Genomic DNA, 60,948 nt, shown 5'->3' on the forward strand with positions numbered 1-60,948 from the left:
CAGATCCCGCTCTGCCATCTGTAAATACTATTTTGCATGCCTTTGTCAACAAAGAAGGCAGCCCATCTGTGGGAAGCAGTACGACGTGATTTAGCTCTTTTGTTACTCTGAGGACGTTTTGGGTTAATTCAAGCGTGGGAAATCCTCATTGAGCAGGCTTTCTTTCTGACTTTAAATGTTTGAACCTCAGTGAGTACAGATTTATTGTAGCCCTGCAGGGGTATGAGCAATGATGAACAAATCCACAGTTATATTGTTGGCAGATGCATAGTTAACAAATAGTTTAAAAGAAATAATAAAAAAGTCAAATAAAACATGTAAGAACGGGTATTTTTAAATTCACAATGACTAATTTATTGTATTGGTTTACCTGATCACATTGGTGATTATACATGAGCAAAAACCAACTCTAAGTGTGTTTACTTTTGAGCTTTGCGGTGCATGGTGGGTTCTTCGGCCTTTGATGTTTTTTTTTTTTTTTTGTCTTGCAGTCTACAAAACTTCACATATTTAGAAAAGTTGTGCTAATAAAAGATCTGAAAAACCAAACGAGTGATACAAAAATATCCCTTTTTTGCAACCTTTTTTATTTGAATGCCTGACTGGTCTTTTATGAAGCATATAGTCACCAGGTGTGCTTTTTAGCAGATGATTTAGCCATCATTAGTGCCCCATGGGATGGTCAAATGTCAAAGGTTGGAGATGGTCTCGAGGTCAAGCATGTCATCAGGAAGGTAAAACTAAGTTCACACTTTACTTTTTGGCTTCACCCCTAAATGACGACCACAAAGAACCATTTATACTCCACTTCAGAGCGAGCTAAGAACAAAGCTGAAGACCATGCAGACAATTTGAAGTATTTAAGAACTAACTGCTAATTGGCTACTTTATGTTACATGACATACCCAGTGTGAAATTCTTTTTGCCTAGAGCAAATGTGCATGATGTCAGTGTAGTGTATGTACATTAGTGTATTGGACACTGAAAGGAAAGTTTGTATAAGTATTTGTTCAAATACAGAAACAAGAATTGATTTTTATTAAAATCAGATTTCTATATTTATTTCTGCTACTTTTCAAATGCCTTTTATGTTTATATTTTATTGTTGTTTTATCCTTTAAATCTTAGAATTAGAAAATCTACTGAATAAATATAACATTTTAAAATCTTTGATTATTCAAACTAATTTTTAAATAAACACAACCATAAACTTTAGTGTACAATATTTATTTATTATTTAAAATTATCCATATGTTTCTGCCCAGTGTGTTATATGAACAATATTTTTTTCTATTAAAGTAATTTAAAAAAGATATAACAGTAAAGAACATGATTGTGATGAAATATAATTTCAATTTCCAGGGTAATAGCTAATTAAAACAAAATCTGAAACTAAAATCAAAGCTTGAAATTAAATAAAGGCTAACTGAAATATTTTTTTTTCAGCTAGTTGCCAAGGCAACATTTTTCATTTTAACTTATGTACTAAAATATGTACAAAAACTACTAAAAATGGCAAAAACAAAATTACTAAATGTTAAAAAAGGAAAATAGAAAAATAGAAACTGATCAAAATATTAATAAAAGCTTTATTAAATGTAAGCTGGTAATTGGCTAAACATATTATTTAATTGTCTCTAGAATACTCTACATAAAATGCTAGATATAAAATGAGCTTAAGCAAGACAGAGGAGTTGAACATTTTATTTTATTTTATTTTTATTATTATTTTTATAATTTATTCTTTTTTATGTCCTGCACACTCAAAAATCCTTGACAAAACCTCTCTGTCCATATCTATCTGCATGTGGATCATTGTTTTGGCTTGCTTTTGATGAGTGTGCTATCAGGTACAGGTATGTTCCTCAGGTATGTTGAAGAGTTATGGTTTGATAAACTGATAATCACACTGTGAGAAACCCTTTCCTTGTGGTTGTTTTGCCATGAATAACATATAAACATTGCATCTTATCTTTTGGCATATCTCTTTCTAATAAAAAGGATCTAATTGTGTTCTTTGTTTCGTACCACATTTCATGATTTCTCCTGTTGGGATGTAAATTTTTACATGTGGGTTACAGGGGCTGAGTAAGCTATTGGGTGTAATTATATAGCTGCATGTATTTAGTTAAACGTGTGAGGGTGTAGACTCAGGCAGACAAAGTCTGTGGAAGGAAATATGGGATGAAATCATATCAGAAGATGTCAAAACATTTAAAAAATATCATTAAGTCCCGAATAGTTTATATCTAAAGTCGTGCCATTCTGAGCATTGCAATCCAAACTGCTGTTAGTATCCTTTCAAAAGTGCAGGAACTTAAATAATAAAAATAAAAGCCATTCATCATTCATTATTTGTAATTGATTTTACTAACACAACTGTGAATTTATACTTCATAATACATCCCATGTGTGGGAACTTGCCGTCGGCTGTCATCTGCCTTAAAAGCACTTTCAGTGTTTTTGTGCTTCACTACTCCTTGTTTGCTATGACATATGATGCCTGTAGGAGAAAGGTTAAATGGGGAAACCATTCATAACTGAAAAAGACTGAAAGAAAAACAAGTATACATTTCAAACGGTTTATCAACAAGTGAATAATTCCACTACCTCAAGGGTTTTTCTGTCATTTTTGGTTATTTTGTTGGGTAACAAACCCACGTGGAAGAATTCTGTTTAATCTTTTCCTGCCTGGTGTGCATTCACATTGTATGTGTAAAGAATTTGTCCTACAAAAATGGTGAAATTTAATACAAGCCTATTGTGATAGGAAACAAACTTGCCATCCTGAACTGATAAAGCACGGGACGGCAGCAATTGTTTGGATGTGAGATACTATGGGATAGGCCTCAGGGACTATCCATTCACTTTTATGGAGGTGCAGATAATTCAAGGAGCTCCAGCAACACCCAGACATTCTCATGTTGTTCTTTTACAACTGACACCAAACTTATGTTTGGAGCGCATGATTAGAAATAGGCTATAGGCAGAGATAATTGCTCCTATACGCTCATGTGTAAAAGCTCATCTTCTTTCAGACGGAGGGTGTGGTAGTGAATCTAATCTGTCCTTGTGAGCATGTCTAACACTATCTCATCTTCAAATTGTTTTAAGCATTATCTTGTACGTGACATTATCTCACCAAAAATAAGATCGATACATAGATGTATACATTAATAAAAAAATACATTTCACTAAAAATTACAACATTTTCTTTGTGGAATCTTGAGATGGCCTTGTGTTGAACTGTAAAAATCACTGCACTTCCTTTACACTGTGGAGAGATCTTTAGCATTCAAAGTATCGGAAATCATCATTCACTGCTCTGGTTAGCCTGAAGTATAGTAATACATCTATAGATAGTATATTATATCTATATAGATCTACAGTAGAATTTTATTTACAGTTTTTTTTTATAATATCTTGTTTTATTTAATTTAACCTCTTATTTTATTGTATTATTGACCATTATAAATTGTTGGCTTTGTTTAATTTAATATGTTGTATTTTACTCAGTATAGTATATTTTAATACTTTTTATTTTATATGATGCTTTGGAGATATTTGTGTACAGTAAAATTGTACTTAAAATTGTAAAAATACAATTAATAATTAATATATTATTAACAATATTAATATTTACCATTTTAATTATTATTATTAGTTTTTCTTTAGCAATGTAAAAAAAAAATCACCTTCAAATTAAAAGCTTAAGTTCAGTCGCTGCCTTCAATTTTTAGGTATATTCAGATTGGCTGCAAATCGGTTCAACTTATTGTTAAAATCTTGTCTTGTTGAATGTCATAAAATAATGTTAAAATTATGGAAATGTTAGTTAATCATCTTGTTAAAGTAATGAAAAAACATATGTTGCTATGTCTTATTTATCATATTATTTTTAAAGTCAGTTTATATTAATTTTAATTTGTATTTCCATTAAACTGTTTAAAAAATATATTAAATAAAAAAGGACATTGTCTAATAATTTTACAAACATTTCACTTGACCATAAAAAACACAGCAATGAAGTGCAAAATTTAAAATGCAGATAAAATACCTGTGAAAAATAAATATAGATAATTCCTTCATTTTAATACAGTAAAGTGTGCCTTATTTATAGTTAGTGAAATGCTCTGGAAATATTGCATGTAAAACAATCGTCGCAAAATCACTTGGAAATTTGAAAGTAGCTGTGAAAATGTGTTTTTATTCTTTAAATCTCCCAACATCCATTCCCTTGTTTTACAGCTAAGGTTAGGCTTAATATGTTTCCTTTGAAGGCAATGTCTCCAGCACTCCTTCGGCCACACATCTGTGGACACAGACAAAACACCCACACCAAGCAACTTCCGAAACGTGTTCATACCTGGCATTCTTCTCTGTTTCCATGTCAGCACATGATTTGCTGACACTGAGAACCAGGTCATCGAGGGTCATCGAGAGGATTCTTTCAGTTTAACACAAGTTTAGCAAAATAAAGCTTGAGCTCTTTATCCAGTGGCAGGCTTTAAACTCATGTTTGCCTTTCAAACCAGAGGAAATCAACCCGTTTCCATCAGTCTGACAGATTAGATTGGTAAGTGCTATACCACAGTGACCTAGAACACGTGTTGAGGTCTATATAAAGAACTTTCGTCTTAGGTTTTACACTGTGTCAAGTATCGTTTCCAAAAAAAGAAAAAAAAAATGGCAAGAAAAAGTAAAATTATACTATCTTACTTATAAACAAATAATCCGGACTGCAAGAAATCTATGGAATATTGTTTAAAAATAACTGTTCAGCAAAAATACTTCTTTTCATAAGAGACAAAAACATTATACATAATTAATTCATGGCATAATCATGCATATTTAAAAAATAGATTTTTCTTCTAAAGATTTTTAAATCTCGCAGGGGCTTTGATGATGAATTACCTGGTTAATGTTAACATAAACCGTGGCTCTGGCATCAAACCGTGGGACTGAATACTGCTCCTTAATACAGGTATGAAACCAATCATTTCTCACAGTGAGCATTGTTTGTTTTGACCAGGGCAGTTCTGTCCATGTTGTGACTTGCAAGTGTATTGGCTTTCTTGGGATGGAGGTGAACTGAGGATGACAGGATGAAATGCTGGAACTGAAATAATGCAAAGTAAACTCAAAGTTGGACACTGACTCAGATGTGGCGATCTCTTCTCAAGACTTTTCTCAAGTATGTTCAAGTTCATGGCGTTTTAATACAAGTTCCCTCAGTAGCCTCAGGTAAAAGTCTGTTAAGCCAATAAATATGGAATAAATAATCCCCAAGATAAAATGTTAGTAACAATAGGAACATTTGACTGCATTGCAGTAATTAGTAGTGCTTGTTCAGGCAAGAATTATTATTCATACATTGGGTAAAAGATTTCAACAAATCCTTAACTTTAAGTATTAAACTTTGTTGTGAAACTCATGTATGGATATTAAGGATATTTTTTGTAGCTTGTTAAGAAGTGGTTTGCTAATAATTTTCTAAATGACTGAATGAAGATGGGGGTGGGCTCTTTAAAAATGTAGTAATACAGTAATATATATATATAATATTTTATATATATATATATATATATATATATATATATATATATATATATATATATATAAAATACAAAATTTTAATATACTGTAATATAATAGAATAGAATAGAATATTAGCACATATATGATATATGATTAAAATAGTAAAATGTTTCTTTAGCACCAAATTAGCATATTAGAATGATTTCTGAAGGATCATGTGACACCGAAGACTGGAGTAATGATGCTGAAAATTCAGCTTTTCCATCACAGAAACAAAATTACATTTTAAAATTTACATTTCAAACAGAAAAGAGTCATTTTAAATTGTAATAATATTTCACAATATTATAGTTTTTACTGTATGCATATAAGACAATTCTTTCAAAATCAAACCAAAAAATATTATCGACCCCAAACGTTTGAACAGTAGAGAATGTATTCATTCACTGTTCATCTTCATTTCACTTAGTAGAACAATCACTGAAATTATTAACTATGATTGGGGTTATGTTAAATAACACTATTCAGTTTTAGATTATGCTTTATCAGTATGCTTTTCTTATAGTGTAAGAACTTTACCAACCCCTGTCTGATGCACTTCAATCAAGTGTTAACTTCTATATTAACAGAGAAGGTGTTCAATATAATTTTTTTTTCTGTTTTTTTTTTTTGTAGCGTTTCCCTCCATGGCCCTGCCCCATCCACAAACTGCAATTTTACAAAGGTGAAAATCTACTATGGTTGAGACTTTGCTGTCCCACACTGTGAATGGGGTCAAAGTCCACAGCAGGGCCCCGGTACACCTGTCATTACTCTCAAACAGCGACGTCTAATGAGGTGGAGCCCAGCGTAATTCCTGAGGACACTTTGCTGTGGGCCTCTGATCTTTCTGCTCTCAGAAACAAAGCATTCGGAAAGCCTCCTGCCTCCAGTTTTAAGGGCCCCGTAACAGTCACTGATTCAGGTGAAGTGTGCTTGAGCAGGTCATCCCATTGCCATTGCTGATTGGCCCCCTGTAGGACTCTGGTGGTTTGGCAGGGTGTTAATGAAAAGCAGCTCTCTTCAGTGCCCGGCTGTATTAGTGACACAGCAGCAGTTTAGCAAGATGACACAGAAAAGTGACACATTCCACAAATTAGCAAAGGCTATTAAATTGTCAGGAATGGACTGATGTTACTTGACAAGCAAGGAGAACAAAATTGCATTGAATATAAGTTGACTAACTGCAACCGAAAATGCAATTTTTTTATACTCAGAGACCTGTTTATGCTGCAGAAGTGACGGCAAGCTTCACTGTTGCAATAGCCTTACAAAAATTAACTGCCGTAATGTGATCGCATTATTATAGCAATGAAATAACAAATGAAATTGTTTGTCCTGCATTATATAGTAAATGCAATGCTACAGTTGAAGTGCTTTAAAAATGCAATGCTTAAATGTTATACTGCAGTGCAATTGCAGTTTAGTGATGGAAAGAAAAATTAAATTTCAATAAATTCTCTTCCAAATCATTCTCTCGCAAAAATATTGTGTTCCCCCAAAACACAAAGTTTTCAGCAGAATGCAAAAGCATTCAGTTTAACTTTCTTTCTTTCTTTCTTTCTTTCTTTCTTTCTTTCTTTCTTTCTTTCTTTCTTTCTTTCTTTCTTTCTTTCTTTCTTTCTTTCTACCATTATCATGTTCCTTTAGGGCAGGGGTAGCCAGTCCTGCTCCTGGAAGGCCACTGTCCTGCAGAGTTTAGCTCCAACCCCGGATAAACACACATGAACTAAGGTTGTCAAGGGCTTCAGGATTACTAGAATCTTTCAGTCAGGTATCTTGGGACATGATGGAGCTATTTTTTAACAGTGCGACACCATGTCCAAAAATCCACTGCAGTACTCAACAAACTTGGCAGTGTTAATTCAGCTCTAATAGAGATGTAGGGTCTAATAGAGATACAGATAAAGGGTTAATTTAACAGAGCCACTAAATTAAACTTTAAACACTGAACTCAGATATTGTGTACTGTTTTTATTTTTTTCCACAGGTTTGGTGGTAGAGAAATAATTACATTGTAACCTTCTCAGATGGTATGTATGTGCCGCTCTCATTACTTCCGACACACTCATTAAAGAAACCGATGGGGAATGTCTCTAAAAGGATCCTCAAGATTCCAGCTGATCTCATTGATCCTCGCATGAGAACTCGCATAGAGAGCACAACCGCTTCATCTGGAGTACAGACTGCCTTATGTGCATGGGAAAGTTGGTATATAGGAGGCATAAAATAACTAATGGACAAACCACAGCACTGAATGTATATATGTGTGTGTGTGTGTGTGTGTGTGTGTGTGTGTGTGTGTGTGTTCCACCCTGTTTTACTTCATCGTTTCTTTTTCTCAGAGATAGTTTCTCAAAGCTAGTTCTCAGCTAGTTTCTTTAGCCTATCTGCTTTGTTTAAAATGCGCCGGTAGAAACACTTTATGCATGTATCTCCTAACAAGGTCAGAATGTGATACTCTTCTTCCTCTAAAACAGAAATGATATTGGTCTCAGCGATTCCTATTCTATCCCAATTTGTAAGGATTGTGTTTCTTCTGAAGTGTGTTTGAAAATAAGATGTCATGAGCTCTATTCCATTATATTCCGGTTAGATGTGGCAGTAACAAACTTTCATCCTTAAAATACTTATGGAATACAATATGTGCAACTTGCTTTTGTTAAACAGATGCCTGTGGGGAGATGACAAAGTAGTGTCAGAAACAACCTCTGAGGAAAATATTATAATACAGATATTTCTGAAATAAAACATACTTGAATGTGGTGTATCTTGAGGAGTTTAGTTGAATGATGTCAGATCTCATAGATTATGTTTACCGGAAAGTAACATAGTGTTAAAATGTCTTAGCTCCTCAAATATAAAGGGGGTGTTTTATCCTCTAACTCTGATTGAGCCTTGTTGGTAACATATTCATGTTTCTTTCTTTAACAAAATTAAGTCTTATTAAAAAATATATATATCCTGTGGCAGGAACAGATTTATTTTCATTTTCTGAAATGTTTTATATGTTTTAAATGTTTATGTTTGAATATGTATTATTTGCTCATGCGGCCATACATGCAGTTTCACACACAGAAGAGTTGAAATGCTCTATGAGTCATATCAGGAGGGCTTATTCAACAAGGCTGGGATGTTTGCCATCCAGAGTACATTCCTCTGGCTCATTCCTCATCCACTTGCCTGCATGTTTGTTTTTCTGTATCAAAGTACTGCCAGCAGTGGCCTTTAACTTTACTGAAGAACATACAAGTGAAGCATTTACACAAGAAACCTTGACTTATTAGCCAACGATTGCTTTGTTTTACTGCAGTTTAGTAACTTTGCGTTTTACTGTTCACATGTTACATGTGAACAATTTGAACTTCACGTGTTTGTCATGTCAGAGATTTTTCAGTGAAAATGTTCATTCAGACACAGCTATGTGAGTGGATGTCCTCCCTCTCTTTATACAGTCTTCATGTCTGACAAGAAAGGCCCTGTTTGCTCACCAATCACTTTTCTTTTCTGTTCCTTGAAAAGGAGCTGTCACCGACCGATCACACACGGTGCCAAGCAAACAACACCACACAGAACGGCCATAATGTGACTGAAACGAGAACCATTTCAGTCATTTTCCTTCAGCCGTGACTTTGTCAATTAAAGCAGTGCAACATTTTCACTGTGTCACCTTGACTGGTTTTCAGATGTCTTTGTACAGGTTTCATCTTACTAATACATATTATTGGGAGATTAAGAGTGACAATTTACATTTATATGCATTTTATGAAAGTAGTCTGTTATAAAGATCTCATTGATTCATATTATAAGCTATCAGAATTTCATTTTTTTTTTTTGGCCATTTAAATATCAGCAACTGCATCAAAATTGCAAATTGTTGCTCAGTTTGTGCCTCTGAATGAAATTCTCGAGTATGAGCTCCATATTCTCCTATATCATCCTATATGAACTATAAAAGCCTGATGTATCAAATATGATATGACACTCAATGTTTTCCTTTTTTTATTTTGTCTAAAAAGTTCAATAAACTGTTAAGTTTCAAAACAGTTATATATATATATATATATAAAACAGACTATTATTTCATATGTCAGGCTTTACAGGGTTAATACAGTGCAGAACTAGTCTGACCAACTAGCAGGTAGCCAAGGGTTAATTAGTATTCAAAATATACTATATTTTTATGTAACTGACTTAAAAAATTAGCTGCCTGCAACTTGTAAGACTAGTCTAAGCATTTTATGCAACTGACCCCTGTGGACAACTCTTTAGAGTACAGCCTTATTTACTGGGAATACAAAAATCCCCAGGGGATTCAGTGCGCCCACTAAACACATTTGAAATGTCCCCAGGCTTTTCCATCCTTTAGGGTCAGACTAATACATCATGAAGATGAACAAAGCCCATCTACTGTTTAGCATTTTGCCATTTATCTTACTATAATATTAATAAGCTAAAGTATAGGTATTAATAGAATCAGGTGATTTCTTTAGTGCTTTCATTACATTATTCCATTTAGCTTTAAAATTGTAAATAAATTTTTTACGCGGTCTTTGCTGCCCACCCTGTGTTACCTCAGTAATCATGCAGACATGATTCTGTGTGTCATGTAGCGTGTGATATACTAATCCGACTGAAAGTCAGTTTAATGAATGGCTGTTGAGAAGCTGACATCTCTGTGGCTTCCATTCTTTGCACAGTCACAGATTGTAGCTATGCAGCCCATCCAAGAAAAAATCAAAACTAATAAATGATTGTTTTCTTTGCCTTCTTCTCCACACCCTGAATTACTACAAACTGAATCCAGTGACCTCACAGGGGTGCTCTGGCTGTGGCTCCATCAAGTGGCACCAAAATGCCATTGTTATGTTTTTGCGCCATCCAATGGTTAACATGTGCAAGTGATTGCTTGTGATGTTGTAAAACGAGCGTGAGCTTTTTAATTTGATTTAATTAATTTATTTTATTTTTTTGTGAACTATAAAACGATAACAGCACGCCTGCCCCTAAAGAGCACTTAGCGTTTATTTAACTTAATTAATAATAATTTGCCTGACATACAAACGAGGTAGCGTTTTTTCGGAATTCACCACTAGCACTTTGTTTACTGTTTATAAAGCTGCGGAATATTTCGGCAAATTCCTATTGGCTACGCTTATTCCCCGTGTTTTCTGATTGGCTGTTAGATACGTAAAACGTTTTCTGATTGGACAAAGGACTCATCGCTTAGTCTACATTGTAATGCCATTGGCTCAATAAGTAGGTTATTGGTCTTGTAGTTATTAGAACGAGAGGAAAGTAGGTCATAGAGACTGTATAATGATACTACATTCAGCCGTCCATATTCGCCTGATCATACATGCGCTTTTCTGCCTTCTTCATGTAAGTAAGACATGTTTGGCTTATAAACACGCTGAACTGTGCTGTCTGTTGTTTATATGTAAATACCGCTGCACGACTTGTTAATTAATTTCCTAATCACCGCGAGATAGGCTACATTTAAGTTTTTAAAGATCTCGACCGGGTACGAGGCAACAATCATTTCCCACATTCTCAAAATGTAATATTTCTGTCACGGTGGTGCTTACAAAATTAGTAACAGTTACTACAGAAACATTTGCTTCACACTCGCGCTTCTCTTTAAAATCCATGTCAGGTTATATGAGGTCAAGTGTCTTGGAGTAAGAAGTTAATGCGTTAATTTAGAATCATAACGGTAATTACAGTGACATATTTCTGATGAAAAAGAAAAATGTTTTAAATAAAACCTTTTTTTACAAGTGACGGTATGCACGACACGTCCCGGTGCGGTGTGGCAGGAGTCAGGACACTGTAAGCTCTCTATCTAGAATCCAACTAGCTGACTAACGTTACCCAGGCAACATTTTATAGCATTATTGGCGCTTGCAGCATCATTTTTCATCATTCAGCATCACTGAGCATCAGGCGCACAGCTGTTGCATTTGTAACCTTCATTGGCTTGTGGAGCATTTTAGGGGATCATTGGGCATCAGAGACAAGAACAAGTATTAGTTTCAGGTGTTTTGGGGATTAATGTGCATTTAACATGTTTAGTCATTCAACTGTATGTGCATAAAAAAAAAAAAAAAGAGTTTCATGTGAAGTTTTTTTTTTTTTTTTTTTTGGAATTGTTAGTTCCCCCTTTAATGTCTAATGTAAAATATTGAAGCAAAATTAGTTGTAAACTAATAAACTAGTACTAGTAAACTATGTTTTAAGTATCAGAGGTGCATTCAAGTATTGTTGAGGGTCATAAACACATGCATAAAATTTGTAATAATTGTCGTTTTAATAATAATAATAATAATTAATAATAATTTAATATTTTGTGGTCCTTACTGAATAAAAGTAATAATTAAAAAAGAAATAAAAAATCTTATTGACCCAAAACTGTAATGTACGTGTATGGGAATAATGTAGTGACTAAAAAACAAAAATGTTAAACATATTAAAATGTAAACATTTATTCTCAATCTTCTTAATGTCCGATGTAAAATATTAAAGCACAACCTTGAGCTCAGTTATAAGCAACTGACTTAATTTTGTTGAAAGATGTTGGAGCCAGAATGTTCAAATTTGATCTACTTATCAGAGCCTAGTAATATTACAGATATCAATTGATATTTTTTTTTTTTCTTTTCATTAATTTTCATACATTAATTTTCTTTGATTTAAAAAATGAAAATAACAGTATTTATATGGAATAGAATATATAATAATATAGTTGTCTTTTAATCCACATAATGCATCCTTGCTGAATAAAAAAGGCATTTCTTAAATGCATGCATACATACATAAAGACAAAAATAGAAGGATAAAATGCTCATGGGAATACTGTTTCGTGACTAAAAAGTGCTAAACTAATTTCAGATATTTTATCATTAAGCCTTTAGATCAAAATTTTAAGACTTATTTTAAGAATTTCAATTAAGGATTTTAAGATCATGGGAAACATTGGTTTCATATGTGTCTAATTATCTGAGAAATAGTGTACAGTAACAGTACAACAGGAAGTCTTAGCAGCGAGTAATTCTGTGAGAAAGATCTAGGTAACGATAGATAGACACTGAAAAATCTTCCCCACAATCTTCACTGATAAATCTTATTCAGCATCAGTAATCAGCCTGGTTCTCATGCTCCAAGACACCTGATTATGTGCAAGGCAGTGTGCTGCATCAGAGTGCACTGTGACACCTGTCTAACAGGCTTCACGCATCTGCTGCTCTGGGTGGCGATGATACAGTTAATCATCTTGCAGTGCGTCCAGCCGGACTCTGAGTCTCTGTCCTCCCATGATCCTCTGCTAATTGTACAGCATGTGCACAGAACCCATCTGCTGTCCCTGCAGGCACAGACATTACTCATCATAACAGCCGATACTACCAATGGCTCCTCATTCAATCAGCACTGAGGTTCGGTGGAACAATGCTGCTTTACCAATGTTCATATGCTCTTTCTTTTTGTTTTCCCTGCCCCTGCATCTGTCTATGGCCTGTGCTCTCTTAGGTCCAGTGCCTGTTTTGTGTATTTCCACAGAAGCCAGTGCTGTTTTTTGAGGTACGTGGATATTAGGAAACAGTGTGTGGAATTAATGTCCCCAACAAATTTAAAGGGATAGCTCATCCAGCAATAAACATATCTCATTATTTACTCACCCTTAAGTCACTGAATGATTTTTGAATGATCAATCAATCAGTCAATAAATCTATCTATCTATCTATCTATCTATCTGTCTATCTATCTATCTATCTATCTGTCTGTCTATCTGAAGGGTCCATTAAATTTAATTTACTGTAAGCTTATTCTCATTACTGGCAAAAGATTTATGTGTACATTTTTAAGTGTTTATTCCTCATGGTATCATTTCTTGTACTGCCTTTAATCCTTTTTAATTAAAAAAGGTGTATTACACTAATGAGAATTGGAATGTAAAATGTACATCCCAATGTACATGTTCTAAAGCAGGGTTTCCCAAACGTTGGTTTGTGAGGGAACTGCAGGAGGCTCATTTGCTGATAAAAAAAGCTCACTAATAAGACTAATTGGGCTACACAAGTAATCTGAAATACAAATATATGTTTTATCGAATCATGATTATCAAATTAAATGCTGCAATTTAACTAAATATGTATAAAGTCTTTGCATGTTTTAGAGTGAAGAGCAAAACTGTGTTAATTTACATGGTGTTTGGAGGCTCGGTTCATAGTAAATGTTGTTTAAAAAACGTAATCTCTGCAAGTGCTTTATGGTTAATGTGCATTTGGGTATGGAATGTGTACTTAGTTCACTTTATTTACAATGGCATTCCCATAATTTTAAACTTTTTGTAGATACTAGTTTACAGCATTTCACCAACATTCCACCAAAATAAAAGGATTTGACATGTAAAAAACTTAAGGGTCACAGCAATAGCAATATGAGCCATTTTTAATATGTAATGTCGTATCTATTCTCATCTCTGAGTCTGGCATTCTGTAACACAAAATTATCACAAGAATGAAGGTAAGTAAATGATAACAGAATTTTAATAAACTGTTGCATGAAGCTGTGTTTTGGACATCATTAAACAGTGAACTGAACTATTTTAAACTGTTATTATTTTATGCTTCAACTAATGATGCCTATGTTCATATGATATGCCTATTATAATACCTTTAAATTGAGAACTTTGTATGTTCTCCGACTTTGATATTTTGATCATGGACTGTGAGGTGAATTGGTCAGATGTTGGGCTTCCTAAATACCAAATTATTCAATATAATTTAGTCATTTTGTTCAAGAAAACCGTAATCAACATAAAACACATTAGACCTTTTCCTGTCTTTTTAAGAAGGATAATAACATCTTGTAAGTGATCAGACTTACTCAAGTGACCTACATTCATTGCCGCTTTTGTGAACTTCTGCTTGTTTCCTTTCCTCTACGACCTTCAAATGCTATGCCTTTGGTTTCCTCTCTGTTCATGTAACCTACATCGTCTTGATATGATCTTGTGGTTGATTTGGATCATTTGATTTATGTTTTTCAGAGCACTGTATTATATATATCTTTAAAAGCTGTTAACAGTTTATATATATATATATATATATATATATATATATATATATATATATATATATATATATATATATATATATATATATATACACACACACACACACACACACACACACACACACACACATATACTGTATATACACATAAAAGATATGTGACACATGTACAGAAGGAGAAGTTATGTCAACAACAAAGTGTTTATTCACAGCCATTTCAGAGAAGCAGAGTGGTAAACGGGTGAATATATAATGCAATGAAGATAGAAAACACTTAGCTTGAGCATAAACAGTTTGTTGCAGGTGAAGGAACTGAAGACTGACTGAAGACAGGAAAGTATCCAAGAAAGTAGCAGGGTAAGTCCTCATTCGCGGGGAGATGAGGCCAGACAAGGAAGAAATGGAGAGTAACTGCTTTTGTACAGGGCTTGATTAGATCATCTATGGTAGGTGTGGTGATAGCTGAATGAGAGAAAGAGTTGACCAGAAGGGATGCTGGGAAATGTATTTCCCAGTGGACTGGGCTAGTGACTGAGGATAATGAATGGACTGATGACTGAGAACTGTGATAGAGGATAGTGAATGGACTGGTGACTGGGGATTGTGACAGAACTCCCCCCTCCCAGAGGATGTGACCTCACACAAAAACAGGCCCAACTGGGGAGTAGAGGGAGGTGAAACCAGGATAATTTGAGCCAGGGCGGAGCCAGCCGAGCAGGAAGCCTACAAGGCGCCGCAGATGGAGCTAAATCCCTCCGACACAGAGCCAAAGACCACCATGGCAGAACAAAAGAGATTCCCATGGTGGAGCAGATGCCCACCAGAGCAGTGTAGACAGGACTAAGGATTCCCATGGTGGAGCAGATGACCACCAAACCAATGTAGATGGAACTGAAGATCTCCACGGTGGAGCAGACCACCACCACAGCAGCGGAGATGGTGCCGAAGCAGAACTGGATGGACTGGAATATAAAGCACAGAGAGGTAAGCAATAGCCTCAGTGGCCATGTCCTGGGAGGATGTCTGACTTGGGACTGTGTGGATGGCCGGCTGATTTGGGACCATCTTGAGGGCTGGCTAAGAGACAGGCGTCTGGAGGGCCAGTCTCGACAGACAGGAGATAGGAGAACAGGAGATTCCATTGGCCGCTGTGGCCGGGACACTGGAGACAGGCAAACTGGGCAATTTCATTTGCAGTTGTGTATGGGTGGTAGGGCAGTGTGCGGTCCAAACACACAGTATGTCTACTGCCATAATAGGGATAACAATCAGTGACAGAAGGGACTTTAAATCTTCCAGGCTGATAGGGTGCTTGCCTAAGGGCTATATGACCTCAGGAGACTCAGGTCTAGCAATCATGATTGCTGGAGATTTTGACTTGGTCGCCCTGTTAATTGAGGTTTCTGGTGGTTGAAAGGTTACTAGGCTGAGCTCTGGGACAAGAGCAGGCACTGGGCTGAGCTCGGGGATGAGAGCAGGCACAGAACTAGGGATAAGGGCTGGGGCCATCACTGGACTCTGCTCAGGGACTGGAGCCATCATGGGACTTTGGTCAGTGGCCGGAGCCATCCCAGGGCTGTGCTCTGGAGTAGGTTTACAATCTGGAAGGAATTCTCATACAGTCTTTAGGACAGGAATTAAATGATGAGTTATTACAAAGGTATGAGCTGGCTCCAATGCCAAATCGGGGGTTAGAGTGGGCTTCCATTTAGATTTAGAGAAAGTAACGACCTTGACACTGAGTTCTGGGGCCAGAATGGGCTCGATACAGATCACTGAGACTGGAGTGGACTCGATACTGAACTCCGGGAATGGAGCCATCTCTGTACTGTGCTCAGTGGTTGGAGCCGATACTGGAGTGGACACATGGGTTGGCGCCAACACTGGAGCAGATTCTGGAGAGCGTTCTGGAGTGGACTCTTTACTGAATTTGAGGGCTGGAGCAGACTTGTGACCGAACTCCGGGAATGGAGCCATCTCTGTACTGTGCTCCTTAGCTGGAGCTGACACTGGACTGTGGTCAGAGGCTAGCCTGGTACAAGACTGTTTCTTCTTCCTCTGCTTTCTCCTTTGGGCAGGGGTGAAGTGAAGCACTGAAGTCTGAGGTCAGACTCTGGAGCTGGCTCATGGATTGAAGAAGATTCTGGAGCTGGAATGGAATTATAACTGAACTGGTCTAGAGCTAGCTCAGAACTGAACCCTGGGGCTGGAACGGGTTTGTGACTGGATTCTAGGGCCAGATAGAACTCTATGGCTGGTTCAGACTCTGGAGCGAGCTTCACTTTGTTAAGTTCAGGAATTACATACTCCATAACTTAATTTTCAGAAACTAGCATGAAAAAATTATTTCTTTGAACAGATTTGGAAATTACACTTTTAGGAGTAGATTTGGGACTGTTACTCACTGGAATGAATTCATGATTGTTGATTGGGTTTGGATTCTGGACATGAGCACTGCAGTGTGGAATTCATCTTCAGAGACATCTTGATGGAGATGATAGGTGGATCCGCAAGCTTTGCCACCAAAGCTGTGCTGTTTGAGATAGCCTTCCTCGCCCAAAGGAATATGGAAGCACTTGCTGTGACTATATTGAAAGCTGTTGCAGCAGAGACAGAAGATGTGGGGCTTACAGTTTTATCCACAGGGCAGTCGGTTACCTGATGCCGGTATCTGTTGAAACAGATCATTGTTTTATCCACACCTGAAGATTGTCTTCAGGGTATCATCACTCCATGGTACCTTATAGGAAATATCAAGAAATTCCTCAACATTATCCTCAATTGGACAGCCATCTTGGAAAATGGAGAGGAGCAAATTCACAGGGTTAGAGGATAGGGTGTCCATAGTTGTCGGAATCGGTCTGGTCTTCTGACACAAGTGCAGAAGGAGATGTCTCAGAGGTAATATCAACAACAAAGTCTTTATTCATAGGTATTTCAGAGAAGCTGCATGTTAAAGAGGTGAGTATATAATTCAATGAGGATAGAAAGCACTAGTGATGATATGCTCAACACGGAAGCTCCGAAGCTTGTAATAAAAAAACAACACACTGCTCATCAAAATATTGTATCAGAGCTTGATTAGTTTTGCCAAAAGCATGTTATTTATGTCATTTGAAGCTTTGTTCGTCTGAAAACCACGTGACTGCTTTAGTATCTAGTTCAAACCACGTGAACCTCAGCGCATTGTCCCCAACCCCAATATCGTAATTAAATATTAAGCTCAAATGACCTTTGCCTATGAAATAACAGGACTGAGGCAAAATAGACAGATCACTGATTTAATTTATGAATTTGTTTAATTTAATGTTTAACATTTATACACAATATTTGACCACTTTTATTCAAATAAAATAAAACAAAGAATCAGTTGTAGAATCAGATGTGAAACCAGGCAGCAGCTGAAATGGAACACAGCAATTTGGAAGGTGTTATTCATTTTTATGACCACTAGACAGCCACAACATAAACCATGTTGAAAAGCTTCGAGTAGTGAACCTTTTTCAGATACAATTGTGTTGAAGGCTTCATTGGTTCAAACGGCTTACTTCGCCATCACTAGAAAGCACTTAGCTTGAGCATAAACAGTACTCTGTTTGTTGCAGGTGCTGGCCGGTGTGCAGTGAATGCTTAGTGAAGACAGGAACTGAAGACTGACTGAAGACAGGTAAGTATCCAAGGAAGTAGCAGGGTAAGTCCTCATTCGTGCTGGGATGCTGGGAAATGTAGTTCCCAGTGGACTGGGCTAGTGACTGAGGATAGTGAATGAACTAGTGACTGGGGATTGTGACAATTTTATTATAAGGTGATGAAAAGCACATTCTGGTTCTTATCAGAGAAGGATTTGCTGTCCTGTCAAATAAACTATATATATATTTTAAAATAATAGTATTTTAACTTAACTTCAGTGCCTTATGGGGTAAGTTAAAATGCTGGCTCAATTTACCCAACAAAAGTTGGCTTACTTTGCCCCATAGCAGCCATTAAAAATAAATAAATAAAATAAATAAATAAATAAACTAGCTAGCTTATCAATTCAGGGTAATATTTAGATAAATTAATATGGTGTTATACATTGTTAAATGACCTATATGCATTATAAATATTTTTAGACCTAGATAAATTTGCTTTGATGTAATAGCCATTACATCTGTTATGCTAAAATTATACTTTTGACAAAGCAAAAACATTTTATAACCTGTTGAAAGTTCAAGAGGTTATGTTCATGTCATCTATAGAGCAATTTTTTGTTTTGATTTTTATTAAATATGAATGGTTCTTGCCTATTTTAGACCCTATGTGGTTGCAAATGTATCCTAGGTGGTTGCTAGGAAGTCCCATGCACCCCAAATGTCATTGGGGTGCATGATGTGTAAATGTAGAGAATTTTAATCAAGATCAGGCTTCAGTGCTTCTTATTACTGTCATAAGGCAATGACTCTTCTCAGACTCTAATTCCCCTTGACTTAATCTTTGCCCTACTTTTCACCAGCTGACACTTGAACCAGGTGACCTGACAGATCCAGGGTGCCGTGACACCCAGTCAAAACCTGGTATGTAACACCCTGAATCTCTCCATGCCACCAGCGGCCCACATTCAATTATGTATCTGTTTTCTTTACAGTTACAGGTCAGACTGACACCTGTCTGCTTCTATTCATGCCTGTAATTTGCATCATGAAACGTGAAGCTTACAGACAAGTATAGAGGGACACTGATAATATGACAAGTCTGTGACAGATTGATTCTGGGAATTGAGTGACTTACAACAATAATATGTAATAAAAAAGATGTAGCTTTTTGTATTTCAAGATGAAAAAAGCAGACTGTGTTGAAAAGCTAAGCAATATCATAAGTGTCCACCTAATTGATTTCAGCTACAAATGTGGTACTCAAGGGGTTATGGGGTTATGTCTCTGCATATAATGTGAAATGATGCAGTTAAGACATTTATGTCAAATTTTTTTTTTTGTATTGCTTGCTTATTAGGTTTACGTAAATATTTCATGTAAAAGCCATTTTCTCTGTTCATTGTTCTATATATTTCCTTTTTTTGTGTGTGTGGTTTATTAAAAAGTAGTTAAATATTTTGTCTGCATATTAAAAAGCAAAAGCAAATGTTTTGAAATAGAACAGTTACTGAACCTTTAGACAATAAATAAACAAATAAATAACCCTTGCCTTTGTGTTTTATGTTGAGTATCATATTTAATAAATTATTCTTTTATTGCTTATATAGTATGATGTAGGACAATTTGGAGCTCAAATTCAAGGAGGAAAAATATGCAAATTACTACTTAAAAAATGCATATTTATCAATTGTCACTCTGTATCTCCCAAAAATGTCTTAGTAAGATGATATTTAAATGTATAGTTTTATAAAAAAAAAAAAAAAAAAAAAAAAACTTTGTATTGTATTGCAATGCAATACGGTGACATTTCAGAGATATACAAATAAATGGTCTTGAAAAGCCTAATGTAACATATTTGGTACCCTCATTTAACACAGTTTTTCTAAAAATGATGTACGGATAATAAAGTAAACCCAAGTTGCTTCAGTCCAGTCAGTGTCTATCTTGAAATACTAACAAAATACAATTATTTGTTTATTTACTTTCCACAAACCAGTAAAGATTTCACAGCAGAAATCAATGCGTACCATGACCTTAAGGTGGTCATTTTTACAGTTATACTGGTAACAATTTAGAATAGGGAACACATATTCACTATTAAGAGTTTTCCCTCAAAAACTTCCAAAGTGTTGCCCAATTTTGCTTATTAATAGTTAGGTAGTTGTTACGTTTAGGTTTTGGGTAGGATTAAGGGATCTACTATAGCTCGTGCAGAATAAGGCATTCATATGTGCTTCAATAAGTACTAATAAACAGCCAGTATGCTAGTAATATGCTTGCTAATAAGCAACTATTTAATATAAGAATTGGTCCTTAAAATAAAGTTACTGTTATGCTAAAAGGCATTTTGTTTAATAAAAAAGTATAAACTATCAATCAGATGACAGAATGCATGTAGAAGATTTTGTACAACAGGTTTTGATCATGCCTTAAACATTTGTGCATCAGATATGATACAACAGGCTGTATGAGGTCCATTTTAGGCCATAACATTTTGTTTTACATTTTACATGTCAAAACTTAGGTTATTTTCGAGATTAAAAAAATAAATAAGAATTTGTCCTCAGACTTGCATATAACATTCAGGAGTGGCTGTCTGCTCATTTACATCATATAAAACCCTCTCCTATGTCTGGATTATGAAATGCTCGAGCTCTGTTAGGATGGAGATTATATATCCTTCTTTACCACAACTTTCTTCTCTTGCAGAGGCCAGTTAGGTTTTTAACTGGCATATTTACTTTAAGTAGTTGTGAAATTGCAGGATTCTTTTAATATTTTTGTTACCATAACAAAATACAAGAAACTAAGGGGTTCAATTTATGTTTGTATTTTGCAGATGATCTAATGGCAGACCAAAGAATGGACATATCCTCCACGATGAATGAGTTCATGTCTCCCAGTTCCACTGACCTGATCAGCAGCTCAATGGGAATGCCGGGCATGGACTACACCCGCAAGAGGAAGGGCAGCACCACCGACTATCAGTAAGAGCAAGTCCTAACACATCCTCTGACTCTGTTCATTTGGCACCATTAAAAAGATTGGGGTCACTAAGATTTTTTTTCCAAAAAACAAAACAAAAAAAACTTTTATTCAGCAAGGATGCAATAAAATGTACATTTACATTTAATCATTTAGCAGATGCTTTTATCCAAAGCGACTTACAAATGAGAACAATAGAAGCAATCAGACCAGCGAGAGAACAACAACAGTATAAAAGTGCCATGACAAGTCTCAGTTAGTCTAGCACAGAATTGTTTTTCCAAGAATAGAATAGAAAAGAAAAGAAAAGGTAAGTACTAGTATTAGTGCTGGCGAAAAAAGGTGTGTCTTTAGATCTTTTTTGAAGATGAGTAAAGACTCAGCTGTTCAAATTGAGAATGGGAGGTCATTCCACCAGCAGGGCACAGTCCAGGAAAAGGTCTGTGAGAGTGATTTTGAAACTCTTTGGGATGGCGCCACAAGGCGGCATTCACTTGCAGAACGTAAGCTTCTGAAGGGCACATAAGTTTGAACTATTGAGTTTAGGTATATTGGTGCCGCGCCAGTGGTCGTCTTGTAGGCAAGCATCAGTACCTTGAATTTGAAGCCAGTGTAACCTGATGAGGAGAGGAGTAACGTTTTTTGGCTCATTGAAGACAACTCTCGCTGCTGCATTCTGGATCAGTTGCAGAGGCTTGATAGAACATGCAGGAAGGCCCGCCAAGAGAGCATTACAGTAGTCCAGTCTGTAGAGAACAAGAGTTTGGACAAGAAGTTGTGTGGCTTGCTCTGACAGGAAGGGTCTGATCTTCCTAATGTTGTATAAGGCAAATCTGCAGGACCGGGTCGTTGTAGCAATATGGTCTGTGAAGCGTTACTGATGATCGATCACAACTCCTAGGTTTCTGGCTATACTGGAAGGAGTTATGGTTGATGAACCCAGCTGTATAGAGTAGTTGTGGTGAAACGATGGGTTAGCTGGGACCACAAGCAGTTCTGTCTTAGTAAGGTTGAGCTGAAGGTGATGGTCTTTCATCCAGCTAGAAATATCTCTCAGACAGGCTGCAATGTGAGCAGCTACCGTCGGATCATCTGGTTGGAATGAGAAGTAGAGTTTAGTGTCATCAGCATAGCAGTGATAAGAAAAGGCATGCTTCTGAATGACAGATCCTAATGATGTCATGTAGATGGAGAAGAGAAGTGGTCCAAGCACTGAGCCTTGAGAAACCCCAGTAGCAAGAAGTTGTGACTTAGAAACCTCACCCCTCCAAGACACACTGAAGGACCTACCCAAGAGGTAGGACTTAAACCACAGGAGTGTGGTTCCAGAGATGCCCATCTGGACAGAAGCAGGAGCGAGGTGCGAGGTGAGCCGCCTGGCCAGGTGGTGCAGTGACAACAATCTCTCTCTGAATGTGGAGAAGATTAAGGAGATTGTTGTTGACTTCAGGAGAGTCCACACTCAGCATGCTCCTCTGACCATCAACAGTGCGACTGTGGAGAGGGTGAGCAGCACCAAGTTCCTGGGTGTGCACATCACAGAGGACCTCTCCTGGACTGAAAACACAGCAGCACTGGGCAAGAAAGCACAACACCATCTCTACTTCGTCCGCAAACTGAGAAGAGCTAGAACCCCGGCCCCCATCATGTGCACCTTCTACAGAGGCACCATCGAGAGCATTCTAATGAGCTGCATCACTGTGTGGTATGGCGCCTGCAGCGCATCCTGCCGGAAGACCCTTCAACGCATAGTGAGAGCTGCTGAGAAGATCGTTGGTGGCTCTCTAACCTCCATCCAGGACATTTACGGAACCCGTCTCACTCGCAAAGCCCTCTGCATTGCAGGTGATCCCACTCACCCGTCACACAGCTTCTTCAGTCTGCTGCCATCAGGGAGGAGACTGCGGAGTCTCCAGGCCAGGACCAGCAGACTGAAGGGCATCTTCATTCATCAGGCTGTCAGGAAGCTGAACTCGCTTCCGAACTTGCCCCCACCTTCCCTCTTCTGCCCCGGGCACCACTGAACAATGACCCCCCCCAGGTCCCACATCCCCAGGTCCTTCCACTCCCCCCTCCCACTAACATACGGTGACATGCACCAGTCACTTTGTGCAGCATTGGTCTGCTCATTACCTCATTCAGCATAGAACTGACGTCACTCTGCTACCTATTCAGTCAGTTTAAATAAAAGAACTGCTCTCTGAGCCCTTTGTCACTTTAATCAGATTGAATAAGCTTTTTTGCACTACAATCTACTTATCTGCACTGTTTGTTCACTTCACTGGTTTGCACTCTATTTGCCATGTGCCTTGCACTGCTTTATTTAACTTTTTACATGCCCTTATTTTATATTTTATATGTAATCTGTATCTATCTGGATTTTTAGGCTCTACTGTTAGTGTTATCTGTATGCAGCATGGGTCTGAGAGTTACGCAATTTCAATTCTCTGTATGTATGTGCTATACATGTAGAAGAATTGACAATAAAGCAGACTTGACTTGAGAATCTGGTGGTTAACTGTTTCAAAAGCAGCAGACAGATCCAGCAAGATGAGTACTGAGGATTTGGAAGCTGCTCTTGCCAGTCCCAGGGCTTCAGTAACCGAGAGCAGGCGGTCTCAGTTGAGTGGCCGCTTTTGAAAGTGAAAGTGACGTGACATACAGCCAAGTATGGTGACCCATACTCATAATTCGTGCTCTGCATTTAACACATCAACAGTGCACACACACAGCAGTGAACACACACACACCGTGAACATACACCCGGAGCAGTGGGCAGCCATTTATGCTGCGGCGCCCAGAGAGCAGTTAGGGGGTTCAGTGCCTTGCTCAAGGGCACCTCAGTCGTGGTCTTGCCAGCCCGAGTCTCGAACCCACAACCTTAGGGTTAGGAGTCAAACTCTCTAACCATTAGGCCACGACTTCCCCAAAAAAGAATTTGAAGCCAGACTGGTTGCTGTCCAGGAGGTTTTTACATAGAGAGTTGGTTGAACACAACTCGCTCAAGTGTCTTTGCAATGAATGTAAGAAGGGATACCGGTCTGTAGTTTTCTAAAAGTGCTGGATTTAGAGATGGTTTCTTAAGCAGTGGGCTTACCCGAGCCTGCTTAAATGCTGTAGGAAATGCACCAGAGTGAAGAGAGGTGTTGATAATGTGAGTAAGTGAAGATATGAGGGAAGAAGAAATGGCCTGAAGGAGGTGAGTGGGGATAGGATCAAATGGACAAGTAATAGGATGACTGGAAAGGATAAGTTTAGAAACGTCCATCTGTGAGAGTGGAGAGAAGGAGGAGAGAGAGTGTGTATTAGTCATAATGAAGTTATCATTTGTTATATCAAAATTGATCATGTGACAGTAGAGACATTTATAATGGTACAAAAAAATTTTATTTCAGATAAGTGTTATTCTTTTTAATTTGAAGAGTCTAGTAGAAAGTATCAACCCCCCCCCCCAAAAAATGCAGAAGAATGGTTTTCAATATTGATAATAAGAAGAAATATTTTTGAGCAGCAAATCAGCATGTTAGAATGATTTCTGAAGGATCATGTGACACTGAAGACTGTAATGATGCTGAAAATTCAGCTTTACATCACAGGAATAAATTATATTTTAAAATATATTAAAGCAGAAAACAGTTATTTTAGATTGTAATGCCATTTCTCAATGTAACTGTAAATTGTATTTTTGATTAAATAAATGCAGCCTTGCTGAGCATAAGAGACTTCTTTTAAAAACATAAAAAAAATCTTACCTACCCCAAACCTTTGAGCAGTATTGTATATCATTATATAATGTATAATATTTAATATGTGTAATACTGTTTAATGTATAATATTTTACAATACATATGTAAGCTGTACAAAGCATGGTGCAGTGTTGCATCATTTTGCTTGTAGCAGGATTTCTTTTCTCTTTTATTTGAAAGTTAGAACATCTGTGTTCTCTCTCTAAGATCGCTCTGACATCACTCTAAAACAAACATCACATATGTTAAGCACAAACTTGTTTCTCTATTAGCAATAAGATTGAAAAGATTTATTCATGACCACACACACACACACACACACACACACACACACACACACACACACAGTGGGTATAGAAAAGAATCACCAGCCTGAAATGAAGACGGACACAGTTTTTGTTTTATCCAACTGTATTTCCTCAGTGCAACTTATAACATCAAAGTGAAAGATATAACACCAACATGTCAGAAAATAAATAATAATAATAATAATAATAATAATAATAATAAACTGATTCAATGAATTGGAAAAAGGATCACCCCCTCCTGAAATGACTTGTAAACTCAATCAGGTGTAGCTAATCACCTTCTCAATAGCACACAAAGCCGTTTGACTTTCCACTGTGATCAACTGTGCTCATTTTGATCAGCTTGAAAAGAGCTTTTCTGGAGCATTTCAGTCCTTGGTAGTGTGCCTGGTGTTTATATGTGTTGATGCTTCTAATGGGAATAATTTTGTTACATGCACAAACAGCTTGTCTGCCACATTAGGAAGCTCATTATTTTCCATTTTTTCAATCCTGTCAAGATGGTGCATCACTTAATCCTTGCGTTAGTTTGGCATTGTATTTATTTTAATCAAGTAACAGCGAGATTATGTAAACTTAAAGAAGAAGGGTGCAAGAAGCTGCCCTCTTTGGTCATGGTGCTTCGCTACGAAGCATAAATTTTCTACCCCTCCCTCCTCGAAAGACCGAAGCATGTGGATGAAGGGGCATAACAAGGGCAGGTAGGAGTTTGATTTTGCCAACGCCACTATTTTGTATTCTGACGACACACTCCCGGTACGACAAAACCAGGCATGCGAAGAAGGACGTACACTCGAAGTACTCAGATCAGCTCATTTACACAGTGTAATTTTTCATTTGATTGGTTCATGAAAATGTTTATTCCACCTCTTTCAATTGAACTGAAATTTGATTAAGGTGGTTACATAGAGTATTTTCATTAAGATTGGACTTTTGCATTGCAGCATTGCATTCCGATTATAACCAGTTTAAAAGTTTTAAACTGGTTATAATCAGAATGCAGTGCTCCATGTAAACGGGGCTAGTATCACAAATTCTCCACAAATGTGGCTTTTATGGGAGAGTTGCAAGAAAAAAAACACTCCTCAAGAAAGGCCATATGCAGTCATGACTGGGCTTTGCCAAAATGCACCTTGAAAATTCTGAGGCAGATGAGAAATTTTATTATTTGGCCTCAACACCAAACGATATGTCTGGCGGAAATCCAGTACAGCTCACCTTCCAAATAACAGCATTTCTACAGTAAAGCATGGAGGTGGTAGTATCCTGTTCTGTGGGTGATTTTCTGCAGCAGGGACTGGAATAGAAGCACTTGTCAGAATAGAAGGAAAAATAGATGGGGCGAGATACCATCAAATTCCTGAGGAAAATCTGCTGCCCTCTGCTAGAAAGTTGTCAATGGGAAGAAGGTTTACCTTCCAAGATGACAATGACCCAAAGCACACAGCAAAACTGAGCACACAGTGGTTTAAGGAGAAAATGGTGAATGTCCTTGCATGAATGTCCCCACTGAAAATCTGTGGAATGACTTGAAGACTGCAGTCCACAAACACTCACCATCAAATTGAACTGAACTTGAGCAAAGAAGAGTGGGCAAATATTGCAAAGTCTAGATGTGCAAAGTTAGTAATGACATATTCCAACAGACTAAAGGCTGTAATTAAAGCAAAAGGTGATTTAACAAAATACTGACATAAGGGGGTGATCCTTTTTCCAACTCAGTGATTCTGTTTTTTAATAGATGTTGGTTTTATACCTTTCACTTGAATGTTATATGTTGCACTGAGGAAATACAGCTGGATAAAACTGTGTCCGTCTTCAATTCAGGCTGCAAAGCAACAAAATGTGATTATTTTAAAAGGGGGGGGTGATTCTTTTCTAAACCCACTGTATATATATATATATATATATATATATATATATATATATATATATATATATTTATATAAATATAAATAGAAATAGAAAAAACTACTGATGGATTAATGTGGATGAGGCAACGAATAAAATCTGATGTAAACATTAAAATGGTGGATAATACTTCACTCTCTGCTCTTGGATATAAAGTTTTTCAAACAATTCATCATCCATAACCATAAAATTATTTCAAATAATCACATCATCATACTAATGTGTCCCTCTCATATGTAAATGGTGAGAACTGCAGGAGTGTGAAGCAGGAAACTGAAAACCCAGAATGAACTTGAACTGGAGTGGAGAGGGAACTTGGTGTTGATGGTCTCCACTTACATTCCTTGTTTTGTACTTATCTGTCACAGAATTTAATTTTTCATCAGCTTTAAACCATGAACATTTACTATGTGTTGTCATGATTTAGCATATTCTATAGTTTTTTAATGGATAGTCCACACAAAAATTAAGTATTTGCTCACCCACAAGAAGCCTGTATAACGTTCTTTCTTCTGTGGAACACAAAGAAGGTATTTTTGAAGAATGTTGGTAACCAAACATCGGTTCATCGGTTCCCATTGACTTAAATGGTATGGAATGAAAAAAAAAAAAAAATGCAATGGAAGTCAATGGAAATTGAAATTTTGGTTACCCACACTTTTCCCAATATTTTCTTTTAGGTTCCACAGAAGAGAAAAAAAAGCATAGGGGTTTGGAACGACTTCAGGGAAAGTAAATTTTGACAGAACTTTTATTTTTGGGTGGAATGCCTTTAATATGAGATAATCTGAATTAAATTTTGTCAATATGTTTCTTTTCACAGAATTGATGGATTTTCATTAGAGTAAGTATCAAAACAAAACATCTAAATTACTATATATATATATATATATATATATCACTGAAACCACTAGACCATGGTACTGTCAGGGTACCTTTTTGTTTGTGTGCCTCTCTTTGAGGACAATCAAATTACTCATCGCATTGAGTAATTTAAGAAAAAAAAAAAAAAGAAAGAAATATATCAACTTACCCTTTTGTTTATGAGAAAAATACCAATTTTGTCCTCTTAGATCTGAGACTTCATGGATGAGATTCCTCATCCCAATCTTACAGCTCACACAATCCACTGAGAGTGAATGGTCAGTGAGTATGCATGAAAACATGCCAACTGGCCAAACTGCCCAGTCTGTTCTTGTTTTAAGACAAATGCAGTCCAGCACCTTTGGTATCTGCATTCTAACTTCATGCAGAGAGAATGAGCACAGTGTTTCAAGGGCAATTATTGTGCATAAATATTTGCATAAATTACTTTTGTGAATCAGGTGCAAACATTGCTCAAACGGCTTGTGCAAATAAACACTATTTGCACAATTTAGTCAGTTTATTCTAAGTGAAATCATCCCTTTAATAGTTTATAACTGTTAGTTTCTGAATATCATGCATAGTAGCAGTTATTGTGTAATGTGTAGCTGTAATTTTGAGGTTTGTTTTTAACAGTTACTTGTAATGAAGGGTTTTCCATCCAAGGGGGTTCATGAGATTCTAATAAAATTGTCATGTTCTTATAAAAAGTATCAAGTTAGTTATTTTAATTGTTTGCAAATAAGAACACGTAGTTGTATTATATTATCCATCAAGTAAATATTTGAGGTCATAGAGGTTTAGGTGAGTTAAAAGTCTGTTTTAATTAAAAACAAAAAACATTTAGTTAACCAAGAGGAAAATAAAATCTGTGGTAGATGTTATCAGTGTCAAGCCCTCAGGTAAACAATGTGTAAAATTTCTCTCATTCTGGTTATGAAACAAGTCATTATGAAACAACCAAGCTGGAGCTGATGGTGCATGAGATGGGAGTTACATCATATCAAGTCATAGTATATTTGTAACTTATTGTGGAATCCTTATCGTGCAATTACATTTAATGACGAGAAATTAATCAGATGTGCTCTTAACCTAATCATTTATAGACAAGGAAGAAAAGAATTAATTTGTTATAAAGAGTACTTTTCATGTGGTTCTGAGAAATAACTTTTACTTGAAAATCGGGACATCTTCCCATTCAGATGACTTTATATAGGTTGACTTGTGAACTATTTAAGATAATGCATTTTTTTACTGTTCATTTTTAAGACAGTATGGACATAGACAAGGACAAACAACCTGGAAGGTAAATTAAATGATTGATTTATGGACAGTATATACTGTATACTATATATATATATATATATATATATATATATATATATATATATATATACACACACACATGACCATAAGTGAATTTGAAAGTCCTAAAAGTTGGCAAAGAGAACAGGATCAAACAAGTGAGACAAAAATATATACTTTGTCATTTATTTATTGAGAAAAATGATCCAGTGTTACATGTCTGTGAGTGGCAAAAGTATGTGAATCTTTGCTTTCAGTATCTGGTTTGACCCCCTTTTGCAGCAATAACTGCAGCTAAAAGTTTCTTGTAACTGCTGATCAGGCCTACACAATGGCTTGGAGGGATTTTAACTCATTCCTCAGTACAGTATTGGCAGGTTTCCTTCTCTGAACTGCTTGCTTCAGGTCCTTCCACAACATTTCAACTGGAAAGGACTTTGAATTGACCATTCCATAACATTAAACTTTGTTCTTCTTGAACCATTCTTTGGTAGAATGACTTGTGTGCTTGAGGTTGTTGTCTTGCTGCATGACCCACTTTCTCTTGAGATTCAGTTTTCAGACAGATGTCCTGACTTATTCTTTTAGAATTTGCTGGTATAACTCAGAATTCATTGTTCCAACAATGACGGCAAGCCATCCTGGGCCAGATGCAGAAAAACATGCCCAAACCATGATAATCTCACCACCATCTTTCACAGATGGGATAAGGTTCGTATGCTGGAATGCAGTGTTTCCCTTTCTCCAAACATAACACTTTTCATGTAAACCCAAAATTTCTACCCACAAAACATTTTTCAACCTCTGGCTTGTCCACATGATTTGTAGAAAACTGCAGACCAGCAGCAGTTCATTAGCCAATGTGAGAAAGGTCTGGGGTCCTTTGCAGCCTCGCAGACTATAACACGTCTTGCTTTTGGAGTGATCTTTGTTGGTGGACCACTCCTGGGGAGGTTAACAGTGGTTTTGAATTTCCCCCATTTGTACACAATCTGTCTGACTGTGGATTTTTGGAGTCCAAACTCTTTACAGATGGTTTTGTAACATTTTCCAGCCCGGTAAGCAACATCAACTCTTTTTCTGAGGTCCTCAGAGATCTCCTTTGTTCATGCCATGATTCACTTCCACAAACACGATCAGACTTTGATAGATCCCTGTTCTTTAAATAAAACAGGGCAGGACTTGACACCTGATAGACATCCCATTCATTACAATCACCTCTTAATAGATGGACTGTAATTTTGCCTTCAAATTAACTGCTAATACTAGAGATCCACATACTTTACTTCTGCCACTCACAGATATGTAATATTGGATCATTTCCCAGAATAAATAAATGACAAAGTATATATTTTTATTTCATTTGTTTGATTGGATCTCTTTGTCAACTTTCAGGACTTGTGTGAAAATCTGATTATCTTTTGGGTCATATTTATGCAGAAATGGAAAATTCTGGATGGTTTACAGATTTTCAAGCACCACTGTTTGTGTGTGTGTGTGTGAGATAAATTTTCAAAATTAAATGGTAGGACTTTATTTTAAGGACCGTTTTTCACTATTAACTAGTTGCTTATTAGCATGCATTTTATTGTCATATTGGCTGTTTATTAGTACTTATAAAGCACAAATGAATGCCTTATTCTGCATGTGCATATTCTAGATCATTTAACTCGATCAAATACCTAAACTTAACAACTACCTTACTAACTATTAATAAGCAGCAAATTAGTAGTTTATTGAGGGAAAACTCTTATTTAATAGTGAATATGTGTTCCCTAATCTAAAGTGTTACCAATAAAATGGTTATTCCACCTGTGACTGTATCTGATTACCTGGTGTTTATACTTGGGCTACATGATTCAGACGTTAAACTATTTTTCTCTCAACAGGGTCGATCAGCAGATTAAGAATGCAAGGTGCTGTAACCCAGAGCATTTCTCTCTCTCTCTCTATATATATATATATTATTGATAGGTGTTGTAGAACCTATGCATTTTCTTCCAAGTGTAACATTATTTTGGACTCTCTTGGTCATCATCAGGGAAGCTCACAGTCAGATAGAAAAGAGACGCAGAGACAAGATGAACAGCTTTATTGATGAGCTGGCTTCATTAGTGCCTACCTGCAATGCCATGTCCCGCAAGCTGGACAAACTCACGGTGCTACGCATGGCGGTCCAGCATATGAAAACACTTCGAGGTGAGATTCACAGTTTCATTCTCGGCAGAGAACCCAGCATTTTTAATGCCATTATCTTTATACTAGAGATGTGCATTCATGTTATTTTGTAGTTGAATACTGTATCATAAAAATCATTTAAAAGAATGACATGTACATCACAAACATTATATCACCAATAATGGTAACAAAACAGGTTAATTGAACAATCTGTGGACATGGTGATAGAAAAAAATATATATATATTATATTTCACTGCTTTTGCATTTGCTCACAAAAGTTTCGCATTTCCCTGAGCAAACACAAAACTATTGATGGAAATAATATGAATGGAGTGTTAATAACTGTATTTTGCAATATGCAGTACTTTTATGAGAGAATGTAAAAGTTTTGCGAACGAACACAAAGTTTCACAGAAGGGAGCTCAAAAGTTTTGCAAAGTGAGCACGCTTGGGAATGCAAACGTTTTGTGAGCATATGATATAATTTTTCCTCCCATAATTTTTTCCTTTTCTGAAAGCATGCCATCACATGAATGCCACGTATAAACAGTGCCACCCAATGCATTCTGTTGTAACAGCGAGATCTAGGAAGGATTTAGCGTGAAAGCATATTTCATTGGTTCCTGCAGCCAGTGATTCATGTATTTCACATTGTGTTTTGTCTATTTGAGTTGTTGGTGCACAAGTACTCACACAAAGTTAACTGATTACTTGTACATATGCTTATTTCATACTGTCTTTTTAGGTGCTGCAAACCCTTATACTGAAGCTAACTACAAGCCAGCCTTTTTATCCGAAGATGAGCTGAAACACTTAATATTAAGGGTAGGTGACCTACAGAAATGAATCTTTTTGTGTTATTGCTGAGTGACAAAACCTGGCTGTGACTCACTGGTGATTCATTTTGCATCTCAGGCTGCTGACGGTTTTCTGTTTGTTGTGGGCTGTGATCGGGGAAAGATCCTTTTTGTGTCAGAGTCTGTCTACAAAATTTTAAATTACAGTCAAGTAAGGCCTTCTATTGCTACTATGATTCACCACTCGGCTTCACACGGATCATCAGACTGAGAAGTGACTCACTATATTGCCTGCTCTCTTTGTCTCACAGAATGACCTGATTGGCCAGAGTTTGTTCGATTATTTGCATCCTAAAGACATTGCAAAAGTCAAAGAGCAGCTCTCATCTTCTGACACAGCCCCACGAGAAAGACTCATCGATGCTAAAAGTAAGTTAAATACACCATTATGCAGACAAACTTTAAAGGCTGGAATACGTTGCATGACTTTTATATTTTTCCATTCTAAAAGACTAGCGTCATACTTTTTTGTTCTTTTCTTTTTTTGCATTATACATATTGCTGACTTTGTAAATGCTTACAAAGAAAAAAACTAGGTATCATGCACTAAATGACTGAGGATCTCACACTACCAGATTTGCAAGTCATTCCAAACATAACAAACTCACACAGAAACATGCCAATTGTTGCTTACAGAAGCATGACAAATGAAAACAATTTGTGTTCTAAAATCAGCTCATATTATCAAATATGTCTGATATCCTCTGACTGGATGGAATCATAGTTTAAAAAAAAAAGAAAAAAATCTGTGCCCATCATACACTACATGATTTTATGTGAAATATATCCACTCCGACTATCTAAAATCTGCAGACTTGCTCTGACTCGTCCAGACTGCAAAATAGGGCAAAAATCTTGTGGCAAAAAGTAGTGAATACCAGCCTTTATTCACTTAAATTTAATTGGTTTTAGTAGTTTTAGAACTTATCTGACAATACATTGTTACTTTCTCAGCTGGGCTGGCAGTCAGGGCAGACATTGCCCCTAGTCCCTCCAGACTGTGCTCGGGGGCCCGACGCTCCTTCTTCTGCAGAATGAAGTGCAACAGGCCCCTTGTCAAAATGGAAGACAAAGATTTTCCCTCAACTTGCTCCAAAAAGAAAGGTAAATCAATTCTTTCATTTACTTTACATATTGTTCAATATTCAAAGACTATAACTATTGCTTTCTTCTCCCTGCAGCCGATCGCAAGAGCTTCTGCACCATCCACAGCACTGGCTATCTGAAGAGCTGGCCGCCCACAAAGATGGGTTTAGATGAAGACAGTGAGCCTGATAATGAAGGCTGTAATCTCAGCTGCTTAGTGGCCATTGGCCGATTACATCCTCATATTGTCCCACAACCCATGAATGGAGACATCCGGGTGAAGCCCACAGAGTATGTCTCACGCCATGCCATTGATGGGAAGTTTGTCTTTGTGGACCAAAGGCAAGTGGTTTCCATTGGGTGCCTTGAAATGCAGTTTCAGTTTGAAGGTTTGGTCACATTTACCGTTTCGCAAGCAAAATCCAGGCCTTTTCAATGGGAACCAGCACTTAACTCACAGCGCCAACCAATAGCAAGACTCTTGGTTCAGAAGTGACCTCTATGTGGGTGGAGTTTTGTAATTTAACAAGCAAAACTAAAGATCCACAGTGGAAGAGGCACTCATTCTGGGAGTGTTTACTCACCACACATTAAAATTATAACATTTTCCATTAAGAGGCGGTTTGGAAAGCAGTGTTTTATGGTTGGTTGGTTGGTTTGTTTGTTAGCTGGCAAGAATAGCTTTGGATTTTTTGCTTTCCTTCACAAAGCAACGGTAAATGTGAGCACGCTTTAACTTGGTTCAATAACCTTAAACAATCCCAGTGCACTACAACATGCGACATTCTTGTATAATATGGTATAATTTTCCAGACTCAAAATTACATTAGTGTAAGTGTAAGCAAACTGTTAGGTAAAATTGATTATTGGTTGGTAGATGTTTGTTTTGTCTACTGATGGATAAACTGACTTGGATTAAACGTTTGGTGTCCATGCTGACCTTATGACCAATCTTTAAGTTAGCGTGGCAGCTTATTTGGTTTTGCGAGCACAATGCAAGTCAATATACAAATATAGCCATGGTGCAGATGGACATAAGGTCACGGTCTGGCTAGAGGAGGAAATATAGGGCACACAGTGCACCTAAAAATACACTGACAAAACCACTGCTTGGCTTTTATACGTCAGCTGCACCTGTGGAGTCTTAATGTTTGCGTATGTGGTCATAAAGTCTACTGCTAAACATACTGTTTTTGCTTACCCAGAAAGAAAAAAAAAAGTATAAATGGGGACTTTCTATCCATTGTTTGAGAAACATTGCACTCAAAATAAGAGGCAGATCTAAATGTGAGCTTGCAGTTGATTGAAAGAAAGAGAGCAGTAGAAAGAAAAGTGGAAAATTTTATTTGAAGTCAAATTATTTGAAAATTAGGTGTTTTACAGGGAACTAATTTGGAGGTAATTTGCTTACTGCGACTCTCTGGTGCATCATGGGTAAGGTAGATTATCAACAAAAACATATACTATTGATTAACAATGTCAGAGATCACAACAGGTCTGTCTTTAAAAGTTTGAGTTATCATTAAAAATCAATTTCCCTTTGGAGAAAACAATTGGAGTTTTCAATTCTGTCACCAGAGAGAAGTCTGCTGTGTCTGTTGTTCTGCCATCATTCGTTTCACTGGAAGATCAGGTTACAATATTTCGATAAATGTGCGATCAAGAACAATTAGAAATTAGAATTTGTTTTGTTTTTCACTTCATGCCGACTTTAATATATACCATATTTTACTGTGCACAATACCATTTTGAATACGTGCAAAAAAGTTTAAAAAGCCTTAAAGAAAAGTTTCGAAAAAAAGAAAACTAGATAGAGCACTCAGAAAAAGCACAGTTTTAGATCTCGCTAACTCTCACTGAAAAGTAACGTCTTTCAGTCATTTTGATGCTGTTATCATGGACGCCCTGTAGGGCTGAAATGATCTACAGAACGTATGCTTTATATTAAGCATTAGAGAGAGAAAAATCGGATGTTTGCACATATTACTACATTATTGCAAGCACTGTAAAAAACACTTGCGTTCTTCTGTATTTGACCTCTGTTTCATTTTAGGGCCACAGCCATTCTAGCTTATCTACCTCAAGAGCTGCTGGGCACGTCGTTCTATGAGTATTTCCATCAGGATGACATCGGACATCTTGCTGAATGCCATAGACAGGGTAATAGTGGAGCGGTGCTCTCCATAAAGTGTAGCACGGCCAGATTCCTGGTGCTGACCTCGCAATCTGTATGTCTCTGTTTGCAGTACTGCAGATGAGAGAGAAGATCAACACCAACTGTTACAAGTTCAAGATTAAAGATGGCTCTTTTATAACTTTAAGAAGTCGCTGGTTCAGTTTCATGAACCCTTGGACCAAAGAAGTAGAGTACATTGTTTCGACTAACACAGTCATCTCGTGAGTGAACAAAATCTGTAATGATATAATAGGTTGCCATATGTTCTGATGGTTTAGCTTACTAACCTGAATGGCTGTGTTTTCAGAGGCAGTTCTCTTGATGGAGCAGAGCCTGGTTATCCTCTGCTCACTGCCTCCCCCCAGAGTATGGACAGCGTCCTTACAGCTGCTGACGGTAGGCAGATCTCATTTACTCTTCACATCCTAACAGAACAAATAAACAAGGGACTGTTAAAGCATGTCCTAACCAGACACAAAAAGTTAACCTGCGACAAGTCATTTTTCAGTTCAGTATCACAGCCAATCAGAAGATATGTTTAATTATAGGATTTCAAGATTTTGGCCCTGATAAGAGGATTTGGCTGTTTGGGGCCACCCAGATAATGCAGGAACAACAAATTTTTTTGCATAATTACAATGTATTAAACATAAAAAAAAGGTCATTTTAAAGTGGTGACATTGTTTTTATGATATTTAATGACATTCACAATTCTCTATATACCTAATTCTTAATTCTTAATAAAATAAGAATACTGTATACAATGATGAAATTAATGTTTTGAGCATACATTTCAGTCTTTGATTTTCTCATTCAACAAATACTACCTTTCTTTTATATGTACATGAAGTGAGGGGAAATTGTGAGAAAATTAAGCAGAAAATTAAATCGTAAGTGTCTTTACTGTGACTTTTAAATAATGTTATGGGTGTCATTGCTGAATAAATGTATTAATTTCTTTCTTACCCCAAACTTTTTGATGGTAGTGTGTCATGGTTTCTACAACATTAAGCAAAAAGTTTTCAACACTGATAACAATATTTAGAATTTCTTAGAATAATAAGAATTTCTTGAGCAGTGAATCAGCATATTAGAATGATTTCTGAAGGATCATGTGACACTGGAGACTGGAGTAATGGCTGATGAAAATTTTGCTTTGCATCACAGAAATAAATTACATTTTAAAATGCATATATATATATATATATATATATTAAATATATATATATATATATATATATATATATATATATATATATATATATATATATATATGAGTTATTGTATTTTTATATATATATATATGAGTTATTATATTAATTATTTTAAATTGCAATAATGAAAACAGTTATAAATTGTAATAAAACAGTTATAAATTGTGTTATTTTTAGGTGTTTTTGTTTTTATTTTGGTTGAACCTTTTCTACTGTTCTGCTGCAGGCTCAGGGAAGACTGTTCCTGGAATCCCTGGAGGCACAAGACCCGGAGCAGGAAAGATCGGCCGCATGATCGCAGAGGAAGTGATGGAGATACAAAGGTATGCTGATCGGTAAAATGCAGAATAATCTGCATTTGAGTCATGATCTTCATGACATTGCAGCTTGTTTTACCTTTCATTGATATGACTGACAGGATAAGAGGCTCATCCCCATCTAGTTGTGGCTCAAGTCCCCTCAACATCACCAACAGCACACCCCCTCCTGACACATCCTCGCCGGAGGGCAGGAAGGTAACTTTTGTGCTTCAGTTACAGGGACACTAGGATTCTGTGATTCCTTTGATGTAGGAATCACGAAATCAGTCATACAAATAGAGTTTGGAGTATAACGAGGAATGTCATGGAATTAGGCAATAAATCAAAACTAGGACTGTACACTTAATCAAATCTTGATATGGACTAGTGTCTGTGAATATAAAATCACAAAAAGACCGCTATTGAAATATGAAGTCAGCTTTTTCTGCTCTTTTGAGAGGGACTTAGCGGTGCAGTTTTGTCTAATGCTGTCCACATACTAAAACACACGTGACACTTGTGGTGTTTTCAGCATCTGCTGAGGACATGAACACATCACTTCACCAGTATTTCACCATTTCCTTTGAAATCTCTCCGATGGTTTCACGACAACCCGTCAAAGTTTGGATTAACAAAGAGAATGTGACAGAAATAAAATGTTATTGTACAGAATATACTTCTCAAAGTAATAATAAATAAATAAATACATAAATATAGTAATAGTAACATAAAAGCTTAATTTTTTAAGGAACATCACACAATTTTATTACATGTTTTAATTTTAATTTTGTTGTGCTGCAATAAAAAATAAATAGGACCCTAAAAATATTGTTTTTGTTTAAAAGAAAATGCTGTTAAATTGTAATTTTCATGATTTCAATTAATTAGACATGCTTTTTTGATATACTAAAATTGAATTACAAATGCTTTTTAATTATTAAAATTATAAAAACATACAAACAAGGGCCTTAAAACTTTATTTTTGTAAAAAAATAAATAAATAACTGAATTATGTTTTTATGACATCAATTAACTAGACATTCTTTATGATTACTAAAATTTGTTTAGACATGCTTTTACTAAATTTAATTTAAAAATAAAAAGGAATTCAATTTAAAAACATTCTAATGGAAAAAAAAAATTTATTTGGGAAGAAATACTACAGATTTATTTTTTATTTTTTTTTTTATTATTATTATTTTTTATTCACCCTCATGCCAACCCATGGCAGATGTGTATATATATGTGTATATATATATATATATATATATATATATATATATGTAATGATATATATATATATTTTTTTTTTTTTTTAATTCAGATAAATACAAATGAGATATTTAGGAGAAACTGTTTCATCCTCACATGAAGTTACCTTCAAGTTCGCTTGGCTGTTTTTGAAGCGCTTTTGACACTTTCGGGTTAATTTAAAAAATAATATTTGTGTTCACCTTAAGAAAAAAAGTATATACATCTGGGTAACGAGGGTGAGTAAATGATGTGAGAATTAATTTTTGGGTGGAGTATGCCTTAAGGTGCAGTCTCTGACAAACATATTTAGATACAGAAAGTTCATGTAATGTTACATTAATGTGTTAATACTAATTGTAATAGCATCTGATTTTATTTTTTCTAACTGCTTAGATTTCAAATGGTGGAACTCCAGACATTCCTTCAGCAGGGATGGTGTCGGGTCAGGACAGCATAGGATATCCTTACTCTAACAGCTCGATTTTAAGTAAGTTATTTAAGTAAGGTGAATTGTCAGTGCTGCTTTTGAAATGGTTCACAATACTGTCTCTGATCTGTAGGTGATAATTCACATATCGGTATCAGTGACATCATGGATGAGCCAGGCTCCAGCAGTGATGAGGCTGCCATGGCGATCATCATGAGCCTGCTGGAGGCGGATGCAGGTCTGGGAGGTCCCGTGGACTTCAGTGACCTGCCCTGGCCGCTGTGAGATTCCTGAAGAAGACCGTCACCCATCATGTGTACAGTCCATCTCAACTGCGTTCAAACCAGCTATGACCCTGACAATCTTTTTGGTGACATTGCATTTGTTTTTGTCACGGTGCCTCAGGTAGCTCCACCCACAGCAAAAAAAAAAAAAAAAAACGGTCCACAATCTCATTCCACAGCTGTATGTTCAAATGTGCCAAACATAGACTGTAAAAAAAGATGGACGACACATCTCCACTTTCTTCTGCTATAGAAAAGTAAAGCCAAAACATCCTATTATGGCCACTGTCATCTTGCAAAAAAAAAAAAAAAAAACATGATTCTGAGACAGATTTTGCATAGTATTGATTCATTTGGAGCCCGTGTTTGTGCAGTACTGATCGTGAGGTGGATTCAAAGTTCCTCCCGAATTCCCATAAACCCAATCAGAATCTCATACTCATGACACCACATGCCGTTTTTACAGCATTAAATAACAAACTAAAAGCAAACAAATTCGAAAAATGAACACTTGAACATATTTTGGTATGATAAAACCTACTTGAAATTATGGAAACTATCTTTGGAAAAAGTTGATTCAAGTGTAATTTAATTGTTTGTTTTTTTTAAGTCCCATTCGTTTACATTGAGTGGCGGGGTTTATGACCTGTACTGCAGCCAGCCACCAGATGGCGATCAAATTGTTTTGGCTTAACTTTTCAGAACGTGTGCGGCACACTTGGTGTCAAATAGGTGATACTGTCACTATTTCACTTTCATTGAGGACAAAAAATTGGTTTATAGCACCTGGTTGGGACACGATCTCCAAGCGCACAGCATTTTGCGACACACCGTTATCAGTGCTTGTACGCTATCTAAGGCTATTGTTTCAGTCTACTGAATGGAGCACTTAATGCCAAACAACTTAATGTCACAAATCCTGTTGGGCTTACAGATTTTTTTTTTTTTTTTTAACATATATATATCCACCTCAGCATTTCTGATCTTTTTAGTGTGTTTCTGCATATTTGCTTACTAATCAAATTTTGGTGATCCATGTGAATTGTAGCCTCATTTTCCTGTTCTTAGCTTACAGAAATGGCACCCAGTGTGATCTTCTGCTGCCGTAGCCCATCTGCTTCAAGGTTCATTATGTTGTGCATTCAGAGATGCTATTCTGCATACCTCATTTGCAACAAGTGTTCATTTGAGTGACTGTTGCCTTTCAGTTAGCTCTAATTAGCTCTCCTCTGACATCAACAAGGTATTTTTGCCCACAGAACTGCCACTCGCTGGATATTTTCTCTTTATCAGACCATTCTCTGTAAACCCTAGAGATGGCTGTGCATGAAAATCTAAGCAGATCAGCAGTTTCTGAAATACTCAGATCAGCCCGTCTGGCACCAACAACCAAACAATGAATTGGTCTGGAAATTATATTCTCTGCAAACATATAAAATGTGCATATATATTTTTTTGACATTAAGATCTGCTTTTAAACTGAATACCAAGTATTCCCAAACTTGATTGTGAAGTAAAAATGGCTCTAGTTTATTGTACTGCAGTGTATTTTGTTTCTCAAATCCTCTGCATCTATTCTGTAACTGGAACGATTTTGATCATAACAGTTTCTATTATAATTTTTGCCATCAACGAAACACCAAAAGCAACCAAAAAATTAAACTTCATGTCAAACACTGTACATTATATTATAACCCTTTATTAATACAATGATTTTCAAGCGTTTGAACAGAAGGATCTTGAGCAGATAAATTAATGTCGATCCAAGAAAAACACGTCATTCGTTCACCAGGAAAACAGACCTCCTGAGGAGACACAGGAGTTCAAGGGGAGAGCTTTCCAAAAGAAAAAGTGGCACCAAACCCAAATGTATCAAATGAAAAAACTTTAAATTTATAATAATTAAACTCATTGCGGTGATAATAGAGTAAAAATGGAAAAGAACAATAGTAATAATAATTATAATCATATTATAGGCCCAATTACAAAATAAGTGAGGTTGCTAACTTCATTTCAAACGAACAAAAATAAATTTCCTTTGGTCAAGTAAAAAAAAAAAAAAAAGAGAACAGCGAAGACAGAACACGAGAGCACTGCCCATGCCAGTATCCCAAGTCCATGAAGGTTTTTTTTTTTTCTTTTCTATTTTCTTTTTAAATACAGTAACTAGACCGTTGAGGCTCTAAGGCTGTGGAGGAGGTGCAGAAGGCAATCTGGTTATAGTGTCACTCTGGTTCATGCTGCAGCATGCTGTGAAGGGGCGTCTGCTCTCAGACGGCAGGCGAGGGGGCGTCGGGGTCAGGCTCGTTGTTGCTGTAGTGGTGACCGGGAGGAGGGTGGTTGGGAAGAATGTCCAGTTCATCCACTTGTGGTCCGGGATGCATTACCACAAGCTGGTCCTGGGGAATGTCTGCCGCGGCCGCTGCCAGGTTCGTGATGGACTTGCTCTTCACACACTGGAAGTCCACGTGTCGACTCTTGCCTTCCTCCTTCTCCCAGGACATGCGGATGAAGGGTCTTTGGACGTAGTTGTAGATGACTTCAGGTCGGCCGCCGGGGCGCTTTTTCACTTTCTCTTTGTACGTTGGATAACCTACAGATACAGATTTGATACTCAAAAGTTGTGATCTCCTAATGTGGGTCATAACCATCATGGAACAGTTAATTAAAATTAAGAATCTGTCATTATATTTACATTAAATCATGCAAAATCTTGCCCTTTTTTGTAGCTTTCAAATCAAATATGGCACCTTTTGACTGGAGGAAGACTGATATATCAGCCAATAATTGGTCATTATGTCTAGACCCAGTTCTAATGACTCTGCTTTGTCAATGTGTAACAGAAAATTTCTGTTTTCAAATTTGTAGTGAATTTTGAATAAATGTTGTGTGCATCTCAATAGCTTTCATTACATTTCGGCCATCCTGCTTTGTAGATATCAATATCGCATCAGATATGAAGACAATAACAATCATCTTTGGTTCTCAGATTTGTCGTGACCAAATGTCAAGCCTGATATCTGCTGCCATATTTGATTCATTGCTACTTCAGAGAATTGAAAATTTTGGGTGAACTATCCCTTTGAATTATTAAAATTAGATTGCATATTTGAATAAATATGTATAATGTTGTAAAAACAGCATGCAAGACAAAGGATTCTTACCTTCGATACCAAGTCTAATTTTCTTAAGTCCTCGCTCTTTTAAAACAGATTTGGCTACGTCACGGTTTTCAATGTACTTGAAGAAACGATACAGTTTTGTACTGTATATAACTAAACGGGGGAAAAAATATATTTGTTTTAATATATTTGCTGTAGCCACAGACAAAGACACCAGTGATGCACTGAAATTTTAGCAACCAAAAGAATCTGCTGAAATGGATTTGGAGGGCTGAAATGGCATGTTAGACAACAACAGGTAAAAATGTCAGCTATGTGGACACTAGGAACAGGTTGACAATATCATATTTCTCAATTTCTATCAATCTTCATTTTGATGAACCAATATGGATTCTTAAATCTCAATCCATGTTTTTTTTCTGTTGATGCATGAAGAAAATTTCACTAAACATTATTTGTAGCAAACCTGGATCCAACAGGCCTTAATCAGGTTAAATGGCATACTGAATTTAACATGGATGAAAACAAGGCTGTGATGGACATCTTCACAATGGTATGCACTTTTGACAGTACAGTTCATTGAACACACTGTACATTCTTATCACTTTTTCATTCTTGTGTTTTTATTTGAGTGTTGATTATGAAATTAATTTGATCAAGTGATTTTCAGTGAAAAAAAACGTTGGTGCATCACTAAAAACACTTCTAAACTGTTTTAAAGATGTTACAGAAAGGTGTGTGTGATTACTTTGTGAATACTCCTCTCCCATCTGAGGTGGGTACTCCTCGTCCCAGTCCACCACATCATCGTCTGTGAGCACTACGATGTGACACTCCCTCTCTCCGCTCTGAGCGCTTGCCACCATCAGAGGAAGCACCATCTCCTCCAGATAGAACTCAAACTGCCGCCGAGCGCCGTCGTTGGACAGTTCATGCATCAGGGCACCTGAAGAGACAAACTGGGTCAATAAACGAAAACCTGAGGAAAACCAAAGCAGGCAAATCTGGCATTTTGTGAAATATGAGGCAGAAAACAATGTTAAAATACTACAGTTCTGACATGTTCACTGACAGAAGATTAAAGGAATAGTTCATCCGAAAATTAAAAATAGTCCTCTATCCTCTAACATGCCTTAATGATGGCTTTGTTTCTCACAAACACAAAGCATCACACTACACAAGACATTAATTGATGGACTGGAGTGGTGTGGATTATTATTGTGATGTTTTTATCAGCTGGTTGGACCCTGACGGCACCCATTCACTGCAGAGGATCCATTTGTGAGTCAGTGATGTAAAGCTAAATTTCTCCAAATCTGTCTTTAATGAAGAAACAAACTCCTCTCCATTTTGGATGATCTGAAGATGAGGTCATCACTTTTTTATTTTCAGGTGAACTATTCCATTAAAGTGAATCTCGTGTATCAGGAAGGCCATTTCAGGAATTACTCACTCAGGTCTCGGCACTTGATAGTACTGTAGTCAAAAGAGATACACAGATAGTCGCACGCTTCCCTCAGCTCGGGAATGGAGATCCCATCAGGACAGCGGATTAGCCCAGATTTATAGTAATCCTGCAAGTTAGAGACAGAACAGACAACACAAAAGATGCTATCACAGAAGCTACACCACTTAAAAACACACATGTATGTAGGCCAGATTCACGTGCACTGCTGCTCACTATCAGCTAACTGGAGAAGTGCTAATGATTTTATTCAAAACATTTTAGACTTAACACTACAATTTAATTAAATTACAATTAAACAATCTTAATCACTCACTCAAAGCAATAATCACTCACTTAAGGTTCAGTTTTAAAAACTAATAATTTAATAACAGTTAGATACAACTTTTAGCATCATAATGAATATCCAATTTTCATACTGTATAATGTACATTATTAAGCTGTGATGCCCAAGTTCACTTGCAGCATTTAAAATTTGTTTTTGTTTTCATGTTTTATTTGTTTTTTATTTAGACATCTCAAAAATAAAGCATAAAACTTCAATATCGGCCATTTATCAGTTACTGTCCATCACATGAAAATAATTTTAGCTTATCAGTATCAGACAGAATTTTAATATATTCAGTAGACCATACGTCCATGCCACGTTAGAGCCAAATAGCTCACAAAGGTGATGTAGGTTCAAATCCTTATTCCCTCTCATCCCCGTCTTCCACAAAAACAGTAATTATTGTATTGCATTCAAATTGTTCCTGCAAAAAGCACGCTTCTCTGTTCAAGCTCTCACACTCAACACATCCTCTCTCTGGATTACTAGTCAGTGTCATTGTTTGAATGCACTCATCTGATTTGATCAATTGTCTACAGCGCTCGGAGCTACAGCAGCATAAAAACACTGTCCTGAGACACATAACAGACACTGCAACAAAAGATCATTACAGCAGGATATACTGCAAAGCTGATGACAGGCTTATGCTGCGCTTAACAGCATTATTTAAAAGCTGTTGCTGGAAGCTCATTATCAGATGTTCTCAAGCTGAAACAGCCCACAGTGAAAGCTTGCAACTAAACCACAGATCTGTCTTAAACACTAATATACCCATGCAAATCAGCTATAAGACTTTATCAGTGCACTGTCTCCAAATTAACAAGTTTAAAATGTTGCCATTTGTTGTCAAACAAATTAGTCCATTTGGGATATCCTTGAAAAAAGTTGATGTTTCTGAAACCAAAGCTAAGGATTTGTGATAGACTGGAACTTCTCAAGTAGGTCGCACATGGGACATGAAGTGCCAGGGGTAGAACAAGGCACAGGTATCATTTATAAAATGAATCATTCTGTATATGGGTCAAAGACGAAAAAGTGTTTAAGCATAAAAAAAAAGTGTAATGCTGCTTTAAACTGTTGTAGTTTTTCCCCCCAAAAATGCAAAAAGTTTTCTGTTTTATTTAATTGCAATTTTGTTTTTGTTTTTCTGAGCAAAAAAAATAAATATCATACATTTTCCCCTGATTTACAGAAGACACCCAGTAAAATCTCATTCAGTGTAACAATCTTGTCAGGCATATTTACAACAAAAATCAATTTATGACATATTAAAAGACTAATTACTTTCACCCCAAATACTAATGAGTTGTAATTTCCCTTTTTTTTAAACATTTGCCACTATCCTAGGTTTTGCCCATTTGTCAGTAAGAATGTTTTACTAATTTAAAACACAATAAAATTTAGTATGCTCCATTATTCTTTTAGATATTTTAATATGTACAACATCAGAATACGCATGTTGTTTGAATTTTTGCATAAATATTGTTTTACACTGAACGACAATGTAACATTATTTCAACCAAATTTTGACATTTTATTCTCCAAAAACTAATTTGAAACTTTAAAAGTAGACATTTTACTTACATTTAATGTGCTTTCTATGGACACAAAATCACTTTTGTACATTTCTTTTGATGCGGACATCTTAACGTCTTTGACCCATATGTATTTTGATCTTTTGACATGGAGGTCACTGTACTATAAAAACATCCTGTAGGTTTCAAAACTCAAAACTTTCTTGTTAGTCTAAAACAGCTTATATTGAAGCCAATCTGCCAAAACAACAGGTTGTGGAATGTGCCACTTTATTACGTAATAGTGTGGCTAAACACTACCTCCGTAGAAGATCAACATCTGCGTCTAGATTTCTGCCTGTTTAGTCCCGCCCACCGATTCGAACATGTAGCAGGCAAATAATGAGAGAGGCAAACGCAGGTCTACATAGAAATTAAATTATATCTATTGAAATCACAGCAGCATCCATCTATGAAAAACTGCAATCATATGAATGTTAGCCAATCATATCAGTGGGTGTTTACTTCCGAGTCTACAATCCACCACACCTTTTCAAACAGTGTTTTCTGATGAGGTGGGGTGGGGGTAAAAACCGGACAGAAAATTGCCCATTCTAAATTGTGTTTTTTGATGTAAAAATCTTGGTAAGATTATAACTGGACCTCAGAGAACAGTACAAAATTGTAAAAAAAAAAAAAAAAAAAAACATTCATGACCCCTTTACTGTGTGTAGTGAGACAGTTAAGGCGAGATGTCTAGTGACAATGACCTACCAGAATAGCCCTAAATACAGTAGAGCTGATGCCCTCTGCCACCTCATACTCTCCTTTCTCATTTGGCCGGGTGAAATTGTGTTCTCGTCCGGATCCAAACATTCTACAGAAAAATACAGAAATATTTTTATTTTTTTTCAGAAACAACAATGGTAAAATATATTAAAACTAGATGACAGAAGGCTGAGATGAGTTAATGGGTTAGTTCTGTCATCATCTACTCTCCCTAATGTCATTTATTCCTTTTTCTTGAGTGATCTTAAAATGTCTTAAATTCAGTTTGATCAAATGTAAGGTAATAAAGTCTTAAATGGTGCAACAAAAGGCTCCATTATCATTTTGAGAGGTCTTAAAGGGATAGTTCACCCATAGATGAAAATTACATAAATTTCTCATCCTCATTGTCATTCTTAACCCATAAGACTTAATACTTAAAACACAAATATGACAGAATTTTTATTTTTGGGTGAACTATCCCTTTACGTTTTGGTTACTTGGACTTTCAAAGAGGGACAGAAACCTCAAGTTTCATTAAAAATATCTTAATTTGTGTTTTGAAGATTAAAGTCTTATGGTTTTGGAACATGAGCATGATAAAATAATGACAGAATATTTTTTTTGAGAGAACTACCCCTTTAAATTTGGGGATGAGAAACAGGAATCATGATATGTTTAAAGACAAACTGCAAGCAGCAACAATTTATTTACATAAATGTGAGCGCTCCAAGTTTTAATGTAAAAACTCTTGAAGCATTATTATCATCAAAATACAATACTGACCAACCTAATTTGTATGTATTGACACATGAAGTATGTAAATCGATTTAAATACATACTGTAATATGTCTTAAGTGTTTTAAATGTGCAGTTTTATTTGGAGACTACAGGTTTGTTCTGAATGAGCAAAAGGTATTCATTTTATTTGTGCAGGCCTTAATAAAAAGTCTTACATTTGATTTTAAAACCATGAGTAAGGTGTCTTGCATTCAGATCACATTTCAAAATGTTCTTCTGAGAAACCTGGCAGATTAGCATTAATTAACTACATATGTGGTCACAAATATTTTCAACTCTGAACGTGTTTTGAGTGATTAGATCACAAAACGATTTGTACCCCATTTGTATTTTTCACTGTTTTTAACAGACACCTTCAAGACAGAACTCTTTGACAGATGATTGGTCTGCTTCTAACCTGCCCAGCATGGTGTTGGGCTGTGCTGTGAAAATCGAGGGGTCCACCACGAAGCGAGTGTTGTCCACAATAAGCGTGACCTTCTCTGATGTGCGGACGCTGCGGGCTCCATCTTTGACATTCTCGTAGACGAAGACCATCTCACCGGGGCCCATGCTCTTGTATGTGCCCTCTGAGCTGGACAAGCTACTGTTGCGGCTGCTGGCCACCCCACTGCTGCTGCTGCTGGGAGAGATCCTCTGAGGCCTGGGGCTGCTGGGCCGCGATGAGCCGCCTTCACGATCTGGACACGTGACACATATACGACATGATGAAAAACCACGGGACTTAAATGAAGAGCCACATCAGATTTAAACGACAAAACAGTGGTTTTCTCACCACTGTTGTGTTGCCGTGTGGGGGAGGTCAAGTTGCGAATACAGGGTGTGAGCTGGCCTTCGCCACGCTCGTGTGAGGAGTCCCGAGAGCGGTCACTGGAGCGACGTCGATCTCTGGATCGGTCACAGCCTCCACTGGCACCATGCATGTTCATTTTCACCTGGACAGTCTAATACATCTGGCCACTGCAAGAAGCAAAAAAGAGAGAGAAACCTTAAAAAACACCTCTGAAGACAAGACCCAGTGTCATAATTCAGCCTCTTGAGAGGAACAGACTGCCTTTGTAATTTAAGTTGAAATGGCTCCCACAACACCACAGAGAGCTAATGTCATGATTGTTCACATCTAGTTACTATAGTTAGCCTAACTAAAGCCTAACTAAAACCATACAAAAAGCATTTTCATTACTTGAAATAAAATGGACATTAACTGAAATATCATATGAACAAACATTTATCGTTTTAATTTTAGTTTAACTTGATGCACTAAAATAACTAAAACTGAAATAATTAACTATAAGTAGCCTAATATTTAAATAATTAAAAACTAAGACATTTTTGATGAACATATGAAACTCCTGTAAAAAAACAGTAAAAATCATTCTGATCCCAAATGTTTGACCGGTGGTGTATACACACACACACACACACACACACACACAAAGTTATACACTACAAACTGCCAAATTTAAAGTTTGGTTTACCTTAAAATATGACAGAAATTTGTTACTAATGTCTAGTAAATGTACTTCTCAAAGTAATAATAATACAATTTAATAAAACAGTTTAAGGAATATCACACAATCAAAATAGTTTTTCATCCATGTTTTCATTTCAGTAAACTGCTGCTGCCTTGCTCAGAGAGATAAAACTGAATTATGGTTAAAGTTTATAGTATTTAGTATTTTGTTATCATAGTATTAGTTTGTAAATGTGTAATAAATCATAAAACACACAAATTGTTAACATTTTGATCACTAACTTTGTGGAAGTTTAATGAATTCAATTGATAAGACAAGATTTTTGATTATTAAATACTAATTAAACCATTAAAACAGAATCCAGAAAAACTCAAACGGAAAACACAGAATGTGTGTAAAAAAAAATAAAAATAATAAAACAAGAAGAAATGAAAAGAACCCATTTCATATAGGGCCTCAAAATAATAATACCTCAATAACTGCCAGAACTTTTTACATGAGACAGTTCAGAAGAAAAAGGATAGCTACTGTATATTAAAAACCTAAATACCACCCTTTGTCACGTACAAATAACTAGTATGTAAGTGTGCTGTAAAACAAGCACATAATTACTGGTGGTAAAAGACTAAATAAATAAATAAACCAATAAACTTTCCATAGTAACACCCTTTAACGTAGTAATTCACAACACCACATTTATGATAACTCTTTATGCCAGACGCTCAAGCAGAAACGTAGCAGATTTACAGAATAAATTAAGGCAGCAGATGAAAGCAAGTGCACAAGAGTGAGAGAGAGGGTGTGTTTCAACGGCTTCTGTTCCAGCTGACCAGGAAGTGCCTGGGGCAAATTCAACTGGATGTCATAAGTGTAACACACAGGAGAAACGGGGCCTGGGCTCGGGTGTTTGTCACACCACCGGCTCACTGTGTGCATACACACCAGTAGAACATAAATGAACAAAGTAGCACTATTCTAGCACTATGGATTTGGGCTGTCCATTGTTGAAGTAATTATACAGTAATACCGTGGTAAATATCAAAATACCACTGTATTACCATCTGATACATCCCTGTACTATGATAAAAATACTTTAATTCTTATTATGCTTCATCACATGTAAAACTTAAAACTTACTGATCTTAAAACTTAAGATGGGATATGAATCAGACATTTGTGTACAGCACCACTCCCTCTTCCCAGTGTTTTTTTTTTTTTTTTGAAAGCTCAGGAAGTCAGGAAATTCCAAAGATAGTTGTCCATTTAAACCAGTCCCTTAAAATAAAACAACAAACACTGAGAGACAGAGACCACCCCTTTCTTCCTCACCCATGCCCTGTGCAAATGACACAGCCGAGGACTTCTGATAAACCCTTGGCTAGTTTCTCATTCCTACATATTGTGCCAAGCACCATAAATTCTACTCTAGATCAAAGAAGAGTCAGCGCAGTAAATAAAAACATTGTTGCTGCAAAAAATTAAAAGTCAAAGGTCTTAAAAAGTCTCTAAAACCACAAAATGTTAACCTTTAAAATCTGTTGGTTAAGTGACTCACAAGTAGATAAACCGGTAGTCTTTGTAAACACTTACAAGGAAGTTAATTGCTACATTTAACATCCTGTGCAGTGTGAGAGATCTGCCGTGTTTACACACTTTTCACAATGCATTTGATGCTGGCTGTGCCTCAAAAGTACAAGCAGACCATTCACTCGAATCCCTTCCTCATAACCTGATATAATGTCACTAATTAACAACCAGTGCACTTCTTTTTACACAACAATCGCTTTAACATTACGTTTCTTCGCTAACAAATGTTTTGGCATTCAAATTAAATTTTTGGAGACTTAAGTCACAATAAAAGCAATTCTAAATGTTATTTAACATGTTTAATATTTACATAATTTTCAAGTGTGGCTTAATCCTCTGATGCGTGTGGTGGAATTCGTTCAACAAAAAAAATAATTTCTGAACCATTCAGGATGTGATGTTACAACCAAACCACCATGACATGACTTACTTTTGACCCATTCCCATGCTTCTACATAGCTGTTCTCTTCATGAGATTTTAACAAATTCAGCATTTCTGATGAAAGTGCTCCAAAAACATTAAAAAAATATATATATTATATTGCGAATGCACCATTTAGTGAAAAAAAGAATGGGAAATTCTTGTATTCTTTACTGTGGAAGGTTCATTTTAACAGGAAAAAATACACACAATACTGTTAAAACATGCTATTTATTCAACCTTACCACATAACCTAAAATGATCCTACATTTTAAAAGAACTTATGTTGGCCTAATGTTTTATTTGTAGTTCATTCTAAAGCTTTATTGTTTACTGTAAAGTTCTAGTAACAACACCTACCATATTTAGTTATGTATTGTCATATATATATATATATATATATATATATATATATATATATATATATATATATATATATATATATATATATATATATATATATATATATGAAACACAAAATAATTACAGCGATGTTTTGAAGTAGAAAGAATAGTTTTTCTATGTAAACTATAAATTCATGCTTCAGAGGGTTAAGTACAAATAATTTTAAGCCAAGAGGAAAGTATATGTAAAGAGCCAGATTACATTTTTTTTTTTTTTTTTATTTAAAATGGTTTTAAAAAGTCTTGTGATCTGATCTGATCCAGAAACCACAGGACTGACATCCATCCAAATACTGAATGACTGATCGAAGTCTCGCGGGTGGTGTGTCGATACATGACAACAAAAACACAACGAAAGCAAAAAAGCGCTATTTGTCATGGTTCACTCATTAATTAAACAGGGATTTGTAATTAAATGTGTGATTATGTGTCTCGTGTGTTGTTAGGCAGCGGACTCATCTTCAAACACAAAACCTCAGCGGACGTCACAGAACTATTAGCTAGCCACCGAAGCTAACCAACAAAACAACAACAGACGTTCTGGATTATGAATTAAACACATTCTTACCTTTTTACAGTGTCGTGAGCATAGCTTGTAAAATCGCTAATTACTGGTGTTCTCTCGTGAGGTAAACAGAAAAGAATAACCATCAAAATATGAAGAGGACCATCAGCTTTTCTGAAAAAGCTAATTTGATCTCCACCAACTGCTGACAGGAAACGCGACTTCGCTGAAGTATCGCGAGAACTGCGTCACGTAGTCAATGGGCTTTATAAAATTGATCAAATTACAAAAAGAAAGAAAGAAAGTAAATTTGTTGTGTATGTAATATATAGTGTACAGTTAAAAACATCCAGTTGGTCCACATTTTATTGAAATTGTTGGATGTCAAAAAAAAAAAAAGTACAAATAGGCCTATATTGACAGTACTACAAAGAAACAAAAACAGTGAAAACAAAGAGGCATACAAGGACATTGTCCTTTGTATGTCCTACAGTGTCTGAACATTATAAATAACAACTAACATATAGCAACAATATCTAAATAACAACAATTATTTACAAATAAATAAAAATACTATGTGAAAATAAATAAAAAAGACATTAGTGAAGCAGTGCACTTTCTTTCTCCAAGTACAATAGTACATTTTAAATGACACTTACTGTGTCCTCCTCCTGCACTGATGTTACTGAGAAATCACTTTTCATTATTTAGAGTTCATTCGCTTTTCAAAAACATCACTTTTGACAATGTCAGTTCAAGATCCACGCCGCACCTTCCCCCTTTCTTAAACGTCTGATAGATGGGCCGTTGGTTTTCCCTTTTTGGGAGTCATTTAATGAGGGTATGATGATATTGTTGAGCTTCAGCTGAAGCCAGTCCTGTCTTTCTAACATCTCCTTGTGCTCCCGAACGTTGTGCATGAGCTGAACTTCACTGATTGACCTCCTGCTGTTGCAGATGGAGATACGAAGTGGTCAGATTGGAATTGAAATCACAAAATTAAATCATTATGTTGCATCATATTTGCTCTCACCTAAGTGGTAATCCTTCCAGATATAACAAACTACAAAGATCCCACAGCACAATGATAAGCATGATTCTTTCCAAAGAACGTATGGGTAACATAGTGATACCTGTAGAATAAGTTAAGGATAAGATAAGTTCTATAATTTACAAGATAGTGTGTCCACGATTGGCCTTTAAACTTACCGAGTTTTGTTGACTTTAGTTTGACTGCTTCGGTAATTCGTGGCTGCTGTGCTGAGAGGGTCCATGTGTTGTTCAGTGTTGTATTTGTGTGTTGGGGCTACTCTTCCTCTTTTTATACGTACAAGCCCCCTCCCGCTGAATTGATGAGCTATCTCCATTATTGATGGTGATGTCATTCATGCTTTGATGGAGGCTGGCATGCACATGACGACACATGGCTACCAACACCCCCACTAATTCTGTTTTCAACACCTTGGTCAAGACCCCCGTGATCACAGTGCTGGAGAACTAGTGCCATGTACGGCTATGACGGTCAGGCTGGGTGCCACCGTCAACAAAGTAAGTATATATTTCATTATATTATGTTCAGAGACTTAAAACGTGGTCTCAAACACTCTTAAAAATAATTTGGAATCATTATTCTTAATTATTATGGCAAATATATATATATGTATATATATATATATATATATATATATATATATATATATATAAATATATATTAGTGCTGTCAAATGATTAATCACGATTAATCACATCCAAAATAAAAAGTTTTTGTTTACATAATATATGCGTGTATGCTGTGTATATTTATTATGTATATATAATTACAAACACATGCATGTATACATTTAAGAAAAATATGTTATGTTTATATATTAAATATATTTATATATAATATAAAATATAAGAATATAAATATATAAATGTATATACATGTAAATATTTTCAAAATATTTACTGTATGTGTATGTATTTATATATACATAATAAATATACACAGTACACATACATATATAATGTAAACAAAAACTTTTATTTTGGATGCGATTAATCGCAATTAATTTGACAGCACTAGTATATATATAAATATACTGTATATATATCTATATATATATATATATATATATATATATATATATATATATATATATATATATACACCCCTATTATTCTTATCATTATTGGTGACTGCAAACTTTCTTACACTTTAAATTAAACTGATGTATTAGTGGCACTATTGAGAAACAATAAATACAACCTGTCTACTGGGGACAAAAATCTTTGGCAAGGATGATATTTTCTTTTATATAGCCAACATTTTTACCCAGCTACTCATTTATCACATGAAAATGATTCCCCTACGTAACTGGGAGAATTTCAGAGTAAATTGTGTAACTCATTTTGCGAGTTGTTTATAACACATCATGATAAGATAGAGCATATGATTTATTGTTTTATGTTTTTTTGTTTTGGTATTTCAATCTTGCAGTTTGCCAGGTTAGACAGAGGAAATAAAACAACAGTTTTGTGCCAGACATCTCTGTGCAAGTAAGACCCACCTGAAGTTTAAGTGATCTATGGGAGGTGTATAACCTTGTCATACTCTCATGGGACACATTAGGTAACCATGAGAGAAGTTTTCTAAATGTGGAAGAGGAATGACTATGTCATGACACATGCAGTAAGTCCAAGCAAGTAACCAAACTGGGATGTTTGATTTGATTATAGCCAGCATTTTGTATCTAAGGTGTATTATAATTTAAATAATTCCCCAATACCCTTGTCAGTGCTACTCAGAATCTGAATTTAAATTCAGAATTAAGAATTGAGTAATAATAAATGCTTTATAATAAATAATATTAAACAAAACGTATTTGTTTAGCATCTTTCATACAGCATGGCACAAAGTGCTCCGCTAAACATAATAATGATAGGTATAGAAATTAAATATATAGATAGATACATAGATATATTATAAACCGACAGTAAATTCTATAATAAAACAATACAATTTTTTTTTTTTTTTTTTTTTTACAACAACTACTCAAATGTGACTTTTTTTTTTTTTTTTAAACGAGATGTAAAAATAAAAACAGACTAAAAATAAATCTGATATCACAGGGGAAGCTGTTCAACAGTGTAGTATGTCAATACTCCTGACTTACACTTGGTAGTATAAGTCTATAAGTTTCACTTTATCCTTTAACCTCAGAGCATGTCTGACCTGCTTTCCTTGATAAAACTGAGGTAGCTGATTGACAAGTTTAACAAATATGAACTTTGGATTTTACACTAATTGCTGGATATTCAGGAGGATAAGTCTAAGAGATACAGTACAAATTTTTTAAAAATATTTTTTTTAAATTTGCAATGCATACACATTTAAACCATTAAGATCATTAAAACTGAAGGATAAATACAAATGTAAATAATATGCACAGAAATGAAAATGTACATTGTGGTACTGAATCATATGAATCTTAGCATTGCTCTGACAATGTCTAGGATCTGTTACAGAGTGTGATGAGTGTCACGAAGTAGGCAATTGTAGTTATTATAGTGTCAGATGAGTTGAGTGTAACAAACGGACTCGATGCAGAGGGTTAGTTGAATGCAGTGGTTTATTGAGACAGGTAATTTAAATGACAGTGGGAGAGATGCAGGTAAGTGGATTCTTCGGTGAGAGGATATGGAGGTTTGCGATAGGATAACACCAGTATTCTTCTTACAGATCGGGGGGTGACCAGGGCTGCTGAACTGTGCTGAACCAGTCTCCCACCACGCCTTGTAGACGGATCCTTCTTCCAGAAGCAATGGGAGAGGGGGTTCCTCTGTCCGGTCAGGCTCTGTGGACACAGGAGGGTGAAAAGGTTTTAATGGTGAGACATGGAAAGTGGGGTGAATTTTGTATTGGGAGGGAGTTGGAATCTGTAGGAGATGGGATTGATCTGTTCCTTGATGGTGAAGGGGCCAACGAATCTGGGACTAAGTTTCCTGCAGGGCAGGCGCAGCCTGATGTCACGGGTGGACAGCCAGACCTTCTGCCCCGTTTGGTAGGTGGGAGAAGGTGTTCGGCGAAGGTCGGCTGCCATCTTTTGTCTGCGCACTGCCCGTTGGAGGTGATGGTGAGCCTCGTCCCAGACTCTCCTGGAACCAGTAGTCAACCGCAGGAACGTCGGAGGGGTCTCCTGACCAGGGGAAGAGAGGGGGCTGGTAACCAAGTATGCACTGGAATGGTGTAAGGCCCGTGGATGGTTAGTGGAGAGAGTTCTGGGCGTACTCAGCCCAGCCCAGGAACTGGTTCCAGGAGTCCTGGTGGCCATGGCAGAAGGTCCTGAGGAAGCGACCTACTTCCTGTATCTTCCACTCAGTTTGACCATTGGATTGCAGGTGGTATCCGGAGGAGAGGCTTACGGTCACACCTAGGAGTGAGAAAAAGGACTTCCATACTCGGGATGTGAACTGGGGTCCACGGTCCGACACAATGTCCTTGGGGAGGCTAAATTGGCGAAAGACCCAGTTAAATAACAGCTCCGCGGTCACAAGTGCAGTGGGTAGACCCTGTAGGGGAATGAGGCGGCAGAATTTAGAGAATCTATCAACAATGACCAGGATGCATGTGTTACCATCCGAGGGGGGCAGGTCCGTAATAAAGTCCACTCCTAGGTGTGACTAGGGACGGTTTGGAATGGGTAGTGGTTGTACCTTGCCGACTGGAAGATGACGGGAACTCTTAGAAATGGCACATTCGGTGCAACCGATAAATCTCCTGATGTCTCCTGCCATATTGGGCCACCAGAAGTGGTCTTTCAGCAGCGAGAGGGTTGTGTCAGCCCCAGGGTGGCCAGTGCCTAGGGAGGTATGAGTGGTATGAATGAGCGGGGTGCGTTGTGTCCATGGGACATACCTGAGTCCAGGGGGACAGCCCGGCGGAGCAGTAGGAGGGACTTCGGTGGCGACTGGCGGGGAGGTCCACTGGATCGGACTGGAAATGAGTTGAGTAGGTATTATGGTCTCTGGCTCATCCACACTTTCCTCTGAAGTATGGATTCGGGATAATGCATCAACTTTGACGTTTAGAGGACCGGGTCTATAGGAGATGGTGAAATGGAATCTTGTAAAGAATAAAGCCCATCTAGCTTGGTGGGGGTTTAGGCGTTTTGCTTCTTTGAGATATTGTAAGTTTTTGTGATCCGTTAAAACTGTAAATGGATGAGTCGCTCCCTCGAGCCAGTGTAGCCATTCCTCCAATGCCAGTTTAATCACTAGTAGCTCCCGGTTTCCGATGTCGTAATTCTCTCCGCCGGGCTGAGCTTCTGGGAGAAGATGGCACATGGATGGAGTCGAGGAGGGGTCCCCTGCCACTGAGAGAGGACTGCGCCCACTCCAGTGGTTGAGGCATCAACTTCTGCTTCGAAAGGGAGCTCTGGGTCGGGGTGAACTTGGTGGGGAGCACTTGTGAAGGCTCGTTTCCGTAATTAACGCTCGATTTGCCGTAACTGGGCTAGGATAGTTCAGACATGTTGGCGATGTTCGGCCAGGCTCCGGGAGTAGATGAGGATGTCATCGATGTATACTATGACGAAGTGGTTGAGATACTCCCGGAGCACTGCATGCATGAAGTCCTGAAAGACTGAAGGGGCGTTGACTAGGCCACATGGCTTCACTCGATATTCGTAGTGGCCAGTAGGGGTCACAAATGCCGTCTTCCATTCATCTCCTTTTCGGATACGGATGAGATTATATGCACCACGAAGATCTAGTTTGGAGAATATTGTGGCTCCCCGAAGTTATTCATTGGCTGCTGGGATGAGGGGAAGAGGATACCGGAACTTGACTGTGATTTGGTTTAAAACTTGATAATCAATACAGGGCCGCAAGCCTCTATCCTTCTTTGCCACGAAGAAAAAGCTTGAAGCGGCAGGGGATGTGGATGGGACGATTTAACCCTGTTTGAGAGCCTCTTCTATGTACTCCTTCATGGGCCTCTGTTCCGGTAAGGAGAGAGGATATATCTTTCCACAAGGCACTGGCTCACCCGGAATCAGATCAATCACGCAATCCCAGGGGCGGTGAGGAGGCAGTTGTGAGGCTTTGTGAGGGCAGAACACGTCACTAAATTCTTGATAGCAGGAGGGAATATCCACGGATCAATTCTCCACGGGACTCTCGATGGAGGTGGTGTTAAGGGGCAGGACCTCCAAAGGTCTTTTTGGTGAAGATGGCCGATTGGGGAAGCAAGATTGGAAACACTGGTCACCTCACCGGAGGACATCGCCTGACGACCAGGAGATGATCGGATTATGTTGCACCAACCAGGGACAACCCAGAATGACATCTGCTGTAGAGCCCTCGAGAACCAGGAAACTGATGGATTAATACATAGTTAATACAGATAACTATGACAGAGGAAAGTTCTGCTGTGAGATCGGACACCTCGCTGACTGAGGTGTGTGCTTTTATGTGGTGGTGAATTGATGGCTGAATTGTGAACAGGTGCTGGTGATTAATACTCAGGTGAGGGAGTGCGCTGTGAGTGGCTGAGTGATGAGCCTGACCGACTTGTGACATTGAGGAGGTTGAGTGCACTATATCACACACAGACTCCATTGTTTATTTGTTTGTTTTCTTGCTTATTTATTTATTTTTAATTGCGCAGACCAACAAAGAACAGAAGACATATCATATGTAAGCCATGTTGCTCTACAGGTTGCCAATTTTACGTTACTGAAAAAAAAAAAAAAAAAATGAACAGCACATTTATCAGCATACCATAATCATTCTTCTCTAATATATTTAATAGCTATATTAAATATATTATATTACTTAATGCTTTCAAAATAATTAAATAAGTGATCATTTTGGACATTGTTAAAATCAGAAAATGGCTTACTTGATTCAAGGTCCATCCCATGTAAATACGTATGCTCCAACTGAAGTGGCGACAAGCATAGACAACTTACCTCATGTCGTACATTAATAACTTATGTGTTTGTGCACCTGAGAGAGGATTGGAATGGAGTACAGACTTAACACATGTTGAGTCAACCCAAGCAAACTGTTCTCATTACCTCATGTGGTCACAATGTTTGTCATCTCACTAATGGCATGTAGCAGCAGTAGTGTGCGGGGGAACCGCTTAGGATTAAGGTGATGGAATTGCTTACAAACCATTAACAGGGGTCACCCCCATGTAACAATGTCAGAAATGCCATATGAAAATCACGCAGGTCTTCTTTAAAATGGGCTTTAGACATAGAGCTGTTTAACCTTTGGCTGAAGCTAGTGCTTTGTTGGGCCTGTCAATAATTGGTGAGTTATTTTTAGCCAGGCATGTGTGAGAAATTGAAATTATGAATATGCAACCTCAAATGCATTTCAGCTATTCTTTGTAAGACATAAATAATGAATGGCTGGAGATGAAACAAATTGCTCTGTAAACATCTTACAGCTGAAAGTGATTTTACGACCTTGTGCTGCTCTACAGTTCACTTGCAAAATCCTACGCCCAAGGATTTTGGTATTAATGGATTATCACATTTTTAGAAAAATTAGGATGTTTAGATATTTTGTATTTGATTAAACTGACGTGATCATTCTTCCCTTCTCTTGTTTCACATTTGTCCCAGCACATTTGTCCCAAATGATGTAAAGTATATACAGATGTACTGTACAGTATGGATAACACTTAAGTCAAAGTAAATAAATGTGCAGCTGAATGAAGATATTTTAACCTGTCAATAGCAGGACATATGCATACGTAAATGGGATATGTTGTCACAATGGAAACCTGTCATTTATAGACACTAATTTGAAGAATATTTTGTGGAGAGAAGAAGAAAAAGGAACATAACTTATAGCAAACTGTCTTTGGAATACTTTAATTAGGATTTTTTTTTTTTTTTACGATTAAAAAAAAAATCGAGAGAGAAAGAGAGAGAAAGAGAGAGAGAGGCTTAACAAAATCTTTATTAGACCTTTCTCCTTTTACATCAATACAATTTTCTTACAAAAAATTCCATGTCATAAATCACATTTCTATTTATATCTACACATTTAAAACCAACATTTCATTTTCTCCAATTTGACAAAGTGCTCCCCCTACCGACCACATTTCGGAAAACATTACAATGTCACTGACCAATTTGTAATATGTATACTCTATCTTGATTCTAGCAGTTATCATCCCTCTTAGTACCATTTCCGCATTAACTGGACCTATACCTAACATTTTATTTTTTCTTGTTTTCCATATGGACAACTTAGCTGAGCCCATCAGAAAATTCAGTAAACATTTCTTCCTCCTTTCTTGAAAATTATAAATTGGACCACTTATAAACTTCTGATAAGAAAAATTCTCCCCAAACTTTATAAACACTTGTGTTAAAAAATTAAACATTCCCTTCAACCTAAAACAATCAATAAATAAATGATTAACCGTTTCTTCTAAACCACAAAATAAACACTCTATCCCCACTGCCGGATTGAGGTGTGCAACGTGTCTGTTCGTAGCTATAGCCCCGAACATCAGTCTCCACTGCAAGTCTGCAGTACGCTTCTCCACAGGCAACTTATACAGAGACCTCCAACATGCCTTAAACTCTGTCCCAAACACTTCTGACCACCTCCAAGTCTTCACTCCTCTTAGTACAGTCTTATGCATAACTTTTACACACGTTACATAGATTTCCTTCTTCTTAATATCTTGAAAACTCCCCAACTCGGGGTACTCAAAAGATAAAATTGAATGTCCAGTTTCCTCCATCTCCTCTTGCACAGCAGCAGATACTTTGATGGGTGGAAATGTATAGAGCCCATCCCAGTCCTGTGACAGTGCCTCTCTGCAGGCCCCCGGTAGAGCTGCCCACACGTCCTCCATTATTCGTCTCATGAGTCGAAGAGATCTCAACCCTGTAACACTCTGCAAAGACTCAGCTGTTTTCCAGTCATCACCACTTCTCAGATCTCCCAACTTGACATACCCAGCCTTCACAAAACAGCTTTCCACAGATTTAGAGGACAAAATCCTTGTTCTTATTAATGGGTTGTGGAACAGCGGTTCTCCCCTTATCCAGTCCTCAGGTTGTAAAATATCTCTGTGTATAATAAATGTCTTTTTCCAAGCTGTTATCATTGACTTATAAAAAGGTGTCAACTCTTTCAAATCCACTTCATCACTTTTCAGTAAAAAAAGCTGTTTATCATACAATAATCCAGATGTTTTCCGCAGAAGAGCACAAGCAACATTAATCCACCCACCATTCTCCTCGTACAATAGTCTCTGGGCTGCTTGCAATCGAAAAGCATTTATGCGGCTTCGTACATCTATTAGGCCTTGCCCTCCTTCAATCACTGGTAGATAAAGTGCCTGACGAGGAATCCACTT

The 60,948-nt window shown here is 36.8% G+C and overlaps 3 protein-coding genes across 5 annotated transcripts; 1 reads left to right on the forward strand and 2 right to left on the reverse strand.

Moving 5' to 3' along the window:
- The first annotated feature begins 10,829 nt into the window (after positions 1-10,829).
- LOC109090352 (aryl hydrocarbon receptor nuclear translocator-like protein 1) lies at positions 10,830-40,717 on the forward strand. Of its 3 annotated transcripts, none has more exons than XM_042761055.1 (21): positions 10,830-10,959; positions 13,105-13,155; positions 18,257-18,342; positions 19,144-19,204; positions 21,123-21,270; positions 28,057-28,078; positions 29,366-29,403; positions 31,292-31,318; positions 31,444-31,601; positions 32,328-32,407; positions 32,498-32,590; positions 32,691-32,808; positions 33,394-33,543; positions 33,621-33,867; positions 35,579-35,685; positions 35,772-35,922; positions 36,009-36,097; positions 37,142-37,238; positions 37,334-37,430; positions 38,862-38,955; positions 39,029-40,717. In XM_042761055.1, the coding sequence occupies exons 5-21, from the start codon at positions 21,131-21,133 to the stop codon at positions 39,178-39,180; spliced, it is 1,860 nt and encodes a 619-aa protein (XP_042616989.1). In that variant the 5' UTR covers positions 10,830-10,959; positions 13,105-13,155; positions 18,257-18,342; positions 19,144-19,204; positions 21,123-21,130; the 3' UTR covers positions 39,181-40,717. The 3 variants fall into 3 exon arrangements, with proteins under 3 accessions (XP_042616989.1, XP_042616990.1, XP_042616988.1); XM_042761056.1 differs by having other exon boundaries at positions 18,257-18,318; XM_042761054.1 differs by adding an exon at positions 11,359-11,409 and having other exon boundaries at positions 10,886-10,959; positions 18,257-19,204.
- A 141-nt stretch (positions 40,718-40,858) lies between these two features.
- Positions 40,859-51,803, reverse strand: LOC109069017 (BTB/POZ domain-containing protein 10). Its single transcript, XM_042761057.1, has 8 exons — positions 51,633-51,803; positions 47,953-48,137; positions 47,575-47,857; positions 46,383-46,485; positions 43,755-43,875; positions 43,050-43,247; positions 42,344-42,454; positions 40,859-41,772 (listed from the first exon to the last, which is right to left on the reverse strand). Exons 2-8 carry the CDS (start codon positions 48,104-48,106, stop codon positions 41,450-41,452), a joined length of 1,293 nt encoding a protein of 430 aa, XP_042616991.1. The 5' UTR covers positions 48,107-48,137; positions 51,633-51,803; the 3' UTR covers positions 40,859-41,449.
- Positions 51,804-51,919: 116 nt separating this feature from the next.
- Positions 51,920-52,847, reverse strand: LOC109069048 (parathyroid hormone-like). The gene is made up of 3 exons (XM_019085748.2): positions 52,779-52,847; positions 52,603-52,702; positions 51,920-52,517 (listed from the first exon to the last, which is right to left on the reverse strand). The coding sequence occupies exons 2-3, from the start codon at positions 52,692-52,694 to the stop codon at positions 52,319-52,321; spliced, it is 291 nt and encodes a 96-aa protein (XP_018941293.1). The 5' UTR covers positions 52,695-52,702; positions 52,779-52,847; the 3' UTR covers positions 51,920-52,318.
- Positions 52,848-60,948: the final 8,101 nt, after the last annotated feature.

The sequence above is a fragment of the Cyprinus carpio genome, chromosome A7 (genome assembly GCF_018340385.1).
Source record: "Cyprinus carpio isolate SPL01 chromosome A7, ASM1834038v1, whole genome shotgun sequence".
NCBI classification, from domain to species: Eukaryota; Metazoa; Chordata; class Actinopteri; order Cypriniformes; family Cyprinidae; genus Cyprinus; species Cyprinus carpio.

Bases quoted from the DNA above. Each gene is read 5' to 3' on its own strand.
- LOC109090352 (XM_042761055.1), top strand. From the start codon at position 21,131: ATGGCAGACCAAAGAATGGACATATCCTCCACGATGAATGAGTTCATG. The intron at 33,544-33,620 runs GTAAATCAATTC...TTCTCCCTGCAG, and splicing joins AACTTGCTCCAAAAAGAAAG to CCGATCGCAAGAGCTTCTGC. The intron at 35,923-36,008 runs GTGAGTGAACAA...CTGTGTTTTCAG, and splicing joins TCGACTAACACAGTCATCTC to AGGCAGTTCTCTTGATGGAG.
- LOC109069017 (XM_042761057.1), bottom strand. From the start codon at position 48,106: ATGAACATGCATGGTGCCAGTGGAGGCTGTGACCGATCCAGAGATCGA. The intron at 47,858-47,952 runs GTGAGAAAACCA...TCACGTGTCCAG, and splicing joins CACACGGCAACACAACAGTG to ATCGTGAAGGCGGCTCATCG. The intron at 42,455-43,049 runs GTAATCACACAC...TCCCCCGTTTAG, and splicing joins GGGAGAGGAGTATTCACAAA to TTATATACAGTACAAAACTG.
- LOC109069048 (XM_019085748.2), bottom strand. From the start codon at position 52,694: ATGTTACCCATACGTTCTTTGGAAAGAATCATGCTTATCATTGTGCTG. The intron at 52,518-52,602 runs GTGAGAGCAAAT...CATCTGCAACAG, and splicing joins CTGGAAGGATTACCACTTAG to CAGGAGGTCAATCAGTGAAG.